The sequence below is a fragment of the Atractosteus spatula genome (assembly GCF_055471065.1).
Source record: "Atractosteus spatula isolate fAtrSpa1 chromosome 10 unlocalized genomic scaffold, fAtrSpa1.hap1 SUPER_10_unloc_1, whole genome shotgun sequence".
NCBI lineage: Eukaryota > Metazoa > Chordata > Actinopteri > Semionotiformes > Lepisosteidae > Atractosteus > Atractosteus spatula.
In genome coordinates, this window is record NW_028296612.1 from 6,724 (window position 1) to 78,812 (window position 72,089).

General features: G+C 41.3%; 3 non-coding genes across 3 annotated transcripts; all 3 read left to right on the plus strand.

Moving 5' to 3' along the window:
* Positions 1 to 17,656: 17,656 nt before the first annotated feature.
* On the plus strand, positions 17,657 to 17,728 carry trnaa-cgc (transfer RNA alanine (anticodon CGC)). Its single transcript has one exon. It is a non-coding gene; the product is annotated as a tRNA-Ala (tRNA).
* A 4,123-nt stretch (positions 17,729 to 21,851) lies between these two features.
* Positions 21,852 to 21,925, plus strand: trnan-guu (transfer RNA asparagine (anticodon GUU)). Its single transcript has one exon. It is a non-coding gene; the product is annotated as a tRNA-Asn (tRNA).
* A 29,977-nt stretch (positions 21,926 to 51,902) lies between these two features.
* trnat-agu (transfer RNA threonine (anticodon AGU)) lies at positions 51,903 to 51,976 on the plus strand. Its single transcript has one exon. It is a non-coding gene; the product is annotated as a tRNA-Thr (tRNA).
* The last annotated feature ends 20,113 nt before the right edge of the window (positions 51,977 to 72,089 follow it).

Sequence of the window (72,089 nt, forward strand, 5' to 3'; positions counted from 1 at the left end):
GTGCGCCTAAGCCTCTCATAATAGTCGCGAGGTGCTTCAGCTTCTTCGTTCTTAATATGGTGAACAGCGGCCACGGCAGCTATGGGATCAATAAAAGCCGAAAAATTCTCCGATCATTGCCTGACACAGCTCCTCAAACCTATTACAGACCTCCGGTCCTTGTTTAGACATCCACTCGTGGACCGCTCGGCTGGTAGTTTTCCTTACTAACATAGCCTTTTCCTGTTCGGACGCTTCGGGCATAAACTGCAAAGTATATCTCAGCTCATCGATGTAGGTTTCCACATTATTCCCTGACACTGACGGGTCAAACCTTTCTACATCTTTGGCTAACTGCCTCGGGGAGTGGAGGTTAATTTTTATGGTTTCTCCGTGGGCAGGGGGACGGCCGTGATCAGGAGCAGGGGGTCTATGCCTGAATTGCATCGCCCTTGCGTCTCGTGCAGGACTCGGCGATCTCCCCCATGCCGATCCGGCCACAGACCCTGGCTGGGAGAAACCTCCTCCCGGTGCGCTGGGTGAGCGCTCCGGGCTGCTAGGTGGGCTGGCCTGCAAGTGGAATCTTGCCTGTTTTGCTTCCAGTACGGCAGCATCTAACTCCTTTTGCTTTTTCTGGCTGAGCTCATTTAAACTCTCAATTTCTTTTTCTTTTTCTTTCAAGCTTGCTTCCAGGTCTCTCCTAGCTACCTCAGCCGCAGTTTCTCTAGCAGACAGGTCATCTAATTTACCTAAAACTTCCCTGAGTCTGTCTTCACTTTCCTCATTTTTCACTCTCTTTTCTCTGATTATATCCAACAACTCAACTCGCTCCGCCTTATATCTTTCTAGCTTTCCCTGAAGCTTTTGAGCTCGGACAAAGACAGTTCCAGCTGTTTAGCTAGATTTAAGGCGAAACTAGATAGGACCTGAACTGCGTTCACGGACCCTCCTGTGTTAAGCTGGTTCGCTACCATAGCTACTAAATCTACTTGCAGCTTCTCAATATCATCAAAGTTCAACTTTTCGATACCGCTCCAGTAACCAGGATTGTCGTCGCTAGAAATAGTACTTACAGTATAAGCGACTCCACTTCAGACATTTTAGCAGCCATTGTCATTACGTCAGAGAAACTTTAGGAGTATTACTTGTTTTTCCTTTTACCAAAATACAGTATGGAATCTAAACACCCGAGCAGATGGATTTCCAATCAGCACGCGTTACACTAAACGCTAGAAAACAGGGGGATTTCTTTACGCAGTTATCAGCACACCCGGTATTCGCGTATAGAAGCTGCGAGCTGTGCTGAACTTGAACTCACAGCAACATCAGTTATTCTGTGCGATTGATTCTTATTTCATTCTAAACTAGCCCGCACAGGGACGCCATTAAATGTAGTGGTTTGATGGGTTTACGGAGACAATTATTAATTGTAACAGTAATCACGAAGTTGTTCGTTGTAGCTTTTAGAAAATCAATCGTCAGAACAACTAACAACGCACACACACGGGTTCAATACACAAGATACATTTATTAATATAAATTGTGCACCAAAGATATACTAGTCTGCGGCAGACCTTACTGTGAGGGTTATCAATATACAAGGTATATAATCTCGAAGAGATGCAAACACAAAGAGATACACAACAGAGAATATATTTCAATATATATCGTTCGGTTACCGAATCGCTAATCAGTGTTATTACCCACTGTTACTCTAAACTCGGAAGTAAATACATTACTCATGAATTAAATTGATAACAACTTGTGTTGAGGTACAATTGAATTCTCGAGACGCAATGTAGAACATGGGGTTTACTTATCCATTGTGTATGGATTTGGAATTTCCCGGCACGAACACCAAACCAGCTGACAGGCTCTGTTGCAGCGGTTGTCCAATGGGCGTTGTGTCGGTGTCCTCTGGCTACCGGCCAACCAGTCAAGGTGCAGCTCGGAGTAGGACAGGCGGAGGAATCTGACTGCGGCGCGCAGGGCAGTCGTTGCTCCGAGGGGATCTACCAGCAGTCCGGCTGGCTAGTAGAAAGTCTCTATGCACAGAGTGTGACCACGAGTCCTCACAAGTCACTCTTTTGCCTGGGAAGAAGCTGGTTAGTTCCCGGTCCAGCGCTGCTTCTGAATAAGCTATTCAGGTTGTCAACGAGGGTCCAACTGTAGGCTGCCGTTGATCAAGCGGAGCATTCACGTTGGTAGAATTCTGAGTACGTACGGGATCCTTGGCCTCGCGCTTAGAACAAAGTCCAAGTCCTTTTGCAGTTGTCACGTGATTGTCTCTGAGGATGCGCGAAAATGGCCAAGGAGAGCCCAGAACTGAGCTTGCACTCCCTTTTTGACCAAGACCCAGATGTGTGCTGATTGGTTGAGAGTTTGGCGGCATTGGAGACCCACGTGGTATTACCACGCCCTGCCAGTCCCTGATTGGTTGGTCAAGGTGAGATATAAGTCACTTACTCTTGACACTTAGGAATGCAGTCCAGATGTCCATTCCCCGTCTGGGAGCTTGTTCCTTATCAAAAGAAAACATCTTAAATCAGCTTGCATGAATTCTTTCTCTGTGGCTGCACCACAGAGATGGAGGGTGAGATGGGGCCTCCTTTAGGAGCATACCAACGCTTAACTCTGTCTTATTAACAGGCATTGCCGCTACATGTGTATGTCAAGAACTTGAGTGAAATTATTGCAGATCTGATGTTTTCAGATCAGAAAAGGAAGCCTGGGGTTTCTACAGTGTGTATTCCAAAATACAGCATGTTTTGCACAGAATCTGTGGTAACACCATCCCACTGATTACGCAGGCAAATTTTTTTGCCCTGCTTGATCGGATCCCCCAGTGTGGTTCGCATGGCTTTAGACACGGGGAGCGGAAGGGGGTTATGAATGCTTTTTCAGATGCCGCAAAGTTTCTCAGCAATGTTGGGGTGGTGGTTACGTGTACCAAACTAATTTTCCGCACCAACATTTAATTGTTGAATGCAAACAGGAGCCGGTAACGCATGTGTGCTGCGTTGTTTCAGTGTTTGAAAACCCCCAGTTGAAATAAAGCGGTTCACATTTCACATACTTGCAAACTGGAGTCTGTACCTTGTGTAAAAAGTGCTGCTGCGCTGTTTCTGTGTTTGAAAACCCCCTGTTGAAATAAAGCAGTTCACATTTCACATACTTGCAAACTGGAGTCTATAACTTGTGTAAAAAGTGCTGCTGCGCTGTTTCTGTGTTTGAAAACCCCCTGTTGAAATAAAGCGGTTCACATTTCACATGCTGTTTGTCCGTGAGACTTTATGCAGTCAGTGTTTGTGTGTGTGCTTACACCCCTGCTGCTTTTGAGAGACGGCTTGTGCAGCGTATAAGCAGCCTGGCCGGACAACCACTTGACCACCCGGCTCGCGGCCCACACCAGACTCCCCACACACCGCCGTAACTACCCGATTTCCTAGGGTTATAATAGAGCGCACTCAACCCCGCGGCAGACATGGTCCCCTTCCAAACCAATACACACTTTCACACACCTAAAGCGAGGGATGCACCGCCTTGGGGCTTTGGGACCCTGAGGCTCCGGACCGACCGGCCGGGGGGAGGCAGGAGTTCCGACCCACACCATTGGCTCCTGAGGGGGCGGGACATGCACAAATAACAACACGCCATTGGCTGGCAAGGGGGCGGACAGCCAACCACCGCGGACGACCATTGGCTGGAAAAGGGGGCGTGGTACCTGTCAAAAGTTTGACGAAAGGTGTCGCTTTATACTACTCATGCTGATCGTCTTATAAATGCAAAAGAAACTTTTAAAGCTGATAAAGTAATTTGCATGTGGCTACAAAATCCCCGGAAGAGAGATTTTATCAGTTGCACATAATCTGTATTTTTTACTTTTTGTTCAGCACTGGAAATATATTTTTTTAAGTTTTCTTAAGAAGATCTCATGAAGTATTGCCAGGACCTACCTTTAGCACTCAATAGCGATATTAATGGAGTAGAAATGTAAGATAAATTGATGATCTGAGCTAAAATAGTCCTTACGCGCCTCCTGTAACAGTGTTCGTATTCATAGCAAGTAATATTCTTTTTCAACCCCAAACGTTGCTATTGCATTAAGCTTTGTGCGACCATTAGAGGTTTTGGTAGCTTCTGGAGAGAGCACTTTTCCAAACTGAAACCTATAAGAACATTATTCAAGGTACACCATGTCCCAGAATCGTTCATCGGGACTAGGATTAATATCAATGGAAAGTACTTCAAGATTTAACTGAAATATTAAAAGAATAGGAAAGCATTTAAAATAGAAAAAATCAGTTCAGATGATATTTAATTTTTGAGAAATGGGCACATACTGTACATCAGCTCGGTGAGCAGTGTGAGGTGCTCTCCTGGAGATGATGTTAAATTAGTTAAAATCATGTGATAGTTGAAAAAGCTTAATACTTAGTGAAACAGCCAGCACAAATGGTTGCGTTTGTGATTATGTCACTTCTCTACTATAGCAGCGTCGATAAAAGACCCTCTGAAAGCAGTAAAGCACTGCACAATTGAATTCGTTGCTATTTGGAGAAATCCACAAACTCATGTTTTTCATGTGCTTTAAAAGACAGCCATACTCACCGACAAAATAACGACACTGTAGCTGATTTTTTCCGAAGCACAGTTGGCCTTTCTGAGCCAAATGATGAAGCTCACCCAGTGAATACTATAGCAGAAGGTGGAGGAAAGTGCAACTTTGTAACTACTGCAACCACAGGAACAACTGCAAGAAGCAGAATCAATATCCCATCGAATGGTGGTGTTGTCTGAGGTACGAGATGTGAACGTGCAGAGAATCCCACAATCTCTTCAAAACTTGGACAAAGTATTTCTGATGGAGCGCTGTGCGCAAAGATTGAATAAGCTTTGCTCCTGCCGATGATTCTGCGTGAAAAAGCACAGCATTCAAGTTTCACAGACAAATGCACCATGCCTACAGAACCAATTTTAAAAACAATTGCGGCACACTACGATTCACACTGACTCAAAAGTGATCACGGCAGATGTTGTTCCCTGCATAATGCTGAAGGGACCAAAGAGCATTGCTGTTGGGAACACAAAATGAGGCTTTTTTATGTCTTGATGTTAAGCTGACAAAGACTATCTTGAAACACCTAGTTCAGTCTCTCGACAGACTGTCAAGCAAAGCTTTTACCCATTGAAGTCGCAATAGAAGGAAGGTCTTAACCCACCAACACTTAGCAGCGGCAAGATTCAAACCTAACCCAGCGAAGAAAATGGAGCACAAACCCAGCACAGACCACCCAGCCACACTCCCAACACCTTACTCTTTTGGAGAACGTCGGGTTGGTTCAGCTCTTGTTGTGCGACGCGTGGAAATGACTGCATCTTCGTTTTCCGAGATGTTTCCTATCACATCTTTGTCAGCTCTGAATATAGTGCTTCTTTGGAGCAGGCTTCAGACCTTTTATTTTATTTATAAAGGAGGGCGCATTCAGGAACATGTAATTCCTGATTTAGAAATGCTTTGGGCGGTGTGTTTTATATAATGCAGAAACAGTATTCTGATTGTATACTGTAGACCTGTGTAGCAATCATACTGGACGTGACTGGGATTCTGAAATGTTTCTTGAAAAGGTATTCAGGGCTGCTTGAATCTATAATAAAAAAGTGACCCAAAACTTCCAACCTTCCAATCACTGATGTCACTGTCCCTAAACCTGTACGTGATGTTTTGCTGATGTGCAATGTGCCTTTACTCCTGTATTAAAGATGACCTCTGTTGTTGGGCGGAGTTGAAGGAGAACTAACTGCACAGAGAAAGTACGTCACGATAAAATATTTCTGCGCATGAAACACATCAATCGTTCAGCATTTCTAAAATGTTTAATTGAATTGACAAAGAAATCCTCTCCTTAAAGTTCGAAAAGGATTATCTGTTGAGCCAGCAGGCGTAACACTGCAGTTGCCCGTTTCTCACAGGTGTTTGAAGTTGTGGATAACATTTAGCAGGTTTGGCACCGTGGCTTAGCTGGTTAAGACGCCTCACTAAAAACTAGGAGACCCTGGGTGTGAATCCCAGCAGTATCTATTCGTAGACAACAGGCCACTCATTGTCAATATTTATGGAGCTTAATTTAAAGACAACGGGAGAAGCATGAGTTACAGCTTTCTGTAGCTGTTTTATAGAACTACGTATTGGTTGGTTCTGTGGCGCAATGGAGAGCGCATTGGACTTCTAGGCATTGATAGAATGAAGTCATTCAAAGGTTGTAGGTTTGAGTCCCACCAGAGTCATGTATCACTTTGATTCAACCTTTCAAAATCCTCTAGGGATTGGTGTTGATCAAGTCAAATAAAAGACTTCTTAAGAGTTCCAGTTGAAAATGAACCAGCAGCCACAAGAAAGAAATTAGCACTGGACTGTGATCACATTACTCCTGTCCTGGACTCCTTGCACTGGCTTCCTGTCAACTTCAAAATCCTCATGCTCACCTATAAGGCTCTCCATGGGTTGGCACCTCAGAAACTGTCTGGGTTATCTCCCTACTCCCCACCTCACAACCTTTGCTCTTCTAATTCTGGTCTCCTATCTGTCCCCCAGTCCATCTACACTCTATGGGTGACAGGGCCTTCTCCTGTTTTACCCCAAAGCTCTGGATCTTTATCCCCAAGGATATCAGAGAGTCACCTTCTCTAAACTTCTTCAAATCCAGACTCAAAACCCTGTTCTTTAGAAGAGCCTTTAATGAACTATTCTTTACCCCTCTGTTCCTACTGTATTTAATACCACCATCTATTGTCTCCTCTAACTGTGTATTCTCATCCTGCTTATCTTGTGTATTTTTTTAACTTTATTGGTTTCATTCTGTAAAGCACTTTGAAATGCCACCTTTAAAGGCACTATATAATGTAAAGATTATTATTATTATTAATAATAATAATGAACAGTGCATTTAACACTGAGCACATGCGGTCCTTCTTTGCAAAGGATTGCAAAGGTTGGGAATTAGCCTTTCACTCGTGTTGTTGAAGACTGTATCCTGGCTTTGTTGCAGGAAATGTCTGGATGCCATTACCGGATCAAGGAGAGGATCAGGGTTTTGGGAAGTCTTTTTGATGCCTGACACTGTGTGTTTCCTGGTTGTAACGGGTGTCATTCTGGACCTAAACAACAGAGAACACCGTTGAAATCGCTGAACTGCCTAGCAGACACTTTGTCGCCTTCTTCTGACCTGTATTTAATATGATTCTCTGAAAACTTGGCACGTTATATCTGTGCTACCTTTATGGAGGGCACACTCATAATAATCATAGATTTGATCACAAGCATCTAAAAATGAGCATGAGAAAATGACATCACGCTATAAGGCTGAATGGCACAAATTCTCCTGTTACTTCTGCAGCAAATGTGTGTTTTTTGCTTCTTAACACTGAGATAGTTGGAGATATTTGGCAGCAGTGGGATTCCAACTCACACCCCCAAAGAGACTAGAGCTTTAATCCAGCTCTAAATTAAAAACTGGGTGACTTGTAAGGGCTGGTAGGAGAGTAAAGGTATAAATGCTTCTTTTTTGGACAAAGTCTTTATCTACTAAAAGAAGGAAATAAATATTTGATTTTTTTTTCACCAGTTGTTTTGATCAAATTATTGTAACGCAGTGCCATATTAAGGTATGATATGTACATGAACGTCATGTCTGAGTCGATGATGGCAGCTGAGTATCGCTGGATGACAGTTCATCATGAGTGGGTAAGCCTGCATAATGAGGGAGAAGAGATCACAGTGACACTAACCTTCACTGCGCACTGACGCAGTGTCCAGTGACACTAACCTTCTGTCCTACTGTTCTCTGCTAATGTAGAGGGTGAATGTTTATTTAGGTGAATGTAAGGTTTCATTCTTGTAAAATATTTCCAAGCACTTTTTTTGTTGCTTAAAATTAATCTTGTGCATTTGAATGAATTCCGATATTGTCACCTAATTCTATACATTGTTTCATCAGACTAGAACATTTAGAGGAGCTCAATTGCATTTATGAATTGCATAGTGATAGTATTTCTTTCTGTTTAAATTCTTCAGTCAAAAATGTAGAGAAGGTGCTCCTGTTTTCACCATTATAAGAACTGTGATGCACCAGTAATATTTACTCTCATAAAAGTATTGTAATTGTATTGTTCTGTAACAATCTTGAGTGACACAAACCTTCTGTTTTACTGCACTACACTTTCTTCAGAGGCCAGTTCAGCACACAAGGATCCTCAGTCAAACAAACACTGCAATCACTTGATTGTATGCAACTACTATTGTATGCAACGGAGGCGACGTGACAATGAAATCTTAAAGAGAGTCTTCATGAAGGTGTGCGTCGGCAAGCTCTCCACTGGCAATTGACAGGGCTTGTGAAGAAATCAATCTCATTCAACAACCATACAAATTGCACAGCTTAAGGCACATGAAGTGAAATCTGTGAGCTGATTGACATAAAACAATGTCACTTCACATTATCTGCAAAGTTGTTTTGCTTGTCTGACCACCTCTTCCTACTTTACAGTGAGCACATATATTTCAGTTTCTTTCCCCCATGTGGAGATGTATCCACTGGCAAAACTGCTGTCTGATTATTTAAATTATCTGTAAAACTGTTACATGACTTCATCTAATTGTAAATTTATAAGACGGTCTATGAGACATTTGTGAGAGTAGCTGAATCCCAGGGCTGGTATGGAATCACACACAGACAGGTCTTCTGTGTGATCTGAGTCCCACTGCTCAGAGCTACAGACTGGTCAAATGGTCACTATTGTAGACACGACCATCGGACCATCGGCTACAAATAATCAATATACTGATCATAGTGTCACTATTGGTGTTATTACATAAATACTATATATAAATAATAAGATAATTCCACACTCATATGTGTTATAAAACATTTATAAACATTTTGGGAGGCTGACATACAGTAAAGAAAGTAATACTGAAGGGCTGGAAGTCCTGGAAAGTGTTAATAGAACCTTCTTGCTTTCGACCTGGATCAGAGCCCACAACTGCCAGATCAGTGACCCCTGAGCCCAGTTCACAGAGAGGAGAACCAGGAGCTCTTTTATGTCTCTAAGAGGGCTGGGGGGAAGGATAAAAGGGGGAAATGTGACATGAGTCCAGGCTGTTCTGTCTGATATTGTTCATGTAGCAGCACTGATTGTCTGAATATCTTCTGGTTCTGGATTGTGAGGATAGAGAGCAGTACGGAGTTGAGATCCTGTCTGAGTGTGAGTCTGAGCTGTGAATCTGACTGAGAAGAGAATAATGATTTTTTATTCTGCCTGAGAATTTTCCTGAGAATTTTTCCTGAGAATTTTTCTTCTTTTCCAAGTGGTGTTACATCTCCTTCAGATACTCTGCACAGACTGCCAGAGTGAGAGAAGAGGAGAGAGAGATGGACAGATAAGAGCACATACTGCAAGAGACATATACGTCTTGATTTACTTTGAAGCAAGTGTTCATTTCTTTTCTGGAACAAGTTGTTTCTGAACTTCAAGAAATTCATACAACTTCTGAAAGATAAAATACAAATCTTGCTTCTCAGGACAGAAGAAATGCTGCAAAAAAATGCCAGTGATTTGTGAAAAGCAACGGGAATGTGTCCTTGTGCAGCTGTTAAACAAAGGGCTGGTGGGTCAAATACACTCAGGGATGCGCTTCAGATTGTGATGATTTAAACATAATCTCCGCTTAAAATTGAAGGGATTTCTTCGCAAACCCTCTTGAATGTTGCAGGAAATCTTCGTGTTTTACTCGTGTGCAACTACAACAAGTAAACAATTAAGTACCTAAGTCAATGTCCAAGAAAACCATCTTCACGTGTGGAATTTTTCTTTAACTGGCTGTTGGGAGAATTCATTTATACACCCGTTGTATCCTTAGCAAAAATATTTTAAAATTAGAACACAGATTTGTTGGAGAACCTGACAATCCTTGACAATCATTATTAAATAAGCATCATACAAATGTGCGTTGATATTTTTAATATGTACCTTAATTGTAATATATATATACATAATTGCTTTGATATGGATGTTAATTTGAAGGAATTGAGGAAGCTATGAAAGATCGCAGAACAACCAAAGATACACTTGGGCATCTGCTATTGGTAAAGATGAAAGAGTACCTTAAGTGTAAAGCTTGCATACACACAAGAGAAAAAAACAGTTTTAATGCACTTCATTAAACTGATGGGGTGCTTATCAATCGTGCTCAAAGTGTACATAGCAGAGGATGGTTTCGATCCATCGACCTCTGGGTTATGGGCCCAGCACGCTTCTGCTGCGCCACTCTGCTGACAGCTGTTATGGGGTGATTCAACACAACTGCTCTATCTTTGCTTTCTAAAAGTGCGCCCAAGATGAAAAGTCTAAACGGTAAACGCAGACGTCACTTTGAGCACTTGGTCTTTTATAGTACAAAACATCACCCGCTGCTCTACATGGGCGTGTCTTCAATATCGTTGAGAACCAAACCTTCTGCTTTCCGAGGCAACTGATTCTTTCGTCGTTAATTCCCAAATCTTCAATGAGAATCAGTGAAACGAAAATCAAACACATGTACACACTCGCGTCCTAACCTGAAAGAAAAATCTACACCCACTTTATAATACTGAAAATGATTCAGGAAGTACAGCAAAGTACTAAAACCAGCGAATGCATCTGCATACATAAAATGTCAATTTTTCAAAAGTAAAATCTTCAGCTTTGAAAGATTGTCATCCATATATTTTCGTTTTTCTCTTTTTTTTACATAACACGCTTTCGAGAAACAAACTGTCTTTTAATTAAGGCTTCATTAGAAAATGTGTATCTTGGTTTGCTAAGTTAAAATCGGCACATCCCAGTGGGCAAAAGATGTAGAATATACGACTATTAAACGCATACCTTGGACGTGTAAATGTGCTCCGTAACTGGTCTAGAATGAAATTCTAATATACGTATATCGTTATACGTCAATTAGACATCTATGATTATATGTTTATTATACATAAATGGTTGGAGTTCTATTATACGGATAAATTTAGAAGACTATAATACATATATAGTTAAAGGTCTATTATACATCAAAGAAAGATTTGTATAGGTGTAGAAACTAGTAAAATAAAGCCAATGATTTATTTTAGAAATGTATTCTTAAAATATACAATTATTCACACCTGAAAAATATGTAGTTCAAATTATAGATTATATACAATATTGTAATCAACAAATGTCTAATCATCATAAAAAAACACAACTAGTAAACTTCAGTTACAAATTCTAGTAACATGGCAATATATATATAGTAATGACAAACACAAACTAATTACATGAACACGCTAATATTTAACTCAAAACCACATTTCGATTCAAATATAAATTTTAAAATTTACAACTTCTTTATTTCCACGAAAATATTATTAATGTAGCACAAACGCTACTTTATAATAAAGACAGAAAGAAACTGTTTTGTGGCTCATGGTGATCCTCCTCTCGATACTAATGAAATGTTTAATATGATCCCTCGAGAAAAAAAGGAGTCAATTTCCGCCTGGAATGATTGATGCCCCATCAAACATTTTGTAATATCCCTGGAAGTTTATACAGTAGAATCCTGGTTCGTGGCTTAAATTCAAGGTAAACAAGACTAAGGAAACGAGTTGGAAACTTGATGTCGGAGTGGGATTTAAATCACCCGGAACATTTCACTACATTGGGCAGCATGTGCCAGAGAGCAATATCTGACATTCCTTCGATAGCTCAGTTGGTATAGCAGAAGAGTGTAGTAGAATCAGTGGCAACCCTTAGGTTGCTGGTTCGATTCTGGTGCGAAGGAAGGTGCTTTTCTGTACTTTAACCAAAGAGATAAAAAAGCGAATCTGTTTCATTCAGACATTGATCAAAAGCTCAATAAACGACGAAGCAGAGGCTCCTGTTCCGAATTCAGCCCACGTTTGATTGTCTTGTTTTGGCCAAGATCTGATCTTTGAATTAAGGGACTACACTGCAGGCGTTGTAATTCAAAAATACATACAAATGTCAAGTTTTTTTGTAGATATAAAGGTGTTCTCTGTTTTCAAAGGATAGTTACTTAATTGGCATAATGATTTGGTATTGATTTTGTATCGTTGTATTATAAAGTTTGTGCTTTCTGTGTTTTTATCGTATTGTGAACTTATTTTTTAAACAAATGCTTACAAAAGCAAACACGGCACACATCTGTTTATACCAGTGGTGAATTGTACATTTTTATTAAGTACAAGCTACTGTGCCCTTCTGGGAGTATAACAGGTTCGATATAAGTGGCAAAAATATAAAAGGGGAAAATACCCCAGACTGCGTGTAAAGCCCTCGTTGTGACTGTTTTAGATCAAAATGGCGCACTGTGCACGAAATGTTGCAGAACCACAATCTGATATTTTGATAATTATTATTTTAATAATTTGATCAAATTGAGGCCCAGGATCCAAATCTTCAGTTCTGATTTTTTTAAGTGATATCTTTCCTTCCTGTCGTGGAAGTCACAAGATGTGAGCAATTGTTTTTCTACGTTACGATCCAAAGAGCCTCAGACGCACTGTAACCAAACCAGGATGGATTCTGCTGGGAGCCGGACTGAGCTCATTCTCACTCCCTGTGCTAAAAACAGAATTAGCTCTTCCCCGAACATCGTCTACAGCTGCTGGATGGTGCTCTGCGTCCTACTGCTCCGGCAATTACTTTAACGAAAGACAGCTCACTCGGGCGCTTTTAACCTTCTCGCAGCTACGGGCGAGACTGACGCTCGCGATATGAAGCCACCCGCTGGTACACATTCTCTAACTTTCACAATCGCGACAGACTTCACTTTTTAAAAAAAAAGTAGATATAGCCCTGAAAAAAGCATTAGCTTTATCAGTTTTTACATTAATCTATTTTGAATCAAAGTTTGATATTTTTTATTTTTTATTGCATTTTACATTATAATAATAATAATCATTATTGCTTACACTTATATAGCGCTGTTCTGGATACTCCACTCAATGCGCTTTACAGGTAATGGGGACTCCCCTCCACCACCACCATTCTCCTGAATGATCACAGAGAGTCAGGACCTCGGTTTTACGTCTCAGCCGAAGGACGGCACCTGTTTACAGTTTAGTGTTCCCGTCATTGTACTGGGGTATCAGGACCCGCATGGACCGCAGGGTGTGCGCCCAGCGACAGAAACCAGACGTGTGTCGGGCTCGGCTGCGAGCAGGACAATGACGTCACGGGGACAAAGTAGAGGAAATCAAAACGGTTCTATAAAAGACCTGTGTCAGCTGTTGGTTTGCAGTCTGGACTCTAAATCCTCCGATCCGATTTTAAATCTCTCTAATACCTGAGCTGCGGCTTCTTCCGAGTATTTATTCGTATACTTATTATGTGTAAGTGTATAGATGAAACCTTTCATATATTGTTCAGTTTAAATCAAAATGCTTTACTAATACAAGAGAGAAGTATAGTATGAAGGATGTGACAAATTTATGATTTCTTGAAACAAAACGGTTTTTATTTGCATTCGAAATGAAGCGGAATTTTAGCGCGACACACAAACCCTTTGTCTTTTTTAGAGTGATTTTTAAACAGACATAAATGTAGAAAACGTGTTTTTTTTAGCACTACAATAGCAGGGTCAGTGGCGTAATGAATAACGCGTCAGGCCTCGCGTCAGAAAATTATAGGTTGGACTGCCGTCTGGCTTGTTGAGTTTATACCACTTACATTCTTTTATATAAATGAACTGCACCTGAAAGCTATAGAAAACACTTTGGGTAAGTTGTCTGCAGCCTCATGCGAATTTCGACAACTTACCCAAAACACTGTACTGTCTGGAGATCAGCTCCAGCTCTGAACTCAATTGCAATGAAAAACCATTCGTAACAAAACTGGAGAACAGCTGAACTTGTGCTCAGTTCGGTGATGAGGGTTCAGAACTGTCATTGTTGTAATTAGCACGAGCTGCAGAGGCTCTGAATCAGACCATGTCAATTAGTCTGATCAGTGTAGGACACGTTAATGTAGAATTATTAATAGGTTTATTAGTTAGTTCAGGTTTACCCACCTGAACTAATGTAGAATTATTACTTGGTCTGTCTCTTGTTTGTATATAAATGAATGTCTCTGACAACTTAATGTTAGTTTTACGATGTAGGTCAGGCGTTGACATATGCACGAGTATACGAAATGTCTCACTCCTGATTCAACTCATGTTCTATAGGAGATTGGCGATTCCTCCTGTTTCTCGTACAACCATATCAGAACAGAAGCCCGTGTCACCCAGCTGTGATTCAAGATCGACTCGCATCTTTATCCCTTTTTTGTTCGTGATCATTATTTTCTTTAGTTATGATCAATATTGAACTTTTTCGAAATGAAATGACAATAATCAAACATGCAGGCAGATTTTTGAAAAGTATTCGGAATTGACAGGGTCGTCAGAAAATGTGAGAAAATGAAAGTTATGTAAGCTCTCACACAAAGCATTGAAGATTGGAATCTTGAGTGTAAAAAAGGTACCCGTCTCCCAATGATAGGCAGGGATACACACCATGACACTAACTAGGAGTGGTTGTCAGCTGTTAGGAGGCATTTCCTCTTAACACTACTATTGTTTCGGGTTTCGGCTTTTACAACAGAATAACAAAACGGCTTCAATTACGTCGATTAGACTCAGCGAAACTTTAACACCTATGATATTACGAGTGCTTTGCACATGTCGAACTTCAAGAAGGAACTACTACAACAGTTGTGGACATAATTCAATACCACCGGCAAAGTCCAATGCCGGCAACGTCTGAGAAAATAATGTTCACTCATGGAATTTGGTCTTTGAATGGCTGGCGGGAAAATTCATTTATACTCCTTTTGCACCCTCAGCTGAAACATGTTAAAATAACAACGCAGATTTGTTGGAGAACCTGACAAGAATTATTGGGATAGCACTGTATGTATTCTGGTTTATTTACTTTAATTTTAATATAAATGTAAACATGCATGCTGTATAATCTATTGTAATTTTAAAATATGTTAGCTGTGGATGCGAGGGGGGCTATTATACCTTGTGAAACACGCAAGGAACTGTAAAAAAGGCTGGTATTTGAATAAAATTGGCGATCACAAGAAAACCACAATTTATGTGGTATTATCATCAATATCCTTCAAAATCGACGTTCAAATGAAGGATTTGAAGAAACTATGAAAAAAGCAACAGTAGTAGCAAAGGATTTTGATTTCTGCTCTTCAAGTCAGTAGATCACCGTAGAGTTGCGCCCCTACAAACAGCACAAAGGATGAATCCCACCTCCTTTGTTATTGCTACGTTTGTGCCGGTGAAATTAGCGTTTGTGCTATTGAAAGCATCCCAGAAGATGAAGGTGCAGTCACTTCCACATGTCATGATATCATTAGATTAGACGACAAGAGCTGAAGCCCCCCCAGTCCAAGCCAGCAATGTGAGGAAGATGGGTATGGAGGAAGGTAGTGTGGCCGAGTAGTCTAAGGTGCTGGATTTTAGGCTCCAGTCTCTCTTGGGGTGTGGGTTTGAATCCCACCACTGCCAAATGTTAGTATTTTAAGACCTACAATACGATCAGTAAAAGCACTTTTTGTTAGGCTGCGGGAGGTGTTAAGAGATAGACTTTCTAAAAGACAGGCTGTCAGCTTAACATCAAGGCAGAAGAAATATTTTGTTTTCTCAACAGAAATTCTCTTTGGCACTTTCAGCTTTATGTAGGGAAAAACGTCTGCCGAGATCACTTTTGAGCCAATGCACATGATAGTGTGCCAGCAAGTACATTTAATATTGGCTGTGGTGGCAAGCTGCTTTTGCCTGTGAAACTTTTACTTCTTCACACCGAATCGTTGGCAGGGGTAAAGCTTATTAAATCTTTGAACATAGCGCTCCATCAGAAATACTTTGTTCGTGATCAAAAGAGATCAGAGGATTAACTTCATGATTTCACATAGCATACCTTACAGGAAAGATTTAAAAGGGGAATTGATTGTGCTTCTTGATGTTGTTCCTGTGGTTTCCTTGGATACAAAGGTGAATGTTCTTTGACGTTCTGCTAGAGTATCCACTGGGTGGGCTTTATCAATCAGCTCGGATAGGTCATCAGTGCTCCATCTCTGGAAAATAATCAGCACTGTCGTTTTTTCCTGTGCTGTCTTTTAAAACATATAAGATCACGAGTTTACAGATTTCTCCAAATAACAACTATACATTTTAACCCAGCGGTTAGCATTCCTTCAATCCAATAGTTTTACTCCAGGTAAAAAGCAGCGAAATATATAAAGAGATGATATTCAAATATTTCAACGTTCTTATTGGATTACCTGTATGGAGATATCGCTCAGAATTCCTAATATGATTTTGAGTTCAGTTTTGCTTTACTACTTTCAGAGTCTTTTATTGACCTTGCTGAAGCAGAGAAGTGACATAATCACAAATGCGACCTACCTGTGCTGCTGTTTCTGGTTAATAATGATTATTGCGAGGAAAAAAAAAACAGCTCCTTGCATTAAGAGCAAGAGCAACCAACGCGCTCGCTTGTTGAGTTGGGTTTTTTTCCGTGGTGCTCTTCCTCAGATGCAAAGTTATTTGGCGAGCAAGGACCTCTGAGAAGGAGCCTGAATCCGGCAAAAACTCAGAAATTCTAATATCGCACTACCGTCTTGTGTACAGAGATCTGCTTCTTCCTTTTTGAGTGTTTTGGTGTTTAAGAGCATGCTTCCTACCTCGAATGTTAGTTTCAGGAGATGGGTTACCGGATCACAGATCATCTTGAAAAGATTTGGGGATGCACTGGCTCAGTTATTTGAAGGAACCTATACCACCAACGCACTTCTGAGAAGCACCTGCACATTTTCGCAATCCTCTCTCTCACCTACAAAGTTATGAAGACACAGACGACCAACAAAAACTAATTTGATTCACTCAAGGCTTCACTCTTCTGTTGTGATGTCATTTTAATTAGTGTTAGCTGTGATGAGGTGTTGTTTCTGTCTCTTAAAGTTTAAGAGTCTGCTCCTTTCTTCCTGGTATAGAAATAACATGTTCCATCTTTGTTTACAAACACCACTGTAAATTATTTGTCCATCTCTAAAGCCTGTGTGTATTGACAAGGCAATTCAAAAGCATATATTAAATAAGAAAACGATCCTTCTTGTTACCATTCACGTGGTTGGAGCGTTGTTTCGCCCTTTAACGTTCTTTTAAAATATTTACAAACAGGGCTTTATCACTGGAGTTGTGTGCATCGGTCCATGAACATCAACTGTACTGGTGTTTTTCTATGCGTAATTTAATCGCAAGCACTTAAAAGATGCAAAAAGGTTTCAAAGAAAACATAATTGAAAGACAATCGAGTAAGGAGGTAGAAAAACGCACCCCCCCCGTTGAAGAATCAACCACCGTCGCCCATGTGACTGGATATAAAAATAAATTATTCATTTTGCCTAGTCTCTGGAAGCTTCGATGCGATTATTTTCCCTTCCTTATTTCTTCATTCCCATTAATTTACTTTGTAGTAGAAGAAACGCGAAAGTGGGAAACTGCAGGCATTCTTCGTGAAGGGTGGATTGTGTTCAGTGAACATATGAACATCTTTACGTCAGTTCCACGATCGGCACCCTAGGGGATGTAGCTCAGTGGTAGAGCGCATGCTTCGCATGTATGAGGTCCCGGGTTCAATCCCCGGCATCTCCAGGTGTCTTATATTACTGTGCTCACATCACAGTCTTCTGTGGAGTGAGAACTCTTTGCTCGTGTTCATAGAGAGACAGGTTTACACAATTAATTTCAGTCACACACGAAGTGCTACAGTGTTGCTCTGCTGTTTTAAATGTACCTCCAAAGCATTTCGTTCTGTTAACTACCAAATGATTTGAACTAATTTAATGTCATATTCAGAAAATCCAGAGAAGGTCATCAGACTTTTAGTGGCTGTTGAAGAAAACACCTGTTGAATCTCACCAGGGATTTCTTGAGAGATCATTCAGCGAGCGAGTCCTCCCTCTGGACTCCAAACATTTTGGGTTAAACTGTTATTCACATACTCTAACGAAGAGAAACGTTAGTGTCTTCCGGTGTGTGAGGCCATTTCTCAAAAAAAAAGTTATATAAATTGAATTGTTCTACTTTTTAGGCTTGCATAGTCTTATTAATATTTCAGTTAAATTTTAACTGTAGTTTTTTTCTGTAGTAACATCAGTTGATATTAATATTAGTCCTGATTTATATGTTTTTGTCATGGTTGATCTTAAGTAATTTTGTAATTAGTTTCAGTTTTGAAAAATCGCGCAGAGAAGGTACCAAAACTGGTAATGTTCATATAATGTGTAATGCATTAGCAGCATTTTGGGTTGAAAACAAAAAGTATATCTTGGTATGAATCCTAACACATCATAGGCAGCGTTCTAGGACTTCTCGCTTCAGATAAAGTTGTCAATACATCATAGATTTCTACTCAATCAATATCAGCAGTTTTATCGGTACCGAACGCTAGATATAGATCCTGGCAATACTTCGTGAGATCATTGTAAGAAAATCCAAAATACTACGGAAGGAATCAAATTTATACGTTTCTTTGGATCGAGAAGATGATCATTATGAGACTCAAAACATGCCTGTCTTTTCTTTTTTCGAGGACAAATGGATTATTGAGGTGTAAAGATGGGTTCAAAACCAAAATCACCTGCTATCGCTGCTGTTTCTTCAAATCCTTCAACTGATCATCGATATCGAGGAATAATATATAGTTTCTTCAAATCCTTCAACTAATCATCGACATAGAGAAATAATATTATACAAATTGTGGTTTTCTGTTAATTGCCAATTTGACTGTAATTACATCTTCGTTTACAGATGTCTTGCATGTATCACAAGGTATAATAGTCGTCGTGCGTCCTCAGTTAAAATGTTTTAAAAAGTACGACAAAAGTACAACATTTATGGTTACATCCATATTAAAATGAAGGTAAATATACCAAGATATTAAAATACAATTGTACAGTCCTAACTTAATAATGCCTGTGAAGTTTTCCAACAAATCCGAACTGTAATTTTGAAATATTATAGCTGAGAATGAAAAGAGAGTACAAAGATCAAATTCAATGAGTGAAAATGCACCAGTAGTTCTCTAAACTGAGTTTCTTCCCTGAAATGACTCGCTTGCGAAGCACCAAGCAGCCTTGAACGGATCGCGGAAATCAAGTATACAGTACAGATGGATTCAGAGTGTGCTTTCCAACTTTTGTGCAACATTTTCCTTTGATAGGGCAGAGTTGTCTTCACAATCTGGGTTAAATAAAAAGGAGTGACGACAGTGTTAAACAGCTTTCCTTCTTGGGGAACAACGGTTGTGTTCCATATTTCTAATTATTTTGGTTTCAAGATCGCAATTTAGTGTGAAACATAAAAGCCAGCTGGATAAGCTTTATTAATTTCCCTCACGGGATCAATAAAGTATCTATCTATAAATCTCTTACACGTCATTTACAATGGCCTTTCAACTAATAGCCGGTGCCGGGATCAAACTCTAGCTGTTCGTACAGTACGAGTTGCGTAAGGCTCTGTAACGCGCAGATGAGAAACTAACCTCTGCTTCTTCATTATATACACAGCGAGCTATATACGCGGGCTTACTGCCTCCTACGGGCTCTGTATTTGATTGCGGTACAAGACCGGCCGTGGAGATAAAGTGAGACGGGTGTGTACATTAAAAGGCTCATAGCGTCCCTGGGAGGGCTCAAACCACCACCCTTTTGGTTAACAACCGAACCACAAAGACTCATGTACAGCTTAACACTTCTCGGTCTCGGTGAAAGTGATACACTCCGTAAAATTTCCAGAGATTCATTTATTTTTAAAGAAAATCACCAACAGCGGCCGAGATCTACTGGAGTTTTTTCATTCTATACTGCGGTTTCTGAAGGGTACCCTGTGAAAATACGAGTTTTGACGAGAAGGGATGGACATATAAGGTCAAAAGGCTTGGGGAATTGAACTTTAAGGTGAAGACTGCGGTCAGACGTGCTACCGTTGCACCATGGGGTACTTAATTTAAAAAAATAGGAAAAAAAAATCAGTGTTCCTGGATCTGTAATTGAGAACAACACCTGCACAAGAGTTGCGCAGGAAGAATAAAATGTGGTCTGGGAAGAAGAGTCTCTTCGGAAGAGCGGCGCTCTTAACGGATTTTTTTTTGTGAAGCTGATTTGTCTCCTTTGGGGAATTCAAAGGCACTGACAGGTATGACCTCGTGGCGCAACGGTAGCGCGTCTGATTCCAGATCAGAAAGCTGCGTGTCAGCTATTGGTTTTTCAGGTTCTGCTGGTCCTGAACACGGAATTCACACCATGCAGTTGAGTTCTATCTGTACACCACATAGATAATCTAAACAAAATAGAGCAGTACAGGACACGCAGTGTGGAGCTCACACAGCGAATAGCCTTGAACACAAGAGAAAAGGCACCGTTCACATCTGCTAAACATCACGTCCAACTTTAGAGACAGCTGCATCAGAGAATGGAATCCCGGAAGTTTCAGATAACCTTTTTTAATACAGGTTCAAGCAAACCTGAAAGTAAATGAGTTTCCGGACACTTTTGTTTTATTAAAAAAGTGTCTGAAGCCTGAAAATGTAATTTGAAAAAAAAAAACGCTATTGGACATGAGCAGGTGCTTTTTGTAACGATTTGCTATTTCATGCTGGAAAACAAAGGAAACAGACCCAACGTTTGCTTTCAGGTGCGGTTCATTACATAATAGACATCTATTACTGAGGAGCTTGAATATAATTTACACGAGCCAGGTAGAAGTCGAACCTACAATCTTATGATCCGAAATCAGACGCGTTATTTACTAAACCGCTGGCATTTCACATAACCTGAATTCCCCCATAGTGTGCTCAGCGCCGCTACTAGTAATGCACCGCTCCGTTTAAAATTTCAAAGTGAGAAACATGTGTTTTCTGATTTTTATGAGTTTTAAAATATAATCTCTTTAAATATGACAAGGGTTTTATGTTTCGCACTGAAATTCCGATTGATTGAGAATTCAGAGAAAGACTGTTTTCTTCCACAACACCGTATAATTATCACATCCACCAGACTCTCCAACCTCTCCAGACCTTGCTGGGTGAGCATTTGCTCCGATAAATTAGGTCACGTATCATGTTAAATCATTTCTTCTCATCACATTTCCTGGTGCACGTTTTCTCTATGAAAAAAAGTACATTTTTCCCTTGCACGATTTTTCTTTTTTATCAAAGCTTACAGAAAGAAAAAAGAAGAAGAAATAGTGTCGCAAAAGAACTCTGTCGCCCTTGGGAGATGTCAAACGCATTGGACATGAAAAATGCCAGATTAAAGCCAGTTCTCTTCGTTTCTCAGTGTCGGGGCTGCTATGTAAAGGAGGCAATTTGCTCTGAGAGCAGGTTCAGCGCTTACTGAACGCAGATGTCTCAGAGCGGTGTGTCCAATTGGCTGTAAAAGGTGATGGTTATCCTGTCACCGTAGCTTAGTTGGTTAAAGCGCCTCTTTATTAAACAAAAAAAACGAAATTCAAATCCCCGCCGTGTCTTTCTTCCTTTCTTGTAGTACAGAACGTACCATTTTGGGCACTCACAAAGGGCTTGTTTTCGTTAAATGCATGTGTTCATTTCCTTTCTGGAAAACTTATTTTTGATGAAATTCACACAGCTTGCGGAAAATGAAATCCAATTCTTGGTTATCAGTGCAGAAGAAATATTACCGGCTGGCAAAATAAACGGTTAGAGATTTTTTTTTTAACCGGGAATTTGTGATTCGAGAGAACAACCTACAAGTCAGTCTCTGTGGCGCAATCGGTTAGCGCATTCGGTTGTTAACCGAAAGGTTGGTGGTTCGATTCCACCCAGGGACGAGTTTCTTTGGCGATGTAAATATTGTCTTCGGTCGATTGGATTTCTCAGCGAAACCATAGCCATTTTAATATTTGCAACAAATGCGAGTGTTTAACACGTGTCAGGATCACCAGGAAATGTCCAATAATGCCCAACATCGTAACTCCCCAGAAAACCATATTCACCCAAGAAAAATGATCGTCGAATCGTCATTTATACTCCAGTTGAATCCTCTGCTGAAATATTTTAAAAATACAATGCAGGTTTGTTTGAGAACTTGACAAGCATTGTTACGATAGCACTGTGCAGTTGGATTTTGATATTTTGACATATTTACCTTAAATTTAAACATAAATACTATATAGTCTATTGTAATTTTAAAATATGTTAGCTGAGGATGCAAAGGGTTGAAAGGGAAAGGTCAGAGGGTATAGTAACAACAAGGTTAGGATTGGTGGAGGTGGTAGGGGTGTTGATGGTTTTTCTCTGTAGAGGATGATTGAATGTTTTATCCTTCTCTGAAGTGAGAAACTGGAAGAGTTGGGAGTTGAGAGATCTGATGAGGTTATATATTAAAGGAAGTTGATGTGGAGCTGTTAGCAGTAAAAATTACTTAATGTCTTTGATGTTGTCATCAAAGATAAACTGTAGTCAGCAAAGATAAAAAGAAAATTATCTTTGCTTACTGCCCTGTCTTTCTCACACCTGAAGAAGGCTCCACAGCCGAAATGTGATTCTTTTCTTCTCTTTTCAGCAGGAATAGTCCTTTACTTGTTCCTTTGCAGCCTACGCATGCTGACGCAGCTACTCACCTGATATTTAACATTCCTATAATCACAAATATGAATACCACTGTGGGTATTTTTTCCATGATTATTTATTCTGTCATTGAAGCATATTTTATATCATACCGAAGTGTCATAATCACTGAATTTTTTTTTTTCATTTAGAAAATAAGAAAATGATAAATCACTATGAATTGCATTTAGCCTGTTCTGATCTAGATATTCTATATACTTTAACATGCCATGTTCACAATGTCACAACTCAGAAATGCAACAGTGAAGTGTTGTAATAACAAATGTACATACTGTTGGTGACATTGAGATGTTTTGGTAATGAGGAAGGAGGGACATGCAATGTTCACAGGATCAAATTTAAAAAACAATACAGTAAAATTTATTGTACTTCAGGATTATGAGAGCCTGTTACATTGTGTCTCACACCTCAGTGTCAGAATTTTGAGACGTTTTATAACCAGGGGGAAAACACTTTAACCAAATCAGCCAAGGTGCTGTCAGAGTATTAACATCATGTCTGCGTCGGTGATTACAGCTGACTATCGCTGGAGGACAGTTCACTGTGAACAAGTCAGCCTGCATAATGAGGGGGAAGAGACTGACCTCTGTGATGCACTATAGAGTTACACTAACATTCAATCAACTGTTCTATGCTGCATTCTACCCTAGTGGTAAATATTGGTTTCCGTGCGTGTAATATTCCTTTTTTTGTCAAATATTTTCAGCACAAAGTTTGCTGTTGAAAATAAGCCTTGTGGTTCTCAATGTTGTGATCCTTTTCCCCCAGTGTCACCCAAATTGATACATTGTGCTTTGGCAATTCTTCAGGCTATATTGTTTAGAGGAGCTCAGTTGAATTAGTTTGCGTAGATAAAGTATTTCTTTTCCCTTTAATCCTTTACAACATATTACAGTTTCAATACATTGTATCTTTCTTCCTACTAATTGTAGCGGCAATGCTTGTTAATAAGACAGAATTAAGTGTTGCTGTGCTTTCCCAAATAAGGCCCCATCTCTCTGTTCATCTCTGTGGTGCAGCCACAGAGAAACTATTCATGCAGGCTGATTTAAGGTTTCTTTGATAAGGGACAGCTCCCAAATGGGGATGCACTTAGCTAAGCCTGGCTATCATGATCAATGGTCATCCATTGGCGCCTATCTGTCTAGGGTGTGCCAGATGGACATCTGGACTGCATTCCTAAGTGTCAGGAGTAAGTGACTCATATCTCACCTTGATCAACCAATCAGGGACTGGTAGGGCCGAGTAACCCACGTGGGATTCTGATGCCCATGGAACTTTCAGCCAATGAACGAGCTGAAGTTCCTCCAGGTAAAAACAGGCAACACAGAGCTCCCAGAAGGAGAATTTCTAAGGAGAATTCCAGGGGTGCGAGACTATTCTAAAGAATTCCAGGGAAGGACAGCCCAGGAGCAGAAAGGCTCCCAAGGGCAGGACATTCTCGCAGCGCGCCTCCTGACCATCCTGAGACATTTTCAATACATTCTACTGAATCTTTCTTCCTACTAATTGTCATCATTTTTTTCTGGCTTGATCTTGTAATCAGAGATTTCAGAATATTCCTTAAAAACTAGTAAAAGAAGAGGGACAGATTCGTGCACACTAAAAAATATGAAAGGGTAGCAGGACACAGTAACCACCAAACATCTTATAGATTATGAATGTGCCTGAATTTTTTCAGTGATTTAGAGGGTTCTGCCATTTTAGATGTTATACTGTTCCTGTGTGATGTATCAAATGTGTTATTTAAATCTCCAGTCATTACTATATCAGTCTGAAGGCCTTGCAGTATAGATTGCAATTCATCCAAAAATGCCGTTTCCCACTGGTGATACACACAAGGAAATTCATGTACATTTCCCCCCCAAATCAACCAATTTAAAATCAAATACCTCCCTCCTCATCTGCAGGTGGAGAGATTAATGTCCAGAAGAAATACAGGTTTAAAAGTCAGGAGCATTGATAGTCCTATTTTAAAATTATGCTAAAATGCTCACAATATATTTAAAAAGTTCTGTAAAATGCAAAAATAATTAAAAAATATTAAAATAAGGTTAAAAGAAATGATACACAGTTATAAAGCTCAGGAATGATCAATTTGAAGTTACAATCCACTTACAATATGCCATTATTACAATTGGCCCAGTGGGCAAAAGATGTAGAATATACTTCTATTAAACACATACCTTAGACATATAAATGTGGTCCGTAATTCGTCTAGAAAGAAATTCTAATATATCGTTATATGTCAATTATACATCTAAGATTATATGTTCATTATACATAAATGGTTGGAGTTCTATTATACGGATAACTTTAGAGGACTATTGTACATATGTTTAAAGGTCTATTATACATCAAAGATAGATTTTATAGGCATAGAAACTAGTAAATCAAGCCAATGATTTGGTTTAGAAATTTATTCTGAAAATATACAATCATTCACACCTGAAAAATATGTAGTTCAAATTATACATTATATACAATATTGTAATCAACATATGGCTAATTATAAAAAAACACAACTAATAAACTTTAGCTACAAATTCTTGTAACATGGCAATATATATAGTAAAGACAAACACAAACTAATTACCTGAACATGCTAATATTTAACTCAAAAACACATTTCAATTCAAATGTAAATTTTGAAGCTTATAACTTCTATATTTCCAAGAAAATATTATTACAATGTGAAGTTAAGACCAACTTTTGCTGTTCACCATTTGCAAAGACCTCTAGAATTGTCCTAACAGTTAAAACCAGCAACTTATCATTTCCAGTGTCCAGACTTCCAGGCCCCCTGCCTTGCATACGCAATCTACAAACAAAGCATTGTGTGCTCCTTTATTTCTTTTTCTGTTGTTGTTGGGTGGGACTTCAGCACTGCAGCTAGGAGAAAATTTTATAATATTAGTACTCAAATAAATGATGATTATCTCTTCTATAAATATCTATAAACTAAATTTTGTGGATATTTTAACTTGATCAAAGTACAAATGTAACGTAAAAACATCTTAAAAATCAATAAGCAATACCTTGACAACATTGTGAACACACTCCCTCTGACATCACTGCCACCTACTCTCCAAAGTTGGTTTATTTGGAAATAATATTATATTTGAAACAATATTAGAAGCTTTTTTTACTATTGGATCTTCATTAATCAACTAATCAGACATACACATAACCCATGACCACTCAATGGAACGAACACATTTTCACATATTAACTGCACTTTTCTGCAGTATTTGCTCAGTCTTAGAATACAAAGTGACCATATTTCAAAGTTAAATTGTAGTAACATTTTAGAACATAGAACATTATGTAAAACACTTTATTTTGGCATTAAAAGATAAGTAATATTATACATTATAAACTAAAAATAAGAAATTATGCCAGAGATGGATCCTATTAATCAGATGTTGGCTGTCAAATTTTGACCCATCTGTAACCTAGAATACTAGTGAATATTTTCTACACCACAGAGAGAATATACAGTAATATTATACCAGCAGCAAAGACTCGCTTGTGTGTACAGAACTCATCCATTGTGCTTAGCCTCTTGATGTGGAACTGGGAGTCCAACAGTTCTGTACACCTTCCCACACGCCTCAGTTCATCTCTGATCTCTATCAGGAGACCCAATACCCACTTCTGAAACTCTGAAATAATTCACATTTTGTATTAACATTTGAAAGGAATTGGATCAGGATTTTCTTACACTATTGTTATATTAGCATTACTGTAGTGTTGCTAATGTGCTACATGCAATTTATAATCTTACAAATTTTAAGTTCCCACATTTGTAGTTGATTTTAAGTGATCTTCACCTTCAAACTATTTTAGGTGCCATTTATTGCTTATTAAAGTACTATTTTTAATCAAAATAATATTCAGTAAGACCAGTAAGTAGAATAAAGCGACACCTTTCGTCAAACATTTTGACAGGTACCATGCCCCCCATTTCAGCCAATGGGAGGCCGTGGTTGGCGGATGTTCCGCCCCCTTTTCAACCAATGGTGTGTTGCTATGGTCGGATGTCCCGCCCTCCACCGGAGCTAATGATTTATAAATAAGTGTATGAAAGCACGTATTAGCGATGAGGGTTGGAAGGCGATCATATCTGCCGCGGGGTTGAGCGCGCTCTATTATAACTCTAGGGAATTGGGGAGTTACGGTGACGTGGGAAGTCTGGCGAGAGCCACGAGTTCCCGGGGTGTGAGCGCCAGTCGCGGCCGGGTGTCAGACTGGTTGTCCGGCCAGCTGGCTTATACGCTGCACAAGCAGGCGCACCTGAGCTTTAAGAGAAACAGGACGCTGGTACCCGAAATGGACTGGCAGTGGCAGGCCGACTTGGTGGACATGAGAGACTACAGTGAGTTCAACGATGGTTCCTGTTACATCTTATCACGTATGAACATGTTGTCTAAATATGCCTGGGCCATGCCACTGAAAAGTCTGGAGGGGGCGGTTACAAGCGCTTTCCGAAATATACTTCAAGAGGGTCGTACTCCTAAAAAGCTACAAATGGACGAGGGAAAAGAATTTCTTAACAGGACCTTCCAAAATTTTCTCAAATGTGAGAATATTGAACATTTCGTTACGGCCAGCGATGTGAAGGTTAGTGTCATAGAGAGTTTTAACAGAACTATTAAAACTTGGATTTTTCCGCAGCACGTTTCATTTCATGCATGAGCTGATCGATGTTGCAGTAGTACCCTCCAGGTAAGGTACGTGTCCATATAGTCTCATTGCTGACAAACAGAAAATCTTCATCTTGATCAAACGTGTTTAGCGTATGCGGATAGTGCAGCTCGACCAGACCTACTTCCCAGTTCCTGTCCAGGTCAATCGCCTTTGCTAGATACTCTGTGAAGTACGTGCTGGTGTTCTTTGGAAACATTTTTGAGGATGAATTACTGGCCAGCGTAACATTGAAGCCATTGGGGTTCATTTTTCAGTACCTCTATATGTCTCTGACCTCGGAAGCCTTTACCCAACTATTGAATTTATCGCTCCAGCCTCGCCACTTTACCAAAAGCTGTTTGTTTTTACCACGCTCCCTGGCTGTTAAAATCTTTTGGATGCGATAGACGCTTTCAGCAGTGGGGTTTATCTTCTGTAGCTCTCCCGCGTAGAAGGAGCCCTTAATGTCATCGCCTGCGTAGTCCTGCAGTTTGTAATAGGTTTTCAGAGCCGGGGTCCGCTCTTTGACACTGAAAATTTCATCTGTGAAGGTCTGTTCATACCCCTTCTCAAACACTCCCTTTATTTTGGACACCCGCACATGATCACCACATTAAATGAAAACTTTGACGGTTTTCGCTTAAAGTGTTCGCCACAGACAGTTCTCCACATCTCAAAGGAGTTGTCAGTCGTAACAGAAGCCGGGGTTCGTTTAATAGTCGTGTGGTAACTATGATTATAAAAGTAAATAAGATCAGACAGATCGGCAATATATCGAAGTGTTTTTGTGTGTCAGGTACCTCCACATTTTTGTTTTAATAGTTCTGATAAACCTCTCTATCACACTACTGCTCGGTGGGGGAAGGCGGGACATCCGCCCTATAACAACACACCATTGGTTGAAAAGGGGGCGGGACATGGGGCTTTAAAGTTTTGACAGACGCTGCACACCACAGTGGGGCAGACTTGAGTTTTTCAAGTAGCTCTCGGTTACCAGCGTTGGCTAGCAAGGTGCCTGGTACATTGATTGTGAACATATCCCAACCCCTGTGAACACATCCCAACCTTTTAGCTTCTTACCGGCCGCAACTGATTGCTGTTGTGTGAGAGCTCTGACAAGATCAATCATGTGAGAGCCCTCAACGGGTGCCCCCTTGTACACAAATTTTCCTTTTTAATTCCAGGCTATTAATGGTTTATTGCGTGCCATAGTCTTTAACAATATCTCGGCATTTCTCTGGAACCACTGAGACGCGCTGTCGGTCGATGACGGCTGTTGTGGTAACGCGTGTAATAGATCGGCGGGTGCATTTTCGGGTAGTACAACAGTTAAAGTCCCCTCTTCAGAAACCTCCTGGCGTACTAATGTCAAATACCGTTGTAACACCTGACTATACAATTTCACTTTTTCATATTCAGGCAGATGCGAGTTCTGAAAAATGTCTCTCATTTCGTCATCCAACCTGCGGGTTGTTATTTTTCTCACATCGCTTTCGTTGCCGGACCGGTCTTGGAGTCGATCGAGCTGTTTCTGAGGTACAAGGTACATTTTTTTTCAGTGTGGTCCATTATCGGTGTTGTAGAAGCTCCGTAATCAATGGTACTGCAATACTCAACAGTGTCCCGATAATAGTGCCGGACTGGTTCACCAAGAGTCTCTTTCCTTTAAGAGAAAGACCCTTTTGACTAAAAGTCTTTAAAAGCTTATGCGTTCTCTTCAGGGTCCCAAACTGCTTAGCAGGCTTAGCTATTGCCTGTACAAGATCATCTGAAGCCCTACAGAGAATAGCTTTCCGGTGACTGGGGCTGGCTTTTACCAGAAAATGTAAGTGTCAGGTTTCTCCAAACGCGTGAAGACATGACGACGGCCCGAACGTGTTTTTTCTACTGAGTCTATGGTTGCGAGATCACCGACTTTTAGATTCTTTAAATACATAAGCCGCGGGTTCATCTGGGGGGAAAAGACCTGTTCACAAGCGATAGTCATCTGGGGTGTCGGCATTTAAATCCACCAACAAGTAACCGAAAGGTTTTTTAGTAGCGTCATCGAACGCTTTACCGGGGTACATCTGCCAGGACAGGGTTGTAATCTGTAGTTTATCTCTAGGGTTTTTAAACAGCACCATGTACTTTGTATTTAACGCTATGGTTCTACTTTTCCGGCCTTGACAAAACACATTTTGGACGATATACATGATGCTGAGGTTTCGGTGGTGTACGTATTTGGTAAAAGGTTTTTCTATCTCATTATTTTCACACGCAGACTCCATCAAATCATCAACTATAATCAAATTTACTCTATCCGGTGGCAGTAGCTGGTCGTCGGAAAACAACGTCGGTAGCCCTTCTATAAACTGAATGTATGGAAATTTCACAAGCAACTCAGCGTATAGAGGTTGCCAGCAGCTGTAACACCAGACTATGTTTTCGGGTTTACGAGTCATAATGGTATCACCGTTCTCCAAGAGTTATTTTATAAAATAACTTTCACCGCAATTCGAGGGTCTGGACAAAATGCATGAAAAAGTGTTTTAACCCGACATCCATCGTGTTAATATCCGTAGGGCAACGATGTCAAATTTTCTTGCACCACCTGCTTGTCGTACACCACCTTCTGGGTTTTCATTAAGGTCCGGGTCTCACTGCGCCAATCCTTTTTAACACGCACGATCATCGGCTGTTGAATAGAAATGTTTAAATTCCCGGCACTCTGCATAAGGGTTAACGCCATAGTCAAAAACCAAGTCCCGCAAACTCTCAAAGTTAACTTTTTCACAATTGTTCACATTGAGTGTAATGCCTTTCACCTTTAAACAGGCTTTCCCACCAGACAGCTTGTACCCGTATGACTTGGGTCCTGTTGACACAAACTCAGTGATGTGTTGTCCAGCATCGACTTCGCTGGTCAGCTCACCCAAATAGTCACCCAGCCCCGGATTCCACTCACCCTCCCGGCTCACAAAGATAACGGAATCTGTGTCGTGGTACAGACAGCGGCCTTGCAAAGCATTTAGCAGGTTGTATAACTCCAAGCGGGCATAGGCTGATGTAAAGCTAGCGATGAAAATGTTAGTGTTTGAATGGCCCGTATAGTGGTGTTTAGTGTGTTTCCACGTAACACAGACTGTGTCTTCATCGATAAACTCGCAGGCTGACACCTCATGATATGCCGTAAATAAGTACCTGAACAATTCATCGAAGTTTCTCACAATGGTGGTCTGTGGTAAATTGTCTCTTTGCCCATACTTGCCCCACAAACTGGCAATTTTTGAAAGCTGTCTTTTGGCCGGATTCTTTTTAATGTTGCCGGGGTCCAGCCGGACACCCTCTTTTTCATAATATTCGCTGATATATCTTTGTTGTTTCGCGACATCTGTACACCACTCTGGAAACCCCAAAGCTACCTATTTCCCTTTCAGATGCAGTTTGATGTAGTCGGGGAAAAAAGATCGTGTGAGGCCTTTTTGAAATGCCAAATTTAGTAAATTTTACACACTCTATACCCCAGATCTAAGACCATCTGCAATTCAGGGGTGCACCAGACACCAGTCAAGGCGCGATCTTCATCACTGTGCTCGCAGGGAGTGGTCTGTTTTGTTTCAGCACACGTACGACACAGTGTGAAAAACAGTTTTTTGTCAATTTTGGTTGTAAGAACTGGAAAGTACAAACGTCTGGGTGGGTAAACTTTCACCTTCGCTAAACCGAAATACAGTTTTAAATCTCCAAAGTTGTAATTAATTATTCGGGGGTGCCCCAGTGGGTATTTTTAGTTTTGTTCACAAACGGATACAGACTGGTGAAATCATAGTAATGAATTTTTTCACCGGGCTGCGCTGTGTAATGCAAACAAATAGCATTTGTTCTCAACCCAAAAAGCGAATCGCGCGGTTGCAGAGGCTCTGGTAACTGCGCAGCTGTTAGAAATTTACCCAAGTCACCATTTTCAACTAGCATGTCTCTGAACTCGTGCTCCCACAAAACACGCACGTTAAAACCTCTCATTTTGAGAAAATTAATTTTCACCATCGTCTTTCTGTACAACCAACCAAAAGTAGTGTTTGTCAGCGGATTAAAATCGTTTTCACAATCACAAACGCCAATTACAGCATAACCATCCAGAAAATATGGACCAACCTTGAACTCACCGGCCATGGTTAACGCGTGTTGGATTTTAACGGGCTCTGTGTGTTCGATGTACATAAGCCATTGAATGCTGGGTGTAGAAAATCGTTTTTGCTGGCGGTGGTAATTTTCATGGGGTAGCAATGCTATCGTCTCTTCCTGTAAAAACGTCTGAACATGGCCATGCAGACACTAGCGATGGTCACAAACTGAAAGGGGTCGATGCACACAACGCAGGCGGCCCCTGACTCAGTCACGCGTGTCTGTCTGGTCATATTCTTGACCTCGTCCCGAAACCTGACACAGCCTTCTCTTAGAATTGCCACATCCAACTGGCAGTAACGTTTCAACTCTCTCTGTAAGTTAAACACACTTCCCTTGCATTCTTCATACCAAACCAAAAACTCGGCTTTCTCGCTCGGCAGCATGTAGTTAACGCCGTAAAGTTCTGGCGGCGGCATCGGTCCGACATAATTTTGGTTTTCTGAAGTGTTCATCAAGTGTGGAAAATGACCCTTACACCCGGGGAACCCCATGGCGGCCGGCAGTTTGCTTAATTTCATAGGCAGAAAGTTTAAAGAATCGATAAATCTGATGTTCAGAGCTTTTACGGTCATACACATTATCTTAAAACCCTGATTAATTAGTTCAACGTCCATCTTTTCAGCTAACAACTGTCTGATCACTAGGTAATTGTCATATCCCTTGCCATTGTGCGATATGAACGTATGGTTTTTGAAACGTCTATCGATAAATTTACACACAAAATCCTTTAGACAAGTTTCACCATAAAATTCCCAGCTTCGTTTATAGTCAATATGAAGGGCGTGGACGTAATTTGGTATGTGTGTCCCCGTTTCTTGCATGCATTCAAAGTCGAAAAAAATGTACTTGTTTGAAATTTTGGGGTTGTCCAAAGGCAGTATGTAGCACAAATGTGTGTCAGGGTGTTGTTCACGTAGTTACAACGCGAGCACAGTTTCTCTTTACATTTGTGACTTGCGAGGTTATAAACCCCACATTTCTCACAAAAGACCCTGCGCTCGTACTTACTAACACCCGTCGCCGCATTCTGAAAGTGTCTCGCCAAACACTGAGAGCTACGACAAAAGACCTTACAGGCTGGGCAATTCAGAAATTCTGCATCAATTTCGCAACACTGGGGATCTAAACAGGTTTTCCAAGCTTTAACACAGGCGTGTGCGTTCTTGTGGCTATACGCCGCATGGCAGTTAGTGCAAAAATACGCCGCCCCCACAAAAGCTTTAATATTTAAAACCCCGTAAAAATGCTCTTCATGCAGTAGAACAAAAAGTATTTTAGAATTTGGTGGTGTGGGCCCCGTTGTAAAATATTTCCAATCACCCTGGTCATCGTACAAAATTTTAATGACCACCTTTAAGTGTTTTTCAAAAGCTGTAATGTCTGACAAACGAATTTTCTGATTCTCTAGAAAACCCAACTCTTTGTGCATTCGTTTAGCGCCCTGTAACATTTCCCCATCGGTACAACCTTCATTCAACAAACCGTACACACTCCCGGCGAAACACAGATTACCGCCCGTGTAATGTACAGATGCAGCCATTCAAAATGCGCGGTAAAAACCCGCGGTACAGTAACCTACCCACAAGCCACCGCAGGGCACCGGAGGGCACCGCGGTAAGTGATTGGCTGGCCAAAATGACTGACAGGGGCACTCGTGGTGCATTGGTTGGTAGTGCAAAGATTTAATCATTTAATGTCTTTACTGTGCACATTTTAATCCGCTTAGTTTTGAATATTTATATGGATTTTACCACTAAAGGGAAATTTTAGTAGCTGAGCATAAAAAGAAGAGGAGCATAACGCATCTGAAGGTCATAAACGATATTAATTTAGGAACATAAACATTACTGTATGTATGTAAACTGTACTGTGTATGGCTGGTCTTGGTAGTTTAAAGAAAAAATACACACCAGTCTTCCATTTCTCCCTAAACATTTTAAGCATGAAAGTTTTATGAAACGGTACCCAAATATGCGATTGCTGTATAGAATGAATTTTAATTAAAAAAAATTATTTAACACGAACATTAAGCTGTTTACATCTTCCGCCTGAGAACAGTCACCCGTTGCTACCCAATGCAGAAACACAGCCACTAACTAGCAAAGAGAGGACATTAGCTACCCAATATGATAAAGAAATAAATGATTATTTTGTTTATTTCTTTTGCACATTTATTTGAACATTTCCATCGATTGTACAAGCACTTGGAAACTGTCCAATCCCTAGTTCATCAGGCATTTTACCGGTCTGGCGCCGGTCTGTGTCTTCCAGGATATAATGCCAGCGAACTCTTGTTTTTATGTCCACTATAACAGACAATCTCCTTTGCTTTTAACCGAGCGTTTAATAATTTCCTAAAATGAAAATGATTTACTTTATTTCTCTCACGGGATCAATAAAAGTATCTATCATCTGTCTAAACTATGGGACAGAATTCTGGGGTCTCCCCATACCAGAGATTATGGTAGGGCTTCAGAATGGTGATTGGCTGACACCATCTGACACCCCTCTGATTGGAGAAAAAAGACGTGCTGGTTTGCTATACATACTGTACCAGGAAGAGGATTTCTTTCCATTCAAAACGTGTATTTTAAAAGTTTAAGAAGTCAAAACCTTACAGCGTACACAGATTTCTAAACTGATCAGGATCGTTATCTTTGTCTTATGCATAATAATGTTCACCGCTCTGTCCAGCAAATTAATAATAAACTTTATTTTATATAGCGTTTTAAACGAATAAGTAATTAGATTGCTCATAAACCTAATCACTTGCTTTTTCTTTTTATTTAGGCTCAGATTTCAACTATAGATCGTATTATTAATAACCATAATAACAACCAACCAACAAAAACAACCATATAAACATAATACCAACCAAAAACATAGATAACAACCACAATACAAAATCAAATATATCAAACCATTTTACTCTCGCAAAGTCCTCCAATTATCATAATCCCGCCCCTTATGCAAAACAAAACCTTCCTCACATCCCAGTTTATCCTATTTATCATAAACAAAATCCACCTCAATTTTCAACATAAAGCATTACACAAAATCAATACCTCAACACTCCATACTCAACAACGATAATTCACAAACAGTCAGAACATGTAACTACACATTCCCAAACAGACCTAATTTCCATAGCCCCGCCCCTTATGCAAAACCAACATCCCTCCCCTGTTCTCTCCCTCCCCTGGCGGTTGTAATTGTTTTTATTTTCAAATAAATTTTAGCAAAGTCATGTATTTTAAAAATCTTAAGATTTTTATATTTATGTCTTCATTTAGTGGTTTCATTAGTGACAAAGGCTAAACTTTCTTGGAAAAATGTCTTTTATGTAAACCATGTTTGCTATTTATTCATTCAGGGCTAAAATATGTTCATTGTCTTCTAATGAAAGAAGGGTTCCTTTCGCCGTAGTCGGGTTGAAATTAGAAGCTTGCCACGCCCGGACTGTTACACCAACGCATTAGCATGTTAAAGCGATTTCATTGAGGAGCCTAGCCTTTGACTAGTAAGTACTGTACTTACTGGGTTTTTGAGGGGGGGGGAGGTGTCTTTCGCTGGAAATCTCGCCTCCTACTTTGAAAATACCCGTGAAACCGGTTCAATTCGTCACAGCCAGCACTCCTGCAGAGAGGGGGGTTGTACTTGGAGTGTATACAGTACACGCGTTATGCTCTTCGTTAATGTCTAAGCCGGAACATATCATTATATCTCATTTTGTATTTCTTAAAAAAAAATCGTTTTCCCAGCCTAACAGTATTGTTTTTAACCTGTAAAGCGCTTTGAGGAGCCACCTTTAAAGGCGCCATATACAATAAAGTTCATTATTATTACTATTGTAAATTTGCTGGACAGAGAGGTGAACATTATTACACAGAAGACAAAGATAGCAATTTACGTTGCATTGTGTATCGTGCTGCTTTAATACAGTTTTAAATAATTAAAAGTCTAAACAGTATCAGCTTTATTTATGGGTTTTAAATAAAGGTGATTTAAACGCGATTTAAATCAATATAAATGTTTATATTGTAACGCATAGGTGACTATTCATTGTTATTAAAATGACTTAAATTCGATCATGTTGTGATATTTAGAAATATACATTTGTTTGGTGCGAGTGAAGTTTTATTTAATCTCTGAGCCATACTGATTCTTCTGGAAGCCAGTTTCCGCCAGGGAGTAAAAAAAAAAACACACTATGGTATTCTCTCCAATGCAGTGCAGTTAAAAACATACCTCTGATGCTGCTCCTAAATGAATATCGTTTATGACCATCAGAAGCTTTATGCTTCTTTTCTTTTTTCCAGTGGATTGAACAGGGAGAGGCATTTCATGATGTACTTTTCACTGATGAAACAACAGTGGCTCTGGAACAGTTTTTAACCATGTCGTTTTATAAAAAGGGGAGATATGTACACGTTACTGAAGCTAAAAGTTTAGCCTTTGTCACTAATGTAACCACTAAATCAAGACATATAGAAATCCCTACGTTACAGACTGTATATGGCTGGTATTGGTAGTTTAAAGAAAAAATACACACCAGTATTCCACTTTCTCCCTAAACATTTTAAGCATCAGAGTCTTACATGTGGTTATTTCGGAAACGTTTGTACGTGCTCCTTCTGACCATGTTACTGTTTACTGTTACTGACCATATTAAGTTTAAGTGCCTGTGGGCACTTTTCCTGTCCGTGGGGGGTGGACCGTCTTTCATTAGAAGGTTAGTCTGTTCTACTCTGAGAATGTAGAGGGGGTGGAAAGTGCCCGCGGTCATTTAATTAGTATTAAAATTCGCGCTGATTCCCTTGCGAAGATACGGACATAGGAATATTCGTGCGTGGTCAAAAAATGGCATAAAAACGACAAAGTGAAGGCTGTGAAAACATTCACAATGTACTTTATACACAAAGCAAATATACCCCCCCCCCCTCTCTCAATTCAATTCAAGCTGCTTTATTAGCATGACAGATGGGTACAATCAGTGTTGGGTATTTACTTTGCTTTGAGATGCCACTTTTAAAGGTGATATATAAAATCAAGGCTTTAACTTGCTTTAACTCCGCAAGTCTGAGTTCTTGTGTCTGTCCTATCCGAACCCGAAAGTATTACAATATGTATCTTTATAGCAGGTGGTGTACAGCTTTTTAGTATAGATTACACTTTTCTAAAATGTATTTAAAAAATAAAAACGATTACAATCTAATCTTTCCACGTTTGATCCCAAAATAAATCTAAACGGGGAGAAAGCTATGCTGAAAGTTTATTAAGATACTTAGAAGACAAAGATATCAATTTATGTTGCATTTGTCTGATTGTGAATCAAAAAACACATATATTTAAACCCGCATTTGCGATTTAAATCAAAACGTTATTTAAATCAATATAAATGTTTATATTGTAACGCCTAGGTGACTATTCATTGTTATTAAAATGACTTAAATTCGATCATGTTGTGATATTTAGAAATATAAATTTGTTTGGTGTGAGTGAGGTTTTATTTAATCTCTGACTCAGTGATGACCTGGCATGGTGAGGTGCGCTGGCAGCTATGTGGTGTTACGCAGTGGTGGCCTGACACGGTGAGGTGCCCTGGCAGCTGTATGATGCAGTGGTGGCCTGGCACGGTGAGGTGCGCTGGCAGCTGTGTGATGCAGTGGTGGTCGGGTATGTAGAGGTGCACTGGCAGCTGTGTGTTGTGACGCAGTGGTGGCCTGGCACGGTGAGGTGCGCTGGCAGCTGTGTGATGCAGTGGTGGCCTGGCATGGTGAGGTGCGCTGACAGCTGTGTGGTGTGGCGCAGTTGTGGCCTGGCACGGTGAAGTGCGCTGGCAGCTGTGTGATGCAGTGGTGGCCGGGCACGGTGAGGTGCGCTGGCAGGTGGGTGATGCAGTGGTGGTCGGGTATGTAGAGGTGCACTGGCAGCTGTGTGTTGTGACGCAGTGGTGGCCTGGCACGGTGAGGTGCGCTGGCAGCTGTGTGATGCAGTGGTGGCCTGGCATGGTGAGGTGCGCTGACAGCTGTGTGGTGTGGCGCAGTTGTGGCCTGGCACGGTGAAGTGCGCTGGCAGCTGTGTGATGCAGTGGTGGCTGGGCACGGTGAGGTGCGCTGGCAGCTGTGTGGTGTGACGCAGTGGTGGCCTGGCACGGTGAAGTGCGCAGGCAGCTGTGTGGTGTGACGTAGTGGTGGCCTGGCACGGTGAAGTGCGCTGGCAGCTGTGTGGTGTGACGCAGTGGTGGCCTGGCACGGTGAAGTGCGCTGGCAGCTGTGTGGTGTGACGCAGTGGTGGCCTGGTACGGTGAGGTGCGCTGGCAGCTGTGTGGTGTGACGCAGTGGTGGCCTGGCACGGTGAAGTGCGCTGGCAGCTGTGTGGTGTGACGCAGTGGTGGCCTGGTACGGTGTGGTGCGCTGGCAGCTGTGTGGTGTGACGCAGTGGTGGCCTGGCACGGTGAAGTGCGCTGGCAGCTGTGTGGTGTGACGCACTTCACCGTGCCAGGCCACCACTGCGTCACACCACACAGCTGCCAGCGCACCTCACCGTGCCAGGCCACCACTGCATCACACAGCTGCCAGCGCACCTCACCGTGCCAGGCCACCACTGCGTCACAACACACAGCTGCCAGTGCACCTCTACATACCCGACCACCACTGCATCACACAGCTGCCAGCGCACCTCACCGTGCCAGGCCACCACTGCGTCACATAGCTGCAAGCGCACCTCACCGTGCCAGGCCACCACTGCATCATACAGCTGCCAGGGCACCTCACCGTGTCAGGCCACCACTGCGTCACACATATTTTAGCGCCATATATTTCATGGATATTATGGAATATAATGGATGGATATCTTAGTTATCTTTCTAGTTCACAGGTTTGCATGCATAATTTAATTTTGAAAGCCACTGAGACATCAGGTACTACTGTTGTATTTATGAAAAAGAAACAAAACAAAAAACATACTAACAACTGTGCCATCCTACTCCTTAGTTAATACATTTTATTATTCATAAACAGTTAACATTGTTAGCAAAATATTTTGAATTATATTTAACCCTATTTTTTCTTTAGTTTTGTATTTAACTTATTATATGATAGTCAGACTTAATGTATATTTGAACAATGAAAATATATTTTTACAAGATTTTACATTAAGCACTTAAAATTAATATGGTTAATAATAGTAAACTGTAACATGCTGTAACAAGATCGGTTAAACTGCGAAGAAGTAAACTGCTTTCAGAGAAAATGTTTCAGGTGTGAAGAACATAGATCTCCAATGCAATGTCAACCAAACCTGTTCCCACACACCCTGCCCCCACTACCATTAGAATATACACAAAGCACTCAAATCTTTCGAGCTAATGATCAGGTGACCCGAGAGAGAGCGAGAGAAACACCAAGGGGTGCGGAACCAGGGAACTATTTACATGGAAAACGGGCGATCTCCCCAGACTGTCCGCCCGTTTCACTGTTACTTGGATACCTCTTTATTTAGAACTCACTAACACTGATTTTTAGTTTAGAAGGATTCAAGTAGGGTTTTAGATGAAAGGCAGTGACCTTAATCAAGCCCAAATCATAATTGAACCCATTCAGAGCCTACATTACATTTTAGCGTTTCATTCTGAGCAGAAGACCCTCACACCTGAAGAAGGGGGAGGTGTTTTTCGCTGGAAATCTCGCCTGCTTCTACTTTACAACCGGAGTGCTGGCTGTAACGAATTAAACCGGTATTACAGGTTTCAATCACAGACCATGTGACATGGGAGTCAGGAAACTAACACAGCGCCACCAGATTTGATAACGCTATAAAAACGCTATAAAATAATGTGACTTGGCACAGAACAAGTTTACAGCACAGTACAATAATAAATGCTGACCATGACTTTAGAAGCATAAATTGCCTTACACTCAATTTAAACACAAGCTGTCTTTAGCCCTCTAAGCTGGTTCATACAGAAATGTAGAGATCCAGGCTCAGAACACACAGCTTCATTAGCGAATACATATGCAGGACAACTAGAGAAGACGTTTTACAGAGGATGGATTTTTAGAAACATCCCATCAGTGACATCACTGAAGTCAACTCCTAGGTACTGTAACTGTCGTGTGGATAGTTTCACAAGAATCAGACAAAGGTTTAAGCATCGCTTGTTCTAGATAAAACTGCAAAAAAAAAAAAACAACAACCCATAATGTACTTCTTTGCGGCTCTGTTTGCCCAAATCATATATTCACAACGTGAAATCTAGAAAATAATATTACGTAACCAAAATCCGCAATATGGAAACAGAACCTGTGTAATTGTTGATAGATGATGTACTCGTAACATTTTTTCAAGACGAACTACAACATTTAAAAAATGACTTGTATGTACTTGATATCTCTAATCAATCCACGGGTCCCAGCACAAAACGAAAGTAAAACGCATACCGTTTCGCGCTTCTTATTAGTTGCTCAAAAGTAATTTGACCGTATGAAATGCATAATATAAACCTAGAAACATATACGTGAGCAGTACTTAAGCACTGTAGTATCGGTGTTAAGACATACCTCTCAAATACTGTAAATCAAGTTAAAAATATCTCAAGACAGATTCTGGTCATAATGAAACCATGTTTCGTGTATGTTTTCTTTAAAGTACCGAGACCAGCCATATACTGTATGTTTATGTTCCAAAATTAATATCGTTTATGGCCTTCACACGCGTTGCAGTATGCTCCTATTCTTTTTATGCTCAGCTACTAAGATTTCCCTTCAGTGGTAAAATTAGATATGAATAGTCAATACTTAAACGGGCACAGTTAAGACATTAAATATACATATACATACTGTATACAGTACAGTTTGCATACGGTAATATGTTTATGTTCCTAAATCAATCTCTTTTATGAGCATGTGAAAGGCATGGTGAATCACTGTACTTTGCATGATTGGAAACAAATGCGTGATTGCGAAATGCTGTGGTGTTACTTTTACAAAGATGGTCAATGAAAAAAAGAATGTTGACCAGGGCAATACTTTGAGTTTACACTTACAGCTTGTCCAAGGTCATTCATTATTAATACTATTAGTAATATCTTCGTTAAAGACTTTGATGGCCACAGCTCAAACATGAGAGGTTGAGCTTTATTAGCTCCACCTTGCGGAAATTCCGGATACTATTATTTTGCTTGTCGTATTATAGGAGAATTTACGGTAACTCGTGGTATTTACCGGTAGCTTGCGGTAGACTGCGTACAGCGTACCGCAAAATAATGCGGTATCGCCCGCGCATTTTGAATGGCTGCATCTGTACAAAGACAAGGTATACATACTCCATAGGTTTAAAATTCAGGAATATGAATGGTCAATTGTTTACAATTGGAGTTTTTATGTTTCGTATGATTTAGCGACTTTTTTACAACATGTAAAAAAAAAACAGCACACCTAAATGACAAAGCCTTGGAGCTACAGAGAAAAACAAATTGCGTTTAAAGTAATTTTAAAGGCTCGAGATAACATTGCACTATAAACGCAAATGTTTGTTTTCTTTGTCGCACTTACGTTTTGTTTCATGCAGTTTATTTCTGACACAAGACATAACAAGCTTGTGTATTTATGACAAAAAAGCAGGGCAACAATTTTCATTGACCTTGAAACTAAAATTGTTAAAAAGTAAGTTAAATGCACATATAGTAAATATATTTTCTCATATAATGGTGTGTTTTTTTTGTCTAAGAATCCTTCATGAATGCTTTAACAGACACTTTGCATGATTAAAACAAATATTTACGAATTTTAACGTTTTATACAATAAAGTTTTATTGTGAACATGAGCCCTGTTTATCGATATCACCAATACAGTTCTGGATTTTATTCTGCCTTCCTATGCACAGATGAATTTTCTTTCACACAACAGCTCGCATATGTGGTAGGGTATTAAAAGAATGATGTTGGCTTTTAACTGATAAACCATTTGCGTTTATACAAAATCACAATGCGTTGTCGCAGACATTGGGACATTCTCTGTTTAAACACCTGTCGTTTTCTCTTATATTGGCTCCTGTGCTTCGGTCCATTTGAGAGAGGAGAAGACACTGAAAAAGTCTTGTGAAAGTGGATTTTGCACCTGCGCCAATGCTGTAGTGGTATCATACAGACGCTCATACAAATCCATCACACGCTGAAAGCTCCGGAAGGCAACATAAAATATTGCTCTGTCTGTTGGTGGATTAGGTATGCACGCTTTTTTAACGTAAAATGCAATGTAAAAAGATCAAATTTGATTCAAAATCGATTAATGTAAAAACCGATAAAGCTCATGTTTTTTATCTAGTTTTATCTATATCTAGTTTTTCAAAGGTCTTTTAAAAAAAATGTTTATCGCGATTGTGAAAGTTAGAGAAGGTGTACCAGCGGGTGCCTTCATATCGCCAGTGTCAGTCTCGCCTGTAGCTGCGAGAAGGTTAAAAGCGCACAAGTGATCTGTCTTTCGTCAAAATAATTGCTGGAGCAGCAGGACGCAGAGTACCATCCAGCAGCTGTAGATGGTATTCGGGGAAGAGCTGATTCTGTTTTTAGCACAGAGAATGAGCTCAGTCCGGCTCCCAGCAGAATCCATTCTGGTTTGGTTACTGTCAGACTGGGCGTCTGAGGCTCTTTGGATCGCAACGTGAAAAAAAAGAACAAAAAACAATTGCTCACATCGTGTGATTTCCACGAGAGGAAGAGAAGATATCACTTTAAAAAAAAAAACAGAACTGAATATTTGGATCCGGGGCCTCATACTTATCAAATTATTAAAATAATAATTATTAAAATATCAGATTGTGTTTCTGCAAAATTTCGTGCACAGTACGCCGTATTTAACAATAAAACAACAGTCACAACGAGGGCTTTACACGCAGTCCGGGGTATTTTCCCCTTTTATATTTTTCCCACTTTATATCGAACCTGTTATACTCCCAAAAGTGCAGAGTAGCTTGTAAATATAAATGTACAATTCACCGCTGGTATAAACAGATGTGTGCCTTGTTTGCCTTTGTAAGCATTTGTTTCAAAAATAAGTCCACAATACGTTAAAAACACAAAAAACACAAACTTAATAATATAACGATACAAAATCAATACCAAATCATAAAGGCAATTAAGTACATATCCTTTCCTTTGAAAACAGAGAACACCTTTATATCTACAAAAAAAAAACGTGACATTTGTATATACTTTTGAATTACAAAGCCGACAGAGTAGTCCCTTAATTCAAAGATCAGATTTTGGCCAAAACAAGACATTCAGACGGGAGTTTAATTCGGAACAAGAGCCTCTGCTTCGTGGTTTATTGAGCTTTTGATCAACGTCTGAGTGAAAAAGATTCGCTATTTTAACTCTTTGATTAAAGTCCACGAAAGCACCTTCCTTCGAGCTGGAGTCGAACCAGCGATCTAAGGACGCCTCACCATTCCCACTACAGTCCTCCGCTCTGCCAACTGAGCTATCGAAGGGAAGGTGGGAATATTGTTTATCTTGAATTTAAGCCACGAATCAGGTTTCTGCAGTATGAACTTCCAGGGATATTACAAAATGTTTGATGGGGCATCAATCGTTCCAGGCGGATATTGACACCTTTTTTTCTCGAGGGATCATATTAAACATTTCATTAGTATCGAGAGGAGGATCACCATGAGACACAGAACAGTTTCATTCTGTCTTTATTAGAAAGTAGTGTTTGTGCTACATTAATAATATTTTCGTGGAAATATAGAAGTTGTAATTTTTAAAACTTATATTTGAATCAAAATGTGGTTTTGAGCTAAATATTAGCATGTTAATGTAATTAGTTTGTGTTTGTCATTACTATATATTGTAACGCAACGGGGGCTCAGGCGGGCGCCCTTGCCGCATTAGGTCGGCCCCCTCCCAACTGAGGCTCGAACCCGGGACTTCCGCGTCTCTCTGTAGCGACCCAGCCCGGTGAGCTAAAGAGAGAGCTCTTTTCAGCCCAGTAGCTGTAGTCCTGCTATCACAGGGAAGGGCGGTGACGTCACCTGCTCTGGTACGCCGGCTCTTACACAGTACCTGTCGGCCGTAAGCGTTACAATATATTCCCATGTTACTATAATTTGTAGCTGAAGTTTACTAGTTGTGTTTTTTATGATGATTATCATGTTTATTACAATATTGTATAAAATGCATAATTTGAACTATATATTTTTCAGGTGTGAATAATTGTATATTTTCAGAATAAATTTCTAAACCAAATCATTGGCTTGATTTACTAGTTTCTACACCTGTAAGACCTATCTTTGATGTATAATAGACCTTTAACTACATAGGTATAACAGTCCTCTAAATGTATCCGTATAATAGAACTCCAACCATTTATGTATAATGGACATACTGTATAATCAGAGATGTCTAATTGACGTATAATGATATACGTATATTAGAATTTCATTCTAGACCCATTACGGACCACATTTATATGTCTAAGGTATGCGTTTAATCAACATACTGTATATTCTACAGTACATCTTTTGCCCACTGGGGAGACACTACAACAGGTAACACCCCGTGTGAAAAATCATGAGCATCTGTAAAAGCTCTCTACCTGCCCGCTCTTAACAGAGATGTGACGAGGGTCTAAAGGGACATTTTGAGCCGTAGAAACATTTTATCATTCTGTACTTTCCTGTGCAGTCAGGCCAATTCCACTTCAACTGCGCCTGACAACGGAGGTCGTTTTAAAAACAACGAGAGTAAAGGGACACTGCATATCTGCAGAACATCACGTCCGAGTTTCAGGACAGTAACATCAGAGATTGGAAGCTAGGGAGTTTCAGGTCTGTTATAGGTTCATGAAAGTCATACCTTTGCAATAAATATTTCAGAATCCCAGTCAAATCCAGTACAATTGCTGCACAGATCTGCATTCTACAATAAGAAAACTGTTCGTTTAATCAAACACGCCGCATAAAGCATTTTTAAAACAGGAGATATTGTTTTGGAATGCATCTTTCTATAAAAATAAAATGATTTGAAGGGCGCTATAAGCAGAGGTGTGAAAGCCTGCTCTACAAAAGAACTATATCCAGAGGTTTCACCTCGTGAGAGAAAGCATCTCAGAAAACGAAGTTGCAGTCGCTTCCATGCGTCATAACACCACTAGGTCAAACAACAAGAGCTGAAGAGCCGCTGTCGAGAGTAACGTGGCCAAGCTCTCTAAGGAGCTGGATTAAAGCTCCAGTCTCTTCATGAGCATCTGTTGGAGTCACACCGCTGCTATGTATCTCCTTGTTAAAAATCATTCGAGGCATGGTGGCCAAGTGGTAAGGTGTTGGTTTTATAAACCCAAGTTTGTGGGTTCAAGCCCCACCTGTATCTACTTCATTTGTCACCACTCTCCCTTAGTTTCAAAGTCTTAAAAAAACTCGCAATGTAGGAGTCTTTATAGTAAGAAGAACATAACTGTCGCCAGTAATTAGGGTTCTTGCATATTCTGCCCTGTTTTTTATTCTACAAAGCCTGTCTCTCTTCACACCCATCTTCCAAATGATTGCCTCAGCATTGGGAAGGAACGTGCATTTGGTATAGACCCACTCCACAGTCTGATCACAAACAGATCGAGTGAGCTGTCAGTCTAGGTTGGAAGTAAGGTTCGAAAGCACTTAAAATCTGACTTAGGAACGAGAAGACTGTGTTTTTTTTCTTTAAACAAGTAAACGATAAAATTATATAAGTAGTGGGACAAAACATTGTCTGCCTGCAAGACTATGTCATGCTAAACGCCACAAATTGTTTTCGTCCAGTCGTGTCAATCGTCCTAAAGTTACGGAAAATCAGATGCAACTGGTGCATTCACCATACATTTCTTCAGGATAGTCGTATGGTTTAAAATAATGAATTCATAGGTTCGTGTCTTTTAAGCTTTGTGTTCCGCTCTCCAAATAGAGGCTTGGGTTCAAATCCCACTCCCGACATTTTTACCCTGTCTTACACTGTTCCAGTCCTCTTGTGCTCGCTGGCAATCACAATAGGAGGCAAACGGAGAAAATGCTTAGCAAGAACATAATGGACAGGAAAAAGCTTAGTGAATGCTTGAATGTGATTAGCAGAAGTAAGGTATGCATTCAAATGTTGAAGCCCGAATTATAAAAGCAGCAGAAGAAAGGTGCAGCACAATGCAATTTGTGAGAATTTGTGGGTTTTTATGCTGCTTGGACTTCTTTCAAGCCTACGAAGGGAGTCACCCCTTTTCATTTTCATTTTCAAACTTCAGAACCGAATAACAAAAAGGTTTCATGTAAGACAGCATTCCGTTGGAAATACCGGTTCCACAATGTATTTGGCGAACCTGAATGAAATATTTTAGTGCCTGCTCAAATACGAGGAATTAAAAAAAAAACCTGGAAAATCAACTCTTGCAGTAAATGTCATAAATTTAAAGCGTGTAGTCTGCATGAACAGAGCAACGCAGCAGTCTGTAAAAACGAAGCCACAAGTCCTCTTTTATCTCGGGCAGTGCATTCCAATAAGATGGCTCTGCAGAAGACATGAGAAATGCCGAACTCGTTGTTGCCATTATTGCTACTCCTGCTACTGTAGTTTTAAGCTCTAAATCAGCGGGCATGTACAGTTGTACAGGGGCTAGACTACTTTGCGCCGTCCAAATTCCATTATGTGAATTTAAGGTTTTATTAATAACAGCATTAACTATACAATGCGTGCTCAAAAACCGCTACACATTAGCTTAAAAAGCAGCCGTGTTTTAACAAAGTGTGGTATTCGAACAGTAAACGCTGAAGTATTTAATACTTACTTGTGAGCAGATCTTCCTCGATTCAGACACACTCTTGCTCGCCCGATGCTTTCAGAGCAATATCTGAATCGAGGCTCAAAATGGAAAGAAAGCTGAATCAGGCAAAGGTCATAAGGCACCGTTTCACTGTACACTATCACGTCCTGCTTGCACTGTCCAACTAAAAGCTTAGAGGGTTCAGAAAGGACACAAAAAACCCTTGAATCCACAATCTTGGACTTAAGGGTCGCCAGGTCTTCTCTGTTACAACAGTAATATTACTAGCGTTGATTCAACATAGTATAGTAGGCTGAGACTTTGAATGCAATGGGATGGTGGCCAAGAGCTAAGTTGTTGGTCTTTTAAACCTACTGTGCCTTCCTTATTCACCGCCATGTTATTTTATCTAGCTCATCAAGTAACTTGCAAAACGTCTCTACTTGTTACTCTGTCTCAAAATTGTAGTGCAAAGTTATCTGTTAAAGCCTTAACAGAATGCAGAAATCAAATATATGGGATTTGTTAAGAACTTTATTGTCTTTTCACAAATTAATACAGAATAATACAAAGAAGACATTTTATAGTCTTATATTGAAACCATGAAACCTATGCACACATTCACAAGAGATTACAATAGAAAAACGCATTTGCTCCAGAAAATTAGATCACGTATGACATTAAATAATTTCTTAAAATCACACTAAATTGCGATCTTGAAACCAAAATTAGAAATATTGAAAACAACCTTTGTTCCCCAGGAAGAACAGCTGTTTTACACTGATGGGACCCGGTTTTAGGTAATCAAGATTGGGAAGACAACTGCGCCCTAGCAAAGGAAAATGTTACACAAACTTTGGAAAGCACACTCTGAATCCATCCGTATATTTGATTTCCAAGATCCGTTCAAGGCAACTTGGCTCGTCACAAGCAAATCATTTCAGGGAAGAAATTCAGTTTAGTCAACTACTGGTGCATTCAGCACAGCTTTTGCTCTTGCTTGTCAGGATGGCTGAGTGGTCTAAGGTGCCAAACTCAAGGATGTGTGTCTTTCAAGCTGGCTTGGGTGTTCTGGTCTCCAAATGGAGGGGTGGGCTCAAATCCCACTCCTGACAGCTTCCATTTTTACCTCTCTTGAATTGTTCCAGTGCTAGCTGACAGTGAATGACTGTAAAAGCAGCAGAAGTAAGCAAGCAACTCAGTGCAATTTGTGAGTATTCTGCACTGTTAAAATCCATGGGTTTTCATACTTTTTGGAATTCGTAGCTCAAGAAGTGACTCCTGTTTCATTTTCTATTCACCAACTCGATTTGCATTCTGCCCCTCACACCTCACAACAGAATAACAAACGGCTTCATGAGCCAAAGGATTCCCATGCAGATACAGTTTGCACTATGTATTAGGTAACCCAAATGAAATATTTTAGTGTTGTCTCAAATGTAAGGAATTTCATGAAACCTCAGAATGGAACGCTTGCAGAAAATGGCAGCAATTCAAAGCTTGTAGGCAGCATGAACAGACCAAGGCAGCTCTAAGTTACAGCGATCTGAAGCCACAATTCCTTATTGTGCTCGGCAGTGCTTTCCGAGTCGATGGCTCTGCATAAGAAATGAGAAATGCTGGACTCCAAATACGATCTTGCCATTCCCAGTGAACAAAAGACGTATAGTATACGTCTATTAAATGCATACCTTAGACGTCTAAATGTGGTCCGCAATTCGTCTAGAATGAAATTCTAATATACGTCTATTGTTATACGTCAGTTATACGTCTATGATTAGATGTTCATTATACATAAATGGTTGGAGTTTTATTATACGGATAAATTTAGAGGACTATTATACATATATGGTTGGAGTTCCGGATAACTTTAGAGGACTATTATACGTATATGGTTAGAGGTCTATTATACGGATAACTTTAGAGGTCTATTATACGTATATGGTTAGAGGTCTATTATACGTATATGGTTAGAGGTCTATTATACGGATAACTTTAGAGGTCTATTATAAAATATTTTTATTTCTTGTCCAGAGTGAACAGAAGGAATCTTCACATGGGCTTCTGTGTTCGGTGGGCACTGTGTGAGTACAGTCTCCCTCTTGGCCCCCCTTTCCTTCTGTACAGAAGGCTTAGGAGCCTTGACCTGTTTCCACACTTTGCCTTTCTGGTGATCCACCAAAGGATCCACTCTGAGTCGCATGCCCTTTTCTTTTTCTATCCGTTTGAGGTTGCCGTGTGACATCAAACACCTTTCAACCTCAGTGTCAATCAGTGTCTCACTGTGTAAGACATCTCCCATGGCAGTCTTGAGGTAAAAGCTTCTTGCTTTTCCTCTCTGTTTTACTGCCTGCTCTGTGACTTCAGGGGTGGAGTCAGCACTCGCTTGGGAGTGGCTGACCTCATCCAGGCAGGAACCCTTCCGCTCAATCAGATAGACTGAGGGAGGGAGAGGGGGCGGGTCTCCGCCTCCTCCAGTGGAGAGTATCAGCTCATTCACGCTTCCGGCAGCCTTGGGGAGCGGTTGTCTCTGTCCTAATAAAACTTGTTCAAGCCTGGCCAGGCGGGCGGCTACTGAATCCTTCTGTTCAGCTTTATCTAGCCCTTTCCCTCCCCCGGTGTTCTCATGGCACTTAGGACGCTGGGTGCGGTCCTGTGTGCCTGCTTTGGAACGGGGCTTAGCCAGCTCAGGAGCCTGTGCTCCTTCGAGCAGGAGGGAGTTAACCCTGCTGGCTCTGACGGCGAATACAGTCGCTTTAACAGCTTTTTGCTCAGAGCGACTTTGGACATCATACTCCCAGGCTTTCTGCGCGAATCTCCTAATATCAGTCATTTTCATGGTCTGTGCATCTGTATGCATTAAAATCATCTTTCTGACTGACGGGTGGAGATTCGCAATGAATAAACCCTTGAAATGTGTGTTTTAGCAACCATCGTTAAACTAGTACGAAATCACAGTTTTACCACAGAAAACCACAAGATCAAGTATGCAATCAACCTGGTAGATCGCAAAAGATCACAAAACACTCAAGCACTGCTTAAAGAGCAAGGGGAACTTTTTGTCTTTCGGCTTTCAGCACACTGTATTGTCGTGTATGAAACCCACAGCGTTTTATATGAATTATTCCGCTTGGTTGACTCATTTCAGTCTTGCCACGCCCACCCAGGGACGCCAAATTAAATTTAGTGTGCTCTCTGAAGGCACCAGTTCTGTAGGGTTTTGGCATTTACTGGGACAATTATTAATTGTAGCAGTAAATCACAAAATGATTCTTTTAATGGCTTTAGAATCCAATCATGCGATATAACTCAAACAACACACACACACAGGTACTAATACACGAGGATACATTTATTAATACATAGAATATGCATGTAAACCTAACAGATCTTATCGAGAGGGTTAACAGAATACAAAAGGTATATATTCAATCAGTTACGAAGAGTTACATATATCAAGAGGAAATACGTTCAGTATATCATTCAATTAGACCGTTTCGTAAATGAACTTGGTTATAACTTCTACATTGGATACTCAAAACAAGTACATAACTCTTAGGAATTAAATTGATATCAATTGGTTGGGATAACAATTGAATTCTCGAGCTGTAATGCATTGAAGTTGAATTCTCATCCAATCTCTGGGGATTCAGATCTCCTGCGGGCTCTCTGGCTCCGTGCCAGGCTGTGCTGTGCGGCTTGCGATGGTGCCCTGCTGACGCTCACTGACCGGCTAGTTAGTGTTGGCTTTAATTACCAAAGTTTGTGCACAGGAGAAAAGATGACTGTGGGTCCCAGCAAGTCAGGAAGAGGACCGGTTCGTTCCTGATGAAGCGCTAGTTCTGAATAGTGATTCAGCTGTCCACAGTTCCGACCTGTTCACGAGGCTTACTGCTGATGCTAACCTCGGGTGGATCCTCTGGTTACTCTCTGGCAACCTCCGCTCTAGACTCTTAGAACAAAGGAAAGTTCTGGCACTCGAACCCACTGGCCGTTCCGTGGTTGTCCGGGCTGAGTCTCAGGATGGTCAGGAGGCGCGCTGCGAGAATGTCCTTCCCTTGGGAGCCTTCTGCTCCTGGGCCGTCCTGCCCTGGAATTCTCCTTTGAATTGTCCGAAAAAGTTCACAGAATTCTCTCAGGCCCTCTGTGTTGCCTGTTGTTACCTGGAGGAACTTCAGCTCGTTCATTGGCTGAAAGTTCCATGGGCATCAGAGTCCCACGTGGGTTACTCGGCCCTACCAGACCCTGATTGGTTGATCAAGGTGAGATATGAGTCACTTACTCCTGACACTTAGGAATGCAGTCCAGATGTCCATCTGGCACTTCCTAGACAGATAGGCGCCAATGGTTGACCATTGATCATGATAGCCAGGCTTAGCTAAGTGCATCCCCCTTTGGGAGCTGTCCCTTATCAAAAGAAAATATCTTTAAATCAGCCTGCATGAATAGTTTCTCTGTGGCTGCACCACAGAGATGAACAGAGAGATGAGGCCTCATTTGGGAAAGCACCGCAACACTTAATTCTGTCTTATTAACAAGCATTGCCACTACACGGGTTTGCTTAAACCTTTGATAAAAAAAGTGATCTGATCTGAAACTACCCAGCTTACAATCTCTGAGGTAGTTGTCACTAAACTCGGACGTGATGTGGCACACATGTGCCGTGTGCCTTTACTTTTGTAAAAAACTGGTATCGGGAAAAGTTTCTTAATATTTCTTTTGATTAGCATGCAAGAAAATGTGATCATTACCTATGGAATTTCCCGCCAGCGTGGAGCTTGAATTCACAACCTTGAGATTCAGTGTTCAAGAGTCACAGAAGAGGTCGGCCTGGTCTTCAGTTTGCCAACGAAAAGCTCCGGCAGTGCTCCTCTGTAAAGCAGATTGTTCGGATCGGTTATGTGGGACGGCACTTCGATACTAAGATCGTTTGCAGCACACGCATGGTTTCCCCCCTTCACGCAAAAAACATAGACGAAGGAAGCTCTCTTGTCTTGGGCTGCTGACTCCCGGATTTAAAGCGCTCTGGGTGCCAGCTAAGTCTCTAACAAGCACACTATAAAGACAGGAGTTACACTTTGCTCACGTCACGCATGGAATGGCGAGGCTACTTGTTCCAATATTATCTAGTCTCACCTCATATGGTGCCGATTCCTGGTTTTCATTTAAGAAAGAGCACTGCAAACACCGTAAACAGTGCAAAACGTGTGATGAAAGAAGTCTTTTCCCCCCTTTGTCTAAAGCAGAACACAGCGGAGTCATGCCGAGGGTTGTGAGATCAAGATTTCAGTGGAGCACTGTCGTCTACGTCTTTAGCTACATGAGTTGGACATCCTCTTGTACACGGAAAGCAGATTGAGATCCTCTGACATGAAAAGTGCCAGATAAAAGCCATTTCTCATCCTTTCTCTTAGTGGTGGAGCTATCGCATGTAAATGAGGCTACTTGCAAGGCGAGCAGGCTCGGTGCACACCGAACACAGATGTCTCAGAGCAGTTGAGACGTGTCCAAGTGGCTGTCAAAGGACAGCACTTTGCCGGCGCCGTGGCTTAGTTGGCTAAAGCGCCTGTCTAGTAAACAGGAGATCCTGGGTCCGATTCCCAGCGGTGCCTTTCTTCCTGTCTTACTGTACAGAATTTATCCTTACGGGCAAATCCCATGCCTTTTAATTCAGGTGAATGCAAGTGTTCGTTTCCTTTCTGGAACAACTTGTTTTGAAAGAAATCTATACAGCTTGCGAAAGATGAAACACAAATCTTGCTTATCAGTGAAGAAGAGGTACTCCCAGCAGGCCACCTAATACCAGCAGTGTTTTTTTTTCACCCTAACCCAGAGAATGGAGAAAAGCGAGGCGCCTGTGGCTCTGCAGTGTAATCAGTTCGCGAGTTCGGCGGTTAGTTGAAAGAGTGGTAAATGGAGCTCACCCCAGCCCGTCCTTATTCTTTTAAAGAGGATAAAAAATTAACTTCGCCGCCATTACTACCAGCTTTAAAAGACTGCCATGGGCACGGAAAAAAACACACTACAGATGACTTTTCTGGAACCGAAGCAGAGATTCCTTTACGAACAAACTGATAAAGCTCAGCCAGTGAATACTGTTAACAGAATGTGAAAGCACGATCAACTTTGTAACTGCAACCACAGGAAAAACAGCAAGAAGCAGGCTCCATTCCCCATTTAAATCTGTCGTGCGAGGCATGCTTCTTGAACGCATGAAGTAAATCCCACGATCGCTTTTGAACTTGGACAAAGTACTTCCAAAGGAGCGCTATGCGCAAAGATTTAACAAGCTCAACCCCCGCCAACGATTCGGTGTGAAGAAGCAGAACATTCAAGTTTCACAGAAAGAAGCGGCACGCCAGCACAGCCAACATTAAAACGGAGGGCACACTACGATTTGCATTGACACAAAAGTGATCTGGGCAGACGTCGTTCCCTGCATAACGCAAAAAGTGGCAAAGCGCTTTTGAGTTGAGAGGACGCAAGAAGGTTTTTGTTTTGTGCCTTGATGTCAAGCTGAGAAAGTATCTTTAAACACTTTGCTTAGTTTCTCGAGAGACTGCCAAAAAGCAGTTCCTTCTCTTTCGTCTGAAGTCAGCTGAAAGGGGGTCTCGACAGAAGCACCTGGCAGTGGTGGGATTCAAACCCACGCCCCCAAAGAGACTGGAGCCTTAATCCAGCGCCTTAGACCGCTCCGCCACGCTACCCACTGTGTGCTGTCTCTTTGTCTCATTACTTGCTCGGAGGAGGTCGGGTGGGTTTTGCTCTTGTCGCCCGACTTAGTGGCGTTATGACCGTGGAACCGACTGCACCTGCTTTTTCTGAGATGCTTCCCCTCTCATGGCGAGATCTCGACTTCTTTAACACCTCTGGATAAAGATCTTCTTTGGAGCAGGTTTCAGACCTCTGCGTACAGCACCCTTGATGTCATTTTATTTTTACAGCAGCCGCATCCGGAAAGTTGTGTCTTTTACGTTTTATTTGAACAACAAAACTACATACAATACAAACAAGAGCACATATAACGTATCAAGAAATTATCAGGGGCACATGCTATAATACAATTACACTTTATGAAATACGATTACACAAGGTAAATAAAGATAAGGTCCGCACAGCTTGTTCTTACATTTCGAAAGAGTCCGTAAATACCCCTTTATGTCTATTTTGAACTGTTCAAACGTAGGACTCTTCCCAGACCATTTCACTTTATACCACATTCCTAAACGAGGATGCATCTCCTGTTTTAGAACTATTTTGGCTGTGTGGCTTATACAACACACCCACAGTATTCTAATGGTGGACTGCAGATCTGTGCTATAGTTCAGTCGAATTCGAAGTATCCAGCAATCGTACTGGATTTGACTGGGATTCTGAAATGTCTCTTGCAAAAGTATTCGGGTTTGCTTGAACCTTTGAAAAAAAAAGTGATCTGATCTGAAACTACCCAGCTTACAATCTCTGAGGTAGTTGTCACTAAACTCGGACGTGATGTGGCACACATGTGCCGTGTGCCTTTACTTTTGTAAAAAACTGGTATTGGGAAAATTAAAGTCGAAACCCAAAACAGTTACATACTTAAGAGTAAATGCCTCCTAATAGCTAGCAAGCGCTCCTAGTTAGTAAAGTTTTTTGTGTCCCTGCCTGTCACGCGGGAAACTGGGGTTTGATTACCGACGGGGAGACAGCTATTTTTTTTATGATCAGATTCCAATCTTTAATGCTGTGTGTGAGAGTTTACATAACTTTCCTTTTCTCACATTTTCTGACGACTATTCCGAAGGAGCGCCCTGTCAACTCCTAATACTTTTAAAAAAATCTGCCTGCATGTTTGATTATTTTTGTTTTATTTAGAAAAAGTTCAATATTGATCATAACTGAAGAAAATAATGATCAGAAACAAAAACAAAATGTTGAAGATGTAACTCGATCTTGAATCAGAGCTGGGTGACATTGGCTTTTGTTCTGACATGGTTGTACGAGAAACAGGAGGAATCTCTTCTCTCCTATGGAGCATGAGCTGAATCATGAATGAGACATGTCATATATCAACGCATGACCTACATCGTAAAACTAAAACTAAATTAAAAACTAACATTAAGTTATCAGAGACATTCATTTATATACAAACAAGAGGCAGACAAAGCAATAATTCTACATTAACTTGTCCTGCACTAATCAGACTAATTGAAATGGTCTGATTCAGAGCCTGTGCAGCTCGTGCTAATACAACAACGCCAGTATTGAACCCTCAGCACCATACTGACTACTGAGCACAAGTTCAGCTGCTCTCCAGCTTTGTTACGCACGTTTTTTTATTGCAAATGGAGCTGATCTCCAGACAGTACAGTGTTAATTAGTCAGCAGCCTCTACTAGTAATACATCGCCCCTGTCCAAAATCTCTAGGTAAAAAAACACATTTTATACATTTGTCTGCTTAAAGATATAATCTCTTTAAAAAAGACAAAGGGTTTGTGTGTCAATTGTTTCGATTAATTTCGAACGCAAAGAAAAGTAGTTTTCTTCCAAGAAATCACACATTTGTCGCATCCTCCATACTATACTTCTCTCTTGTAGTAGTAAAGCATTTTGATTTAAACTGAACAATATATTAAATGTTTCATCTATACACTTACGATTAACATAGGCAGCCTTGAACGGATTGCGGAAATCAAATATACATCTGGATTCAGAGTGTGCTTTCCAACTTTTGTGTAACATTTTCCTTTGATAGGGCGGAGTTGTTTTTAAAATCTGGATGAAATAAAAAGGAGTGACGTCAGTGTAAAACAGCTTTCCTTCATGGGGAACAACAGTTGTGTTCCATATTTCTAATTATTTTGGTTTCAAGATAGCAATTTAGTATGAAACATAAAAGCCAGCTGGATAAATCTGTTACACGTCATTTACAATGGTCTTTCAACTAATAGCCCACGCAGGGATCAAACCCCAACTGTTGGTACGAGTTGCGTAAGGCTCTGCAACATGCAGATGAGAAACTAACCTCCGCTTCTTCATTATATACACAGTGAGCTATATATGCGGGCTTACTGCCCCCTACGGGCTCTGTATTTGATTGCGGTACAAGACCGGCCATGGAGAAATGAAGTGAAGAGGGTGTGTTCATTAAAAGGCTCATAGCGTCCCTGGGAGGTCTTAAACCACCACCCTTTTGGTTAACAACCGAGCCACAAGGACTCATGTACAGCTTAACACTTCTCGGTCTCAGTGAAAGTGATACACTCGGTAAAATTTCTGGAGAATCATTTGTCAATTTCACTACGGGATTAATAAAGTATTATCTATCTATCTTAAAGGAAAATCGCCAACAGTGGCCGATATCTATTGGAGTTATTTTCATTCTATACTGCAATTTCTGAAGGGTACCCTGTGAAAATACGAATTTTGACGAGAAGGGATGGACATATAAGGTCAGCAGGCTTGGGGAATTGGACCTTATGGTGAAGGCTGCGGGCTCAGCATCAGCAGAACCTGATCAGTATCGGTTGACTCCGATATACTTTGACAACTTAACTTCTGGATTTAGAGACATTTACCTTAGTGTCGGTATACTAAGATGTTTTGGTAACGAGGAAGGAGGGACAAAGCAAATTGGCAGAATGTGTGCTATTTTGTTGACTACAAGTCCTCACATGCCAGAGGGTCAATATTAAAAAAAAACGTAACAGTATAATCTCTTGTACTTCACAATTTAACAGTGTCTGTTACATTGTGTCTCACACCTCAGTGTCAGAATTGTGAGACGAGTTTGTAATCAGGAGGGAGGGCCATAGCAATTCAGCAGAAATTGCATTCACCTTTTCCCAATGCATTCTCACATGCCATTTTCTCACATGCCATGCTCAGAGGGTCATATTTTTAAAATGGTATCATTAAATGTCCTGAAGTTCAGGATTTTGACAGTCTGTTATATTGTGTCTCACACCTTGATGTCAGAAATATGAGACGATTTTAAAATCAGGAGGGAGGGCCCTAGCAATATAGCAAACATTGCATTTACCATTTGACAATGTATTCTCTCATGCCATGTTCAGAGGGTCGTATTTAAAAAACGGTACAGTACAATGTTCTGAAGTTCAGGATTTTGATAGTCTTTTCCATTGTGTCTCTCACATCTGTGTCAGAATTTTTAGACATTTTTATAACCAGGAGGTAGGTTCGATCACCCTCTGCTCATCCTCAGTTAACCATATAGTCTCATATGCCATGTTCTAAATGTCCCATTTAAAACTGCTATATTAAAATTTCTTGTAAAATGCAAGAGTTTGAGACTTTTTATGATCAGAAGGCAAGGTCCTGGAAAATATGCAGAAAGTGCCAGTGAATTTACGTTTTGCCTTTGTCTTATTTACTCGTGGTATAACATGCCAGTTTGTTTTATTGTGAGTTGTGTTTCTGAAATGTGCTTCATACAAAAATGCAATTTGGACAGTCTCTACTTACATATTCCCCTTTACTGAGGAAATGTACAGTAATACATCCGGATAAGTATTTTTAAAAATGACTATTTAAATGACTCATTTAAAAATGAGCCATCTACAGGCGAAAGACGACATAACATCACAGCAGCAGCATTTAAGATGGAACGAAAAACGCAAAGCAGCAGCTGGCGAATAAGAAGCCAACTTCAGCCTCGTTAATGCAATAGCATTAGGTGAGGTGGAAAAATATTTCTTGCTCTGAATCTTAACATTTTTATAGGAGGTGTTCTAGGACTTCTTGCCTCAGAAAAAAAAAACTGCCAGTACATCACTTATTTCTACTCCATCAATAGCAGCAGTGTTATCAGTACTGAGCCCTAAATGTAGGTCCTATCATCATATAAAAAGTCGAAAGTATCGACTGCATTCAACTGATAAAATGTATCTTCTATGAGAGTTATATCTTTATCCAAAATACATCGGAAACAAATTTGCACGTTTTTTGAGGGGGATCCTGAAGACTGAGACTCAAAACTTTTTTTTTCCTTCTTTCCAGGAGGAAGGATTATTCAGATGCAAACATTGTCCCAAAATCAATGTACTCTCCATTGATATTCAAATCCTCAAATTCTTCATCTGAACGTCGATATTGAAATATGATATCGTACAAATTGTGGTTTTCTTTTTAAAGCAAATTTTATGCTTTAAATTAAATACATTTTATTGATTATGAATGTGCCGGAAATTTTTCAGTACTTTAGAGGGTTCTGCCATTTTAGATGTTATGCTGTTCCTGTCTGATTTATCAAATGTGTCATTTAAATCTCCAGTCATTTCTATATCAGTCTGAACGCCTTGCAGTAAAGATTGCAATTCATCCAAAAATGCCAAGTTTCCCACTGGTGATACATACAAGGAAATGAATGTATATTTTCCCCCCAAATCAACAAATTTAAAATCAAATACCTCCCTCATCTGCAGGTGGAGAGAATAATGTCAGAATAAATACAGGTTTAAAAGTCAGGAGCATTGATAGTCCTATTTTAAAATGACACTAAAATGCTCACAATATATTAAAAAGCTCTGTTAAATGCAAAAATAATAAAAAAAAATATTAAAACAAGGTAAAAAGAAATAATACACAGTTATAAAGCTCAGGAATTATCAATGTGAAGTTACAATGGGTTGATTGTGTTTCATGTGATTTAAAAAATAAAATGTTTGCAAAAAATCCACTTACAATATGCTAAAAATGGCAAGAATACTTAACCTTTTACTACCAGTGACATATTTAGCCAATGTCCACCTGGAATTTCCTCCCCCTTAAACATTTGTTATATCTCTGCAGCAGAACATAGCAGGAGCCTGGTTCAGGTCTTAAATTGAAGCTAACCCCCTTGGCTTTGAGTGTGAATAGTCAAATTTCTTATATTTCTTAATGTGTCCACTCAGCAGACAAACATATGAAAAAAAAACAAAAAAAAACAGCTGGCGAACATTTTTTTTTTGGTCTTCAGAGGTCAGATTTTTCAACTATATGCATGTCAAGGGCCTGGGAATGATTTGAAAACCTTGTTCTAGGTGGCTACTAGCTTGGATAAAAAATTGGGACAAATTGATCAATTAGAAAAAATTCTACATCATGTTTTGTGAAGACTGGACCTGGAATGAAATTTCACGCCTATAATAAAAAATCATAAAATATAGAAAATAATAAGAATAAAAACCATTGCAATTGCTATAAAAACCTTAAGACACTGCTAGAGAGCCTTTATCTGCTGTTATGCAATGAAAAAAAACCTCAGAGTTGCCTTCTGGTGTGAAAAAAAGGAGCACTGATAAGAAACTGATAAAAAAAACTGATTGATTATCCCTTCTGAGTCAATGATTGACAGCTAAAAATGCAGCCTGAAGCTTCTAGAGGAAGTCTCACCCCCTAAGGGCTCTGAATGGCTGAAAATACAAAGAATGACAGCGGTTTTTACCAATCAAATCGCCTTATTTCTGGCGCTCGTTCTTCAAACATTTACTACGTAATCAGTAACGTTTACTAGTCTCTAGCTCTTGAGATAAACTAGTCTGGGTTATTTTGGATATATATCATGCTCCAGAATAAGGTAAAAACATGGGATATATATATATATATTTGCTGGTTTTTGCTTTTGCGGTTTTGTTGGTAAAAATGTATGATATTGACATGCTGTGCTTGCCGGGTTGCCGTGTGTTTTTATTGGGATTCTGCTAGTTCATTAATTTATTGGTTTATTGCATAATAGTGTCATGTCTGTGGAAACAAACTTTATGGTTTTGTTGTGGTGATATTTGAGAATACGTGCATGTGAGAACATTTGTGGAGCGGTTTCAAACAAACGTTGTTTATCTCGCGTTTATCTTAAAAATAAAAAGTGTCATCTGGGGAGACAGGAGTGGTCCTCGGTGACCGCGATCCGGGCTAAGTTAACAGGTGTGTAATTTAAAAAAAAAATAAAACAAGTTAAAAATAAATACTAAATGGGTTTAACATTCAGGAATGTAATTGGTCAGATGCTTACGATAAGTGATGCTGGTGTTTCGTGTGATTTAGCGAATTCAAAAAAATATTCATTTTAAAAACGGCAAGAGCTCGTATGGAAAAAAAAAAAGTTCGTAAGTATCTTTGTTACAACAGCCGCGCCAGAACTATTCAGATACTGTACATCAGAAAAGTACCTGAACTTGACTGGTTTATATTCAGTTATGTGCATTGGGAACGAAAGGGAGACTTAGATGGATTTTATTAGGGTTTTAGGAATCAGAAAATTTATTTTTACACGTTTATGCCTACGAGCAGAAATAACTTCCTGCTTTCAGCGCTTTTTTTGTTTCTGCTTGTAACCTCGAACAGAGAAACCCAGTACTGAATCACAGAAACACCCCGGAGTTTCTGTGTTTCTGGGATTTAAGAGGGATGTATGCAGCGGTGTTACTAGTCTGGAAGGAGGAGACACGCATTCCGCACGGGGAGCGTAGAGCAATGAGCCGCACCTGCTGCGCGCTGAGTCCTGTCCTATATAACCGCTGAGCACGGACACAGAGAGTCTCCAGCCAGTGTTGGAGAATTATGATTTCTATGTTTTTTTTTCCTTTTGAGCAGAAGATGGATTTCTTCCTCTAGTTAAAGTTATTGGAGTTGTGGTTACTGTGCTAGACCGTCGGGAATAGCGCTTTTATTTATTTTTTATCAAGCAGTCTGCTGTATACTGTACGTGAAATAAAGATAAGAGTGCTTTCTTGATACTTCACAAGAGTATACATAATTCACGAGCTGTATTAAAAAAAATGAACTGGAAGAAAAGCAATAGGGCTGGAGTTTATAGACTGTGATGCAAATACGAGAGTAGGAGAGGAGGGGACTAGTTCAGGAGCACAACCGGCCCTCTCCTGCCCATTCTCCCACCAGGGTCTGTTGTAACCCAGTGTGAAATTCAGTGAAATTGCAGTTCAGCTTTTGATCACTCAGCTGCTTTTCCCTGGGAATATGGGGCAAATAAAGGAGATAGCAACCAGACTAGAGGGAGAGTTTTTATTCCTAAGGGATGACTTGTTTTACAACAGCAGACAACTTAAAGAAACAAAAACCTCTGTTCTGCTGCTCCAGGTTGGTTCCACTGGGAACAAGTGTGGCCAGGAGCTCATGAACAGTAATTAGGGGTTGTTTCCACAAGGGGGGCTGGAGTAAGTTAGATGTCAAGGGCAATAAAACTCATTAGACCTAATTGACCAGTTAAAGTGAGTTGTTCTGCTTTCTGCACAGAAACCAGTGCTCTCTTCTCAATGTGTGGGTGAGTCTCTCAGTGATATAACAGCTAGGCAGGACTGCCACTGTGGTCTATTTCATCACCTGTGACCCCATCTTCCAAAGACAACAGTCCAATCTAGCATAGAGTGTCCCGGACTGCTCCGTCAGTGACAGTGAGAGGTTTATCTTGTCTCTTGTTCCGCCAGAATGTAACAAATAGTGACCCCTTAATGGAGGAAACTTTAGCTTTTGTAGGTAATTATACCACTTGACAATGTTACAGGTGTTGGGGGGGAACCCCTAGTGATCCCACATTCTCACATAGACAATGGCCAGTCTACACAAACCTCCAGTCAACACAGCCCTGACCCCTGTTATGTCACCCAGGTCTACACTGTGAGACAATGATTATTTAGGAAAATTGTAAGGAATGCATTCCAAAGCAGTCAATGGAAGTATGGAATTAAAATAGTCAAGTCTTGATAAATAGAGTATATTATCTATTTATTATACCTTTACATTGTGACAAAAACAAATTTCAAGTCCATTATGAGCACACACAGCATATTAAAGATGGGTCTCTGCACTGTAAAGGAATCTCAGTTCACTTATAAAAACTTTAGCTAATAAACCTGAAATGTCATTTCTTTTACTGCTTGTTCTTTAAGGTACTAACTCATTGACATTATGTAGATTAAAATAAGACTATTCACAAAGAAAAAGCATTTATCACAAATGTATCATGCCAAATAAACTCTAGTAATCAAGAGCAATTAAGAAAAGGAAACAAAACCATCTTTTGAGGATGCCAGATAGAAATGTAAACACACACTCACACGTGGGGCCAATCTTACCAGAAATCAATTAACCCACCAATGATCTTGGACTGATGTCTGAAAACCAGAGCAAACAGTACAATATTAAGGTACTAAAGCTATTAGTAGAACAGATCTAGCTTCTCAACATAATACTTATGTCTGAACTTCATTGAATAGTGACACTTCAATCTTTCATATTCAATATTTTTCACAAAATCAACAGCTGAGAACAGACCGCCATATACCTTTATCCAGTGGTTTTCAGAGCAGAGACATCCGTGTGGGCAAGAGTTCTTTCCCTGAGGTCCACTGCACGTCAGCTAGCCACGTTCTGGCTGGGTCGTGTGTACTCCTGGGAACATCGCCTGTAATGAATATTGGGGACTTTGTACAAATTAATAATGTGAGCATATTAATATGATTTGTGTTGAAGCCAAACATAGACAATCACTGTTAAAACTTGAATTCAACCTCCAGTGTCTGCTTTTGAAATGCTGATCATCACCCGTCTTCTGGCTTCTAGATGCACGTGTTAATGGATATTTCTTGTCTTCTTTTTTTTCCCCCCATATGCTCTTCTCTGTATCATTAAGTACTTCTGGGTCATTTCATGTACCTCGTGGCATCTTGGCTGGTGGTGAATGGCAGGCAGCTGCTCTAAAAATAACATGCCTATTAATATGATGTTGAAGACAAAACCAAAACAATACAACTTTGTTTTGCACTTTACAATTTATCACAAGCTTGTCATATTTACAGTCATCAACTGATTTAGGCTGCTGTTCCTGTGAAAAATGTCCTTTGTTTAAGAAAGATTCAATTTAAAATCTTTAGGTTTTAAATATAAACCACTGGCAATATGGTAATCACTTTTACAACTTTTAAGAAGTTGCAAGATCCATATCCCTTCCTTATGAACTTGAACTTGAACTTTATTGCCATATGTAACCGGTACTGGTACAATGGAATTCTTACTCACAGAAAGTCTCTCGATTGTAAAACAAGTGTAAAAAACAAGACAAAGTGCAAACAGTGCATCAAGACAATGTACAAGCAAAGAATAGACAATGTGCAAGTAAACATGTAGACAGTTTGAATGTAAACAATACAGACGTGTAAACAATGACTGGAGATGTGCAATAGATAAGAAATCATAAAGAGGTAGATGGTGATGGTGTAGGTGAGGTCCGAGGGGGATGGCTAAATGTGTTCGCCAGTCTCACTGCTTGTGGATAGAAGCTATTGAAGAATCTAGTGGTAAGTGTCCGTATGCTCTTATATCTCTTGCCTGAGGGCAGTGGGGTGAAGAGCTCATGCCCGGGGTGGTGACTGTCCTCTGTGATGGCCAGAATTCTACCACGGCAGCGGTCCTCATAGAGCTGTTTAATCTCGGTGAGACCGCAGCCGATGATCTTCTGGGCCATATTGACCATTCTCTGCAGTGCCTTTCTTTCTTGCGAAGAGGTGTTGCCATACCACACGGTGATCCCGTTGGTGAGGACGCTCTCGATGGTGCAGCGGTAGAAGTTCACCAACACATGTATTGGCATCCCCCATCGCTTGAGGCACCTCAAGAAATAAAGGCGCTGCTGAGCCTTCTTCATGATAGAGTCAGTGTTCACAGTCCAGGTTAGATCTTTAGAGATGTGAATTCCTAAAAACCTAAAGCTGGTGACTGTTTCCACTTCCATTCCATCAATACTGAGTGGGCTGTGAGTGTATGGCCTGTGTCTCCGAAAGTCCACTATTAGCTCTTTCGTTTTCTTTATGTTCAAGTCCAGGTTATTGCTATGACACCACCTAAGCAGCTGTACAACTTCATCCATGTAAGTGGACTCGTCATCATCACTGATCAGTCCTATTATAGTGGTGTCATCGGCAAACTTAATGATGCGGTTGTTGCTGTGTCTTGCTGTGCAGTCGTGAGTAAATAGGGAGTACAACCTTGGACTCAGACAGCAGCCTTGTGGGGTTCCAGTGCTCAGGGTGAGTGGTGTTGATGTTTTATTGCCTATCCGCACCACCTATGGTCTCTCGATAAGAAAGTCCAGCAGCCAGTTGCAGACAGAGTTGCACAGACCTAATCCCCTGAGCTTTGTCACCAGTTGACTGGGTATGATGGAATTGAATGCTGAACTGTAGTCCACAAACAGCATTCTCACATACGAGTTCTTAGTGTCCAGGTGTTCCAAGGCTGTATGCAGAGCCAGGGAGACAGCATCATCCACTGATCTGTTGTTCTGGTAGGCGAACTGCAAGGGGTCCAGGGACTCTGTGATGGAGGAGTTGATGTGTGACAAGACCAGCTTCTCCAGGCATTTCATCACCACAGATGTTAATGCTACTGGGCGGTAATCATTCAGCCATGTCACTTTTGCCTTTTTGGGGGTTGGAACAATAGTGGTTTTTTTGAAGCAGGTGGGGACCATGGACTGTGACAGGGAGGAGTTAAAGATGTCCGTAAGCACTGTGGTCAGCTGGGCTGCACATGTCCTTAGGACTCGAGGTGGTATCCCATCAGGCCCTACAGCCTTACGGATTTTCACCCTGCTCAGAGTCTTCTGCACGTCCTGCTCTGAGAGTTTCAGAACAAACTCGCCCTGCACACTTGGGGTCTTCTCAGCATTGCCCGTGTTCAGAGCATCAAAGCGGGCATAGAAATGGTTCAGCTCGTCAGGCAGGGATGCGTTGTTCGTGTCAATCTCCTGGCTGCAGCCCTTGTAGCCTGAGATTGACTGTAATCCCTGCCACAGCCTCCGGGTGTCAGCGCACTGCGTTTCAAGCCGCACTCTGTAGCTCCGTTTGGCGCGTTTTATGGCTTCCTCTAATGCATACCGTGATTTCTTGTACAGCTCTTTGTCCCCCGATTTGAACGCGATGGATCTATCTTTTATTTTATTGCGAATGTCGTTGTTGAACCACGGTTTCTGATTGGGAAATGACCTAATTTTCATTTCTGATACACAAATGTCGGTGCAGTATTTAATATAGCTGGTGACCGCGTCCGTATACTCATTTAAATCTGTGTCGGGAGCTCTGAATGCGTCCCAGTCTGTACTATCAAAGCAGTCTATTAACTTGCTTTCCGCCTTCTCAGACCAACAACGCACTGACCTGTTCGCAATGGGGGAGGTCTTCAGCTTCTGTTTGTACTCAGGAAGCAACAGGAGAGCGATGTGGTCCGACTTACCGAAACTCGGTTTGGGAAGCGCTTTGTATGCTCCTTTTATTGTTGTGTAGCAGTGATCCAAAATATTGTCTCCTCTTGTCGGTACTGTGACATGCTGAATGTATTTTTGCAGTACTTTCCTCAGAGTGCAGTGGTTGAAGTTGCGAACTACAATTGAGACGGCTTCTGGGTGGGAGTTTTCGTGCTTGTTGATAATGTCGTGTAGTTCGCTATGTGCTGCTTCCACGCAGGCTTGAGGTTGAATGTAAACGGTTGTGATGATAGTGGCGGAAAACTCCCTCGGCAAATAAAAGGGTCGACATTTTATGGTCAGGTGTTCTAGATTCGGCGAGCAGGATTTAGAGATTACCTTCACGTCGGTGCACCACTTGCTGTTGACCAGGAAGCAGACGCCTCCTCCTTTGTGTTTGCCGGTTGCTTGGTGGTTTCTGTCCATGCGGTAAACGGTGAACCCCTTTGGCTGGATGGCGGTGTCCGGGACGCATGCATTCAGCCAGGTTTCAGTGAAGGCATAAACACAGCAGTCCCTCAGGTCCCTTTCCGCATTGATCCGACAATGTAGCTCATCTATCTTATTGTCCAGTGACTGAACATTAGCTAACAAAATAGACGGCAGCGGTGGTCTGTGCGGACGCCTTCGTGGTCGCGCTAGTACGCCGCCTCGTCTCCCCCGGCGTCTGCCCACCTGTTGTTGTTCTTTGCCGCATCTTTGTCCGATCCAGCAGGTGGGGTCCGGTACGTGAAAAAAGTTGTTTGATGACATTAAGGAGTCTGTCCTCAGGTTTAAAAGCGTTTGTCTATCATAAGTAATGACAGACATTGAGCGTCCAACACAAAACAAGAGTATTAACGTATAAATAAACATTAAAACAGACACACAACGAGAGAGCTTTCTGTAAACCGTCGCCATCTTTCCATCTTTTCTTATATCCTTGCTGATGAGAATGAGAAATGCTATTTTCAAGACATTAACACGAATATAATTTTTACATTAATTCCAAGGTACAAGAAAATGAATATCTTCAAAATATGCACTTTAATATACTTACTTAGTTTCTTTTTTGGAAATGGTCAGTGAACCAACCACTCCAGAGCTTGTCCTTCACCTTGAAATTATTTCCTGGAAATGCTGTAATCACAGAGGAGCTCTTCTCCCCTCAAAAATGTCCCTTTTTGTCACAGACAGAATTATGACAGACTGTTCGTTGATTATAAATGACTTTCTTACAGCCCTTACATTGTCTTTTCTCTTTGATTGATTTATCCATCTTCCGATTTGCCTCCTTATCCGGGAGGCAGGCTCAGTGTTTTTCACGAGCATCAATGCACAGTTTTTGTGCAGGTTCATCTGAAAAGAAAAGACATCTCATGTCTCTCTCTGTCATCTGTGAGCTTCAGCAGTTGTCTTTGTGATGACCTTGCCATTGTAATCACACACCACCTCTCCCTTCTGGAAACACCTGGAAGTCACAAACTTCTTCCCCTTCACAGTGTAGTGTGCTCTCACGAGGCACCAGTTCTGAAGGTTTTGGGCATTTACGGGGACAATTATTAATTGTAGCCATAAATTACAAAGTTGATTCTTTTGATGGCTTTAGAATCCAACCATGCGATATAACTCAAACAACGCACACACACAGGTACTAATACACGAGGATACATTTATTAATACATAGAATATGCATGTAAACCTAACAGATCTTATCGAGAGGGTTATCAGAATACAAAAGGTATATATTCAGTCAGTTACGAAGAGTTACATATATGAAGAGGACATACGTTCAGTATATCATTCATTGAGACCGTTTCGTAAATGAACTTGGTTATAACTTCTACATTAGATACTCAAAACAAGTACATAACTCTTAGGAATTAAATTGATATCAACTGGTTGGGATAACAATTGAATTCTCAAGCAGCAATGCATTGAAGTTGAATACTCATCCAATCTCTGGGGATTCAGATCTCCTGCGGGATCTCTGGCTCCGTGCCAGGCTGTGCTGTGCGGCTTGCGACGATGCACTGCTGATGCTCACTGACCGGCTAGTTAGTGTTGGCTTTAACTAGCAGAGTTTGTGCACAGGAGAAAAGATGAATGTGGGTCCCAGCAAGTCATGAAGCGCTAGTTCTGAATAGTGATTCAGCTGTCCACAGTTCCGACCTGTTCACGAGGCTTGCTGCTGATGCTAACCTCGGGTGGATCCTTTGGTTACTCTCTGTCAACCTCCGCTCTCGACTCTTAGAACAGAGGAAAGTTCTGGCACTTGGACACACTGGCCGTTCCGTGGTTGTCCAGGCTCAGGATGGTCAGGAGGCGCGCTGCGAGAATGTCCTACCCTTGGGAGCCTTCTGCTCCTGGGCCGTCCTGCCCTGGAATTCTCCTTTAGAATTCTCCTTAGAAAAGTCTTTAGAATAGTCTTGGAGCTCTGTGTTGCCTGTTTTTACCTAGAGGAACTTCAGCTTATTCATTGGCTGAAAGTTCCATGGGCATCAGAATCCCACGTAGGTTACTCGGCCCTACCAGTCCCTGATTGGTTGATCAAGGTGAGATATGAGTCACTTACCCCTGACACTTAGGAATGTAGTCCAGATGTCCATCTGGCACTCCCTAGACAGATAGGCGCCAATGGATGACCATTGATCATGATAGCCAGGCTTAGCTAAGTGCATCCCCATTTGGGAGCTGTCCCTTATCAAAAGAAAACATCTTTAAATCAGCCTGCATGAATAGTTTCTCTGTGGCTGCACCACAGAGATGAACAGAGAGATGGGGCCTCATTTGGGAAAGCACAGCAACACTTAATTCTGTCTTATTAATAAGCATTGCCGCTACATATCCCCCCTTTTTGAAGGTCACGAGGTCCTGAGGCGTTGTTGCCTTCAAAACAAAACAGAGTTAAGTGATGTCCCTTGTCATTAGAACATTAACCTTAAATGTCCACATTACTCCTCGAGAATTCATACCGGAACCAGCATTGGGAACAAACAGGATGAATAAAATCTGGAGTATGTATAAACACGGTAGGAGACATCATCTCAGTCTAGGCATTACACATCAGGAAGTTCACTGTCAATATCTGATACCTCTGTAGGCAGATATTTGGGAAGAAGTAACTTCCTTTCTTTTGACATGCTACCTTTGACTCATTCATGCTACCCGGAGTACATCTTGATGTAAGAGTACAGCATTCAGAGTACACTGTCAGTCATGACCCAGCTACCCGGCAGTAGTGTTACAATAACAGTTCCTGTTCCCAGCCCCCCTGATAAACCACGACACCTGTGTTGGGCACCTGCCAGGGTGGGTTGGAGGTTTGTTCCATTAAAGCAAACTAACTACCTGTACCTCTTCAGGGCGTAGTGTTTCTTGGATTTCTATCCAATTCAATAGTGTGGCACCTGAAGGCATCCACGACCTCCAGTTTGGTCTTATGTTGTCTGGTTCCAGACCGTACAGTGTTAAGTTACCATGCTGTACTATGGCCTCCTTGGGAACTTGCAGGAGACTGTTGGTTAGGTAGCTGCATTGTGGTAGCTGTATCATGCCTGTCACAAGTCATAGTGACAGTTAAGTGTGGTGTGCTGACCAGCCATTTACTTCCCACCTGCTCTTCATGGGGTTCATTAACCTCCCTCTGTTCGTTAGTAGCTTTACACCCTTCATTGGTGAATCATTTAGACACAGCCAATGGATAGCTTTGGTAGCCATACCCATCTCAAGATTTGGAACCAAATTCAATCTTGGATTGCCTTCTGGGTGAGCTATGAGCAATGGGGTGGTTAATGTCACATACTCCTCTACTGAGAAGAGTGGAATCAAGTGGGTTGGGAATTGTGCCATGGCTAGACTGGCTACAGTGGCACTGATCTCCCTTAACAGGTCTTGTGTCAACATTCTGGCCTGTTGCACACAAGCATAAACCCACTGTATAACACCGGCAATCATGTCCACTGGTTGAGGGATAAGGTTTAACCCTGTTGCATAGGAAGTTGCCTGTAGGGTTTTCCCTAAGCTTTCCAACTTTTGCTGCTGTTGATACAGTCTGTCACTACCCTCTGGCATCTCTGACACCTGCCTTCTTGGGGCAGTCAGGGTGAGAGTGCCAGTAGCAAACAAACCTACCAAAAATAGCAAACGCACAACAGTGGCAGCAGCGATCAGTCCTCCTAAAAGTCTTTTAGGGTGGCTGATCTCAGTCATCTCCTTCTGAGTGACTGTCGCCTTTCTAAGCTGGCGCAGCATGTACATGGTGTCTTTCTCAGTATGCCATGTGGCATCTTGGGCACCAACATCCTGGAAATCTGGGGAGATCTGACGCAGCTGTTGATGCTCCTCCTCCATTTCCAGGGCATCTGCTTTTTCGATTTGTTCATGCCTGTGCTCTAGGAACCCTGCAGGGGGTGGTGCAGCGGTGGAGCATGCCTGACCCTCGGCTGAGTGATCATCTGGAGCACCTGAGTGATCTGGAATTGTTACCCCAGTCTCACTGTTCAGGTCTACCCTGCAAACTTCCTGATTGAGGAATCCCTCTATCGGCATGTTTACAATCGTTCGCTGGGCGTGGGTGTAGGGCACCTGCTCGCTCCCCCCTTCCCTCGCTAGGGGTTCAGGGAGCTGCCCCAGCAGTGGGATAGCTAGTTCACTGTCTTTGAACTCACTATCACCCACCAGGCCCATGTCAGTGCGGGCGGGGATTCTGACACCCCCCTTTGCCGTGTTCTGCACTAACAGGCGGGTGGCTTGACCATCCAGCTCCAGTCTGGCTGAACCACTGTTGGTCAGACTCAGACTGACAGACTGAGCTGGTGGCTGTAAGAAAACCGGCTCGGCTTTCATTCCCTGTCCCTTCCGGGGGACTGGGTGTGTTGGAAACCCTGCCGTTGAGGCAGGAACAATCAGGTCAGTCTCACTCACTATCTGGTAGTTGTGAGAAATAATGTTACCTGACTGCAGGTTCCCTGGGTCACAGCAGAGGGAATCAGCATCTGGGATCAGGTGTGTCCACAGCGCAGTAGTCTCAGCGTCCAGCTGGACCTCCTCTCTAACCTGTGAATGTTGCACCAGGGGCACCTGGCGGTGGCCCCGTGACAGCTGCTCAAGCAGATCCTCACTAATAGAGGACCTCTCAGGGCTAAGGGTGAGGGCTACAACACCAACCTGCTCTCCTGCCATCTGGATCCCTTCCACCACTGCAGGGTGGTGGTCCTGACCCCTCTTGGGTGCCAGGGTGCACAGGGAAAGCTCCTTTTCATCGCCAGGTGGGGAGATCTGCTCCTCTTTAGGGATGTAAAAGGCGTGTGCTTTACCTGGTGGATCAGGCGGCTGCTTGGAGCACCGCTTCTGTGGCATGGAGGCTGTTGTGACCTCAGCCGGGACATGACTTCCCTGTATATCCGAGGAACAAGAAAATATTTTTATTTCTTGTCCAGAGGGAACAGAAGGAATCTCCACATAGGCTTCTGTGTTCAGTGGGCACTGTGTGAGCACAGTCTGCCTCTTGGCCCCCCTTCCTTCTGTACAGAAGGCTTAGGAGCCTTGACCTGTTTCCACACCTTGCCTTTCTGGTGATCCACCAAAGGTTCCTCTCTGAGTCGCATGCCCTTTTCTTTTTCTACCCGTTTGAGCTTGCTGTATGACATCAAACACCTTTCAACCTCAGTGTCAATCAGTGTCTCACTGGGTAAGACATCTCCCATGGCAGCCTTGAGGTAAAAGCTTCCTGCTTTTCCTCTCTGTTTTACTGCCTGCTCTGTGACTTCAGGGGTGGAGTCAGCACTCGCTTGGGAGTGGCTGACCTCATCCAGGCAGGAACCCTTCCATTCAATCAGATAGACTGAGGGAGGGAGAGGGGGCGGGTCTCCGCCTCCTCCAGTGGAGAGTATCAGCTCATTCACGCTTCCGGCAGCCTTGGGGAGCGGTTGTCTCTGTCCTAATAAAACTTGTTCAAGCCTGGCCAGGCGGGCGGCTACTGAATCCTTTTGTTCAGCTTTATCTAGCCCTTTCTCTTCCCCGGTGTTCTCATGGAACTTAGGACGCTGGGTGTGGTCCTGTGTGCCTGCTTTGGAACGGGGCTTAGCCAGCTCAGGAGCCTGTGCTCCTTCAAGCAGGGGGGAATTAACCCTGCTGGCTCTGACGGCGAACACAGTCGCTTTAACAGCTTTTTGCTCAGAGCGACTTTGGACATCATACTCCCAGGCTTTCTGCACGAATCTCTTAATATCAGTCATTTTCATGGTCTGTGCATCTGTATGCATTAAGATCATCTTTCTGACTGACGGGTGGAGATTCGCAATGAATAAACCCTTGAAATGTGTGTTCTCTTCACAACCCTCATCATTTCGCCCTGCAAAATAAGTTCATCTAAGTCTCTCGTAATATTCGCGAGGGGATTCTGCTCTCTCGTGCTTAATGTTAAGGGCGGCGGCTATCGCGGCAGTCGGGTCAATAAACGCACTGTATTCTGATAAGTGCTTGACACAGCTCTTCAAAGTCATCACAGACTTTCTTCATCTGCCTAGCCATCCACTCATGTACAGCTCTGCTGCTAGTTTTCCTGACCAGAAACACTTTTTCCTGTTCTGTAGCGTTTGGCAGGTACTGCAGGGTATACCTGAGGTCTTGAATATAACTCTCGATATTATTCTCTGACACTACAGGGTCAAATCTCTCCATGTCCTTCGCTAGCTCTCTCAGAGAATGGAGGTTTATTCTCCTAGCTTCTCCGCTGACGGAGATATGACGGAGATCGTGGTCAGACCTGTCGCTGCTAGAGAGAGTGCTTAATAGCGACTTGAATTCAGACCTTTTAGCAACCATCGTTAAACTTAAAGAGTATTACTTTTAAGTACGAAATCACAGTTCTACCACAGAAAACCACAAGATCAAGTATGCAATCAACCCAGTAGATCGCAAAAGATCACAAAACAATCAGGCACTGCTTAAAGAGCAAGGGGAACTTTTTTCCTTTCGGCTTTCAGCACACTGTATTGTCGAGTATGAAACCCGCGGTGTTTTATATTGAATTATTCCGCTTGGTTGACTCATTTCAGTCTTACCATAGCCCGTCCAGGGACGCCAATAAATGTAGTGTGCTCTCTGAAGGCACCAGTTCTGTAGGGTTTGGGCATGTACGGGGACATTTATTAATTGTAGCCGTAAATCACAAAATGATTCTTTTGATGGCCTTAGAATCCAACCATGCGATATAACTCAAACAACGCACACACACACGGGTACTAATACACGAGGATACATTTATTAATACATAAAATATGCATATAAACCTAACAGATCTTATCGAGAGGGTTATCAGAATACAAAAGGTATATATACAATCAGTTACAAAGAGTTACATATATCAAGAGGACATACGTTCAGTATATCATTCATTTAGATCGTTTCATAAAGTGAACTTGGTTATAACTTCTACATTAGATACTCAAAACAAGTACATAACTCTTAGGAATTAAATTGATATCAACTGGTTGGGATAACA